We start from the raw sequence: 72,089 nt of genomic DNA, 5'->3' as shown, positions 1-72,089 counted from the left end.
TCTTCTTCCATGTCTTATTCATTTATCCTCTGATGTGTTAAACATCCACCTTCTCTTTTCCTTTGTTGAACTTTGAGTTGGGTGCCTTTGACCTTGTTAGGAAATTCTTGTTGATATGACTAGTCTTCAAACAACTAAAGCATGTAGTTTAGCTAAGCCATCTGCTGTAGTTTCCACTAAAATGTGTTCTTATGCAATTTTTAGGGATGTGTCCATATTCCTGACAGTAATGACAGTTATACCTAGTGTTGTAGTCCCAATTGTAGTGATATCCATGATTATTTCCCTTGTTGGCTAATTATGTGTCCACATAGGCTTTGATCTGTACTCAAAAGCTCTATGTCCATACTTCTTGCAATTGTAGTAGTGATCTTCAAATCTTGGTGTTCTGATAGTCCTAGTCTTGCAGTCATGTGCTTGATGTCCTTACTTGTTGCACTTGTGATAGTGACCCACATTCTTAGGTTTGTCACGCTGATGGGCATTCTTTCTCTTGCACACATTAGAGGTATGTCCCTTTTTACCATAGAAATGACAAGTATGTTTAGTGTTCTTACCTTTATTACTTCTTTCTTCTGCTATCTTAGATGAATCTCCTTTTTCAGTGCTGGTGTATCCTACTCTTGAAGTATCATTATTGGCTCTTGGTGATTTTAGTTAGGTTTATTGAAGCTCTCTACAATTTCCTTCTCTCTTTTTAGGTCATTTTGCATCTTTAGTGTGGAGATCTCAATATCCTTGATATTTAGTTCATGATGTGCATTCATCATCCCACTTAGGGTGTCTATTTGCATGTTTGAAATTCTTGCAAGCTCAATTGACTTTTCTTCCAATCTATTAGCAAGGTTTCTCTTGTCTTCTTCTAGCATAGCCTTATCTTCAATAGCTCTTTTCTTCTCATTAGTTACTTCACAAAGCATCATGGCTTGTGATTCTTGTTCAATCTTGAGAGTTTTGATCTCTTTTTCTTGAGCTCTATTCTTCTCCATTAGGTCTACTATTGTTGCATCAAACTCTTTGGAATCTCCATTTGCAAACAATTTTTAGGTGTCAATCTCCTTGTATTGTGTATCATTCTTAGCTATAGCAATCTCTCTTCTTCTCTTTAAGGATTTTCTTAGTTCTTCTCTGGCTTCTTCCAAAGTATGTAAAGCAAGTTGTATATCAATTACCTAGTTTTCTATGACCTTCCCAAGTTTGTAGACTTCCATTTCTAGATATTTTCTCCAAGCTGTAAAGCTCCTCCTTGTGAGAACTAGGCTCTGATACCAATTGTTGGAATTTACAAATGGGGAGATTTACTTCTGAGAGGGGGGGGGGGGGGGGGGTGGTTGGTGAATCAAAAGTATCTAACTTTAATCTTTTAAAACATTTTAGCTGAGATCATTCACATGCATCTAACATATCTACTAAAAAATAAAGGCATGCATGAAAATAGATAACACAAGATTTTGGTCACCTAGAAACCCTTCAAAATGAGAAGGTAAAATTGGGGTGGGGATGACACCCACAAATTATCATTGCAGCAATATGTAACTATTTAAGGTTACAAAGTTTGACCACTTTCAATGGTCTATCCTATGAAAGGCCTACCCTATCAAAGGTTTTTCACTCTGTTAAAAGTGACCTGGTTAAAGGATTTACAAACACTCACTTGGAATGTTACCATGTTAGATGATTTAGCACCTTGTTGAAAGGATTACAACATGGCTATTAGACCAACCTATCATCATAGGATTTTCATTCCTAATACAATGGCTAGAAAGTATTAGAATCTTATGACCTAATGACTTACAATCTTTAATTGCTAATTCTAGATCCTTGTTCCTGCTCAATCTGATTTTGATTCTTCCTTGATCTGATATGTCTTTGCTCGAAGTGCTAATGCTTTGTTCTAACCAACTGAATTTTGCAATTCTGCTCTTCCCTCTAAGTCTTTACACCCTTTTGAACTTCGCTAGTATTCTCCCATAAACTCTCACTCATACATTCCATATATCTCTCTTGCACTTTTACACACATGCATTATGGGGTTTTGTCCTCCTTTTAAAGGTTTTCAAAGACTTAGCATTAGGTATGAATCTACAATCAATATTCATCCTTCTTTTCCCACTCAATTCTTTCACTTTTCCTATTGGTTGCATGATTTCTCCATTTTTCTTATTGGTTGCATGCTGATTACATAGGGAATGCAAAAGATTTGATCTTATCTTCAAGATCCTTCGAGATTCATCCTGAGTCAGTTCAAAAATAGTTTACATCCGAGTTTATGAAGGCACAAACTCAGATGTTGATTCTGTGTTACTCGACACTTACTAATTGCTTATGCTTGACACATTGGAATTTTGTCTCACTTGGCATCTATAGTAACTCTGTCTCGCTCGACATCAATACTCTACTCAACACCTATAGTGACTCAAAATCACTTATCACTTGACACTTGAATCTTTCTCGACACCTAAATTTCACTCGACACATGTTGAATTTCTAGATCGAAACATACTATAGCTCGACATCTATATTATACTCGACATCATGTTGGAAATTGGTCAAGTGTGTTGACACTCAATTGTCAAAACCAATCTAAGACCAAAAATATATATTTTAAAATATCTGATGGTGATATGATTATTCTCGGTCTATATGTTGATGACTTACTAATGATAGGTGAAGACCATATTATAATATAATACAAACATGATCTGGCACCTAAATTTAACATGAAATTTCTTGGATTTCTTAGCTACTTCTTAGGTCTAGAAGTATGGCAAAAGGAGAACTACATTTTCTTAAACCAAGGAAAATATACAATTGACATCTTGACCAAGTTTGGGATGATGGACTGCATACATTTGACAACACCAATGGAAATAAATCTACACAAACTTAAACATGATTAAAATTAATCTAAACCTAATGATCTTTCTTACTATCAACAAATAATTGGATCACTGATGTACTTGGTAAATAATCATTTTGACATTTGTTACACAACTAATACATTAAGTCAATTCATGTGCAAACCCAAGAAGATTCATCTCATGGCTACCAAGCACATGTTATGATATTTGTGTGGTACACTTAGACTTGGTCTTAAATATGATCAAGTTGAGATCCAACATCATGAGTACTTTGATTCTGACTGGACTGATAGTTCCACTGACTATAAAAGCAATACAAGATTTTGTTTCAGTCTTGGTTCAACTATGATATCTTGGTTAAGTAGAAAGCAATCATCATTCACGCTAAGTTCCACATAAGAAAAATATATAGTTGCAGCCATAAGAGCCAAAGAAGCAGTATGGGTAAGGAATTTTCTAATTGGGTTACTTGGAAAGCCTTAAAAAATTATAGTTATGCATTGTGATAATTAGAAGTACCTTAAATTGTCTCTAAATCCAATTTTCCAAAACCCATCCGAGCATATTGAAATTCCTGATCACTTTATTGGGAATATGGTAGATAGCGATATTCTCTAGCTAAATACATCATTATTGATGAACAAACTGTTGATATATTCACTAAACCTCTCTCTAAACATAAGCTAGAGCATTTTAGTGGTAAACTTTGAATGATTTAAAATGATAGTAACTCCTAAAATTGTAATATGTATATTTATATTCATTTAGAATTTTTAGTGTTAAAGATTTATTATCTATTGTATGAAATATGTCATGAAAGGTGACAATCTTTCAATGATATATATATTTCGAGGGGAGATATTGAAAGGTGATGATCTTATCAATAGCTAGACCTGCTACCATGATAGACTACATTAAGTTGTTGTCCCAGAGTTCCAAAAGTCATGGTAACAAATGTATCATGATTAGACTTTCTTTGTTGTCCTAAAGTTTCAAATATCATGATACTTGTCATGATAGAGTTCACCACATGTTGACTACTTGTTTTTTGGTTGACTTAATTATCCTAAAGTGCCAGAAATTAGATAACTTATTCTCTTGAGAGACATCACTTGCTTGATGTTAGTGCACATATCAAGTGAATACGATTTTTGTGATTCAACTCTTCCTTGCTAAGAGAGAGTGTTAAAGATATAACTTTAGTCAAATTGAAGCATGTAAGTAAATCAATGATATATGTATATTTAATGTTACACACACACACACACAGATACATACATACATACATACATACATACATACATACATACATACATACATATATATATACATATATTACATACACATACATATATATATATATATACATCTATATATATTACATACATATACACACTTACAAATTATGATATTGAATATATATATATGATTGGTTATGGGCTATGACTGATTGCAAGTCAAACTTACATTAGTCATATTGAACTGACACTATTATTAAAGAACATGCCCTTATAGGAATATGACTCTATAGAGACATGACTCTCCACCACACTATATAATATAGACATCATTGCCTACTTGGAATATCGTCAATCACAATGGTAATGCATTATTCCTACAACAAAAAGTTTAAAGGATTATTTCTATAGTCATATTAAATATTTAGTGCACTTTATAGTCACTATTAAGTAAAGGATATTCATATAAACAATATACTTATATTTAGTCTATCAAATTAATATAAGAACTTAAACAAATACAAAATTCAGATCAGAACTGTAAGTGGATAATTAAAAATTCATTTCATCTATTCTCTATCAGAGATCCTATTAATTTTACAATACTTAGTAAATTATGTTGATAGTTTAATGCAAATTTTATGTCAGTTTATACTTTGATGTTATATATAGATTTGGTTACTAAACTTATGAGATGAAATATTAAAGTGATTGAGTTGGTGAAAAGTGTTTTTAAGGCCTATGGGATAATTGGTTATAACTAATTCACCCCCTTTCTCAGTTATCTAGCAATTGATATCAAAGTTGAGTGCTTGTAGGAAAATTTTGAAGGGACTTAAGCTAAAGATTTGAATATTTATAAGAGAAAGGTACTGAAGATGAACAAGGTGAACTTCTCTTCATGGAAAATTAGGATGAGGTTGCATCTATCATGGATTAGAGATAATGCATTATATTATTAGGACAATAAATACACCCCTCCAGATGCTCCTATGATAGTAGAGGGGATCAACTAGAAGAAAGAACACAATACCTTGATGATTCAAATTTCTTTTGCACTTAGTAATGTTGAGTTTGATGATGTCAAGATATGTGCTACTACTAAAGAGATGTGGGACAAGATGATACTTGTGTATGGTGGAGATCAAAATGTATTAAGAGACAAAGCCAAAAGTCTAAGATGTAAATAGGATGAAATGAGGATGAAAGGAGGAGAAGACGTTGTTCAATATGTTAATTGAATCAGATAAATTGTGAGTACCATCAAAGCTATTGAAAGATTTGTCAGTAATGAAGAAGTTGTAAGTAAAGTTCTCATAACCTTATTACCTATTTATGCTTTACGAGTATTTTTTATTCATAAATTAAGAGATATGTTTGGTAATGATCTTACTCTTGATGGACTGGTTGGTAGATTGAATGTATTGAGTTAAATAACTTTGAAAATAGTGTTCCTAATATTGAAAATTATTTTAAGACATCACTAACCATTAGAATTTCAAAGAAAGATAAGAGTAGAAAGGATGAGAGTGGTTCAAATTTAGATGATAAAGAAATGGATGAGATTGAAGCACTGCTAGGAAGGAGGATACCAAGAGGTAAAGGAAGATTCAAAGGTAAACTACCTTTAATATGTTTTAAATGCAATGAAGTTGGTCATATTTCTACTAGATTTCTTAACAAGAATAGGAGTGACAAGAATGACATGAAGGAGAAAAAATACATTAAGAACAAGGATGATAAGGACTACAAGGACAAATAGAAGAATTCATGCTATATCGCTAAAGAGGAGCACACCAAGTCAGATTTTGATGATGAGAATAAATGTAAGGAAGTGGTATATGTTGATGTTAAAGAAGACCTAGATGAGGAAAGGTATGAGGAAGGAAAATCTCTTATTTCTAATGTTAGTAAAAGTGATGCATGGTAAATTGATAGTAGATGTTAACCTCACATGACTAGTGATATTACGAAGTTTGATAAGCTATAGGAATATGATGGTTGAACTGTTAAACCTAGAAATGATGTTCCATATCCTATGAAAGGTAGAGGATCATTGATGATAAATGATAAAACCATATGTGATTATGCTTACTGTGTTTAAGGACTCAAGTAAATTTTTTTGAGTGTTGTACAACTGAATAATACATGTCACAAATTGGAGTTACAGAACATGAAGGTAAAGATCTATGATGATGATGGGATTTTTATTGGCACTGGAGAACAAAAAAGAGGTAATTTATTTTACCTAGATCCTACTATTACTATATGCTTGTTTTCTAGAATTGAAGATGTGTGGTTGTGGCATAAGAGACAATGTCATGTAAAAATTGAAACTATAGTCAAAGTGAGTAGCAATAAGAAAGTGAGAGGCTTACCAGACTTGCATAAACTTGATAATGCTATGTGTAAGCATTACCAATTCGGTAAGATGACTAAGTCTAGTTTTTCTAGTAAAATAGATTCATCTAATGTTATTCTAGAGTTGGTACATAGTGATTTGTGTGGTCCTATGAAAGTTGAGAGCTACTAAAGAGATAGATAATTCATATTATTTGTTGATGATTATTCGAGAATGATGACAGTTATGTTTTTGAAGTTAAAATATGATGCTTTTAAAATTTTCAAGTGGTATAAGGCTAGAGTTGAAAAAGAAACTAGAAAAAAGTTGAAATGTTTGAGATTTGATAGAGGTTGTGAGTTTATGTCTGATGTATTCACTAACCTTTGTGTTAAGCATGTAATTAAGAGACAACTATTTGAACTAATGACACCACAACAAAATGGGATTGTAGAGAGAAGAAATAGATCCATTGTTGATTGTGCTAGAACACTGTTAATTGAAAAGGGAGTTGTACACATGTTCTAGAGAGAGGTTGTAAGCACTGTTATTTACACCCTCAATTGAGTTCAGTTGAAGAAATGAATAAAAAAGACACCATATGAACTCCTGTATGGTCATACACCGAATGTATTAACTTATTTCAAAATATTTGGAAGTAGGTGTTATATTCATAAAGATGCAAGGAATGGAAAGTTTGATTCAAAAGGTGATGAAGGTATTTTTATAGATTAGTATACTAGGAGAAAGGCTTATAAATGCTTGAATAAAGTGACTAACAAAATGATTGAAAGTGAAAATGTTAGAATTGATGAGTTTGTAGATAACAACAAAGAGGGGAGCAAGAAAGAACTTGAGGATTACAAAAAGTTTGTGTATATCTATGAAGATAAACTTTTCACTATAATAAAGAACCAAACTAAATCATTACAATGGTACATTGAGAAACAATAGAGATCCATTGAGAAACAACTTGCATTACCCAAGCCATAAACAGAACAACCCAAGCAGAATGTTGAGCCCCAACCAAGTGAAGATAATGTTGGAGATCAAAAAAATGAAACTATCTTAGAAAAGTATGTGAGGAATCATTAACAAGATCAAATAATTAGAGACAAGAATGTTGGAATCAGGAAAAGAAGTACAGTGAAGGACAATACATGTTTGATTTCCAAATTCAAGCCAATAATTTTGAAATACGCACTTGATAATGATGATTAGATCAATGCTATGAATGAGGAAATAGACCAAGTTGAGAAGAACAATACATGGACACTGGTACCAAGACCTAAAGACAAAAATGTGATTGGAATCAATTGGATAGTTAGAAATAAATTAAATGAGAAAGGAGAAGTAGTGAGGAATGAAGCCAAACTTGTTTGTAAAGGTTATGTCCAAGAAGAAAGAATTGACTATGGAGAGACTTTTACACTTGTAGCTAGATTCTAAGGAGCCATAACTCTTTCGGCATATGCAGTTTGTGAGAGATTTAAAATCTATCAAATGGATGTTATGTCTGTATTTATAAATGGAGTACTGGAAGAAGAGGTCTACATTGAACAACCTAAAGGATTTGTGAATCCAAATCACTTGGTACCTCATATGTAAACTAAAGAAAGAACTTTATTGATTGAATCAAGCGCTAAGAGCATTGTATGAAATGTTGCATTCATATTTGATTAAGATTGGATTTACTAGAACAAGTGACAATAATAATATGTACTTGACAAGTGAAGTTGAAGAGAAGGTCCAAATAGTTGAGATGTTTGTTGATGATATTATATTTGGTGGTAATTTTTTGTTGTGCAAATCATATTTTGATCAGATAAGCAATGATCTATGTTTGGTGAGATTAAATTTTCATTGGTTTACTAGTTCATCAAACACATGGTGGTATATATGTGACCCAATCTAAGTACATAAAGGAGATAATAAAGACATTTGGCATGGATGAGTCAAGGCCAATTGGAACCCCTATGGTCACCAGATGTAAATTTTCTAAAGAAGAAAACACTGCTGAAGTGAATGAGACACAATATAGATCAACAATTGGGAAGTTGCAATATGTTGTACACATAAGACCTCATGTTGAAAATGGAGTTGGAATAGTTGAAATATTTTAATCTAATCCTAAGGAGACACATATGGCTACAATTAAGAGAATATTTAGATATTTGAAACAAACAAAAGACTATGTAGTATGGTACAAGAAAGAACATGATTTTGAGCTTAGAGTTAATACTAATGTCGATTGTGAAGAAAATATTGATGATAGAAAGAAAACTAGTGGTAGATATTTATTTTTAGGAGAAAGGTTGATTACATGGTTGAGCAAGAAAAAAAGTTGTATATTACAGTCTACAACTGAAGTTGAGTATGTTGTTGTTGTTATCAACTATTCAAATATTGTATGGATGAAGAAAGTGTTGGAAGGTATGAAAGAAGAAGTTACCAAACCTATTACTATCTAATGTGACAAAAAAATTTCTATTAAAATATCAAAGAATCCTGTGATGCATGCAAAAACTAAGAATATATCTATCAAGTATCACTACTTAAGGGATAAAGTTCAAGAGAAATAAGTAAGATTTGAGTATGCTAAGTCTAAGGAGAAAATTGCAGATATATTTACAAAGCCATTGCCTAAGGATGCTTTTGAGTATCTGAGAGGTAAGTTAGGGGTCCTTCCCCTACCAAGATTCACTAAGAGAAGATGCATGTTGTATTAGTTCATGGATCATTTGAATATATTTGTGGAGTTGATGCAAGAGTTCACTCTTTAGGGATTTATGAAATTGATTGTAATGAAGTAGATTTAATTTATACATGCAAGGTACAAGGTATTAACTACAAGGTCTTATAAGCTTCTATATGGAACTTATAGTTACCTTTGGCATTGTTGTCAAATGGGGAGAGAATCTATGAAAGAGAGAAGTAGAGTTAGGGAGAGAGAATATGCATGAAGATATGAAACAATAAAATTTTGTATAGTCAAAGGGATGGTTCTGCATTTTTGATGTTGTTAAACCAAGGACTACACCCAAAGGGGGAGACATTGTCAAAGTGGAGCATATGATGTTGCAGTGTGAGCTGAAGAACCTAATGTTGAACATGTTACAGAGAAATTGAATGAAGTAAAAAAGTAGAAGGTTTTTGGCATTTTATGTTTATTGTTTTATAATGTTATGTTATGTCTTATGAATTTCCATCAATGCCAAAGGGAGATATTGTTAGCTTCAACTGATAATGTTGTTAATATATGTGAAAGAGTCATATCAATAGTTATGTTGTCATTGATGTTGAGCCTTAGTTGGTTAGGCATTATGCTAATTTAGGAGACAGTCATATCATTTGATTGATGAAGAGGATTTTAAGAAAGTATGATGATGATGTAAATGTTGATAAGTGTATGTTATTCAATGGGCACTTGAATGAGTTAAAATCTGATGGTATAATGTTGGTTTGATTATATTACATGATTTGATTAAGTTTTGAGATCATTTATAAGAAAGAAACTTTGGTTGGTGAATGAAGAACCACAATATTAACTGAGCTACTACAATTGTCACTAAGCACCTAATGAAGAAATAAAGACTATGCAGTGTCACACAAGAAATTTCAATGTTAACCAAGTCTAGTGTTGAGTGAACAATATGTAATGTTAACGAAGCATAAAAAGGAAGAACAAGTTTAGAAAATATTTAATCTGAGGTCAAAATTTGATGAAAATAAAGATTGATTGAGAAGTTTCAAAGATAAGGATGAAGTTACTTATGAGATCAATGACTAGAAAAATACAAAGAAGATCCAATGAAAATGGAGATTTAACAATTGGAAATAGAGCACAAATTTTGAGGTGGAAATATATTTTGCAAACATCTAGATTGATTGTATCTTAACTTAATGAAATATGATGATTATGATTGAGTACCAAAACTTGGAAGATTCTAGAGGAGTGGCAAAAAAATTCCATTTAAAGGATGAACACAACATTCATTGTTGCTAATTTTCACTGATATTTTTGATGGTTAAGAAGTTGAAGAAGTGATAGCACTGAGGATAACCAAAAGAACTACATTATGAAGATCAAGAAAGTGACGTGCTAAGTTGATGTGTGGAGTGAGTGAATTAGCTAGAAGGGATCATAAGTTGAAAGAGGAAAAAGATTGAGTGACATAAAGATCTAAAAAAGTAGGTTAGTGCTAAAACCTAAAAGACCATTTCACTGATACCATCTTACAATTGTAGCAAGAAAATATCTTAACTGAGTGGACCTAATATCTTATTGAAATCCTACATGGTAACATTTTGTCAAATATTTTGTAAGTCCTTTAGAGTAGGCCACTCTTTAGAAATTTCAAGGAGTGAATAAGATCTAGACGATCTTTGGTAAAAATCCTCCTCTAACAAGATCATATTAGCCAGGTGTATGTAACTTTTAACAAGGTTGAATAGTGCTCACTTATAAAGATTGAAATGTTTGGGTTGTCGGTTCCTTGGTGGTTTTTTCGTTTATGGGTTTTTTACATTAAATACTTGTATCAAATTTGTTTGGATGCTTATTATGTTGCAAGTTTATTTCATGTATATTGTTAATTTTTGCAACTCAATATAAGTTGGAAGTTTACTCTGATACTTAATATATTAAGTTGATATTTAAATGCAAAGTTTATATCAGTTTATATTTTGATGTTAGATATGGTTATCAATTTTATGATTAAAAAGATTAAAGTGATTGGGTCAGTGAAAAGTATTTTTAAGGCATATAGAATAGTTGGTTATAACTAATTCACCTCCCCCCTAGTTATCTAACAAATTCTTGGAGATCCTTAGTTTCTAGTCACATCAAGCTTTTCCTTTTTGTAAAAGGGGTTTTATTGTTATTTTTACTTCTTTTGAAGACTTATATTTTGTGATAAGCATGATGTGGTTTTGGAGGACACACTTTTTCTTGACGAAACTACCTTGGAGATTCTCCTTTAGCCTTATTATTGAACCAATTAGTGTGCATCTAGTGAGGATTCATCTCCCCAACATTCTCCTTCATTTATGGTAGAACTCTTTTTTTGAGGCCATTAAGAACTCTAATGGTCATTTATCAAAGGTGGAAAAGGATATAGCTACTATAGGTCTCTCTACCTTTGTATACATTTTTTTTGACACCAATATCTCCACATCTTTGCTTGGAAATGTGGTTCTCATGTTGGGGGAGAGGCCATGGACTCAATCAATGGATTATGAGGCTTCTAATTTTTATGTTGCCAATTATTGACTATTGATCACCTAGAAACTAATGGTTCTCCTATGTGGCATAAAGGTGTTGCCCCTTGGCATAAGGATACTAATGTTGAACATTTGACTATCTTGGTTTTTGATTCATCCTCTAACAATGCATCATAATTTGTTGACAAATCTACTCTATATGAATCTCCTATTGCAAACCTAGCCTATATAATCTTTGTGGGTCCTACTCCTCTTTCTATTATTGGTGCAATCCCCTCTAGCTATGTGGAGCTTGTTCAATTTCTACTCCTATTATGCTCCAATTTTTTTATTGTGTACAAATTTCTTAGTAGTTTATGGCAGGGGCACCTTGAATCATAGGGTCCTCACTTTTTTCATTTTTTTTGTGTTATGCTCCAAGAGATCTTTTGTAAGGGTCATTGGACCTAGGTGTGATAGCTAGGGTGTAGGAAGTCAAAATGTCCTTGGAAGAGTCATGAATGGCCTTAAAATCAAGATATACCTTACCAAAGGGTAATGAGTAACCTAAGGGATGATTCATTAGCTTAGGGAAGAGTACCTAGTAGGGAATTGCTAAGGGATAGCCTAGTTAGAAAGTAGGAGTGTTCAAGAATTGAAAAGTAAGAAAATTGCAAAAGTTGTATTGCAACTTTGCAATTTTTGCACAAAATGCCGATTTCCTTTTAAAACACTAAGGAGGCCGATGAAAACCCTAAGGATGGAGGAAAAATACCTAAGAGGAGATATAAAAGACTTCCCAAACCCTAAAATGACATAAGTGGTTGTCATTTGTATAGACAACAAGTTGTAGTGTGGTTTTTGCTTGCAAAAAGACTAATTTTCTAAGTTTTTAAGGCATTTGAATACTGTTCTTGGGTACTGTACCTATTGGATTCATAGATAGGGTTAATTAGAAAAAAATTTCTTCATCAAGTTTGTCTTCTTTTCATTTTTTTATCATAGTTTTAAAAATCTTTCCTTTTTAGATAGTTTGTTGTCCTCTTCCAAGCAGTTTGATTTTAAAATGGTGTAACTCACTATCCCACTGTTGGAATTGTACAACCTCTTGGGGATAGTTATTACACTCAATGTAATATATCATGGAAAAATTATGGCCCTTCAAAATGCTAGCAATAAATTTTAAGCTCTTTCCCTATGCGAGCTAGAGCATGCCCTACTAGGGAATAGTGCTATTTTAGAGCTTGTTTCTTGCAGGGCAATGGAGAACTTTTGAAAGTTGAATATGGAGATTGAAACATAGTGATAATAGAACCCTTGGGTGGAGGAGAAGGTGTGGCCAATCCATTAAGGCACCCTAAAATACCAAACAACAAGTTAGCCTTGTAAACCCTCTAAAACCCTCAAAATCAACACAAGGATTGCACGACCATTCTAGGGTCTAAAACCTAGAAATATATTAAAGCCATTAGAAAATGAAAAGAGGTCCATGAAGGAACCTTTGAATTTTTAGCGGAAGAAAAGTGAGAAAATCCCTATTTTGTAGGTGAAATAGGGCTAATTGGGGCTCTTTCTTGTAGCCCTGTTTTGGGGGAAAAGGGTGAAATCAGGTAGAAACTTAACCATAGAAAGATGTTTTAACATGAAAAAGAATTAAATTGCAAGGTTTTGAGACTCTTTCCATGATCCTACAAGTGGTTGAGAAGAATGGTAAAAAAAGACCTAGTTTTGTTGAAGACTCTGAATGCTCTTCATCCAGCATGAGAGCCTAGCAGACAACAAGAAGTGGAAATTATTCAAGATAGTGGAGTAGGGTTTTGGATTGGGAGATCCTTGCTTGAAAAAGGTTCTATAGGCCCATGTGGTAGTCTATAAAGACACCCTAAGTCTCAGAGGTAGACAAGAAACATGAATCAGTGATTGGTTCATCCCTACTTCTCCCTATCAAGTGGTATCAGAGCTTGCAAAAGGTGTGGCAGAAGCAAGTGCAAAGCAAGGTGAATATTGTCACCTAGTGAATCTAGTGGTTATAGCACAATGGTGACCAATGCTGAATTGGTTAAGAAGGTAGAAGAACAAGAGAAGAAAGTAGAAGAGCAAGAGGAAGACAATAGGTCTTTGAGAGAAAGATTGGCACAACTTGAATAGTTATTGAGTGAGGTCCAAGACATAGAAAATAAAGTCAAGGAAAAGATGGAGCAGAAGGAAGAGAAAGAAGCCAAAGAGAAAGAGATTGAATTGGAAGAAGAAACTCCAACACCAGACCCTATTTTACTAGAAGAGCCTTTCTTGAAGGCAATAAAGGAAATAAACATTAAAGCCTTGGAATGCATTCCTCTATTTAGTGGCAAGATGGATCTAGACCTCATCACAGAATAGATTGAAGGAATGGAGAACCATTTTAAATGTGATGTTGTCTTTGATGCTCAAAAAGTCAAGGTGGAAAAATCAAGGTTAAGATGTACTGCTCTAACCTGGTGGAAGTTTGTTCAAACAGAGAGGAAAAAATAAGGAAAAAGTCCCATTGCTACTTGGAAGGGAATGGTGGCTAAAATTAGACAAGCCTAAATTCCTAAAGATTATGAAATATAGTTGCATAGGAGGAGATAGAATCTAAGGAAAAAAAATATGGATGTGCTCTCTTACACTGAGGAGTTCCAAAAGTTATGCTTAAGGTCCAAGGTGGTAGAAGACAAAAACATTAGATTGACAAGATATTTGAATGGACTCAAGTGGTCTATCCAAGAAGAAACGAGCCTTGTCACTCCTAAAATAGTCAATCAATTCTATCAAATGACTTTAAAGGTGGAAGAGAAAGGGAAAAGAAAGTAGGACCGTATCTCAAAGAATAGAGGAAGAGGTAGATATGGTAGAGGAAAAAGGGGAAGCTATGGAAGTAGAAGAAATGAAGGAAGATCCCAAGGTGAGTCCAAGCTGACTGAACAAAGTAGAGGAACTAGTCAAAGAGGTGGTTCAGGTAGAGGTAGAGGTAGAGGTAGATCACTAGGAAGAAGACGACCATTCTATTTTACTACAATGAAGTGTTACCATTGTCAAAAATTTGGGCATCTAGCCTATAGGTGTCCTAAAAATGGATCAACATCACAAGGAGAAGTGAAGATAGCATACATCCATGGAGATGCTAAAAGTGTGAAGTCACCTGATATCCAGTTTGATTCTGAAAGTGGGAAGAACTTGATGATAAAGAGGATCCTAATTAAAGAACCTATTAAAGGAGAGCAAAAGCAAAGAAAATCACTCTTTAGGGTGATATGAAATATTATGGGAAATGTATGTAAAGTTATCATAGACTCAGGGTCTATTGATAACATAATTTCAGAGGAAGCAACAGCTAAACTCAAGATTCCAAAAATACCTCATAGTACTCCCTACAAGGTCACCTAGCTAAACAAGGAGCATCATGTTTTGTTGAATGAGCAAGCATGGATTGAGTTCACCATAGGAGGATACAAAGAAAAGATCCTATTTGTTTTTTTTTCCCATGTATGCATGTCACCTATTATAAGGAAGACCCTGGTAGTTTGATAGGAAGGCCATACATAATGGTGAGTTCAAATCATACACCTTCAAGAAGGATGGGGTGAGTTATAAAATTCACTCATTACTAGAATCTGAAAACCAAGGAAATGGACCTAATGTGCTGCTATTGAAAGGGAAAGAGTTCATGAAGACTCTCGACAAAGAAGAGGGAGTGGGTTATGCCATTGTGGTGAAATCCAAGGAAGAAAGAGAACCTAAGAAGGAGGCAACACTTCATGAAGTGCAATAGATTTTAAATGACTTTAAAGAAATTATATCAAATGGAACACCAGTAGTACTACCACCTAAAAGAGCAATCAACCATCAAATAGACTTGGTTCCAGGGGCATCTCTTCCAAACAAGGCACCTTACAAGCTAAATCCTAAATAGAATAGGGAATTTGCAAAGCAAGTACAAGAGTTGATGGATCAAGGGTTGACAAGGAAAAGCATCAATCCATGTGTTGTACCTACTATTTTGGCACCTAAGAAAGGAGGAACATATAGATAATGTATAGATTCTAGAGCCATAAACAAGATCACAATCTGGTATAGGTTTCCCATACCTAGGATTGAAGACTTAATGTATTGCCTAGGAGGGGCTAAGTACTACACCAAGATAATCCTTAAGAGTGGTTATCATTAGATTAGAATAAAAGAGGGACACAAATAGAAGAAAACCTTTAAAACCATTGAAGGACTCTATGAATGGCTAGTTATGACATTTGGCCTTTCCAATTCTCCAAGTACATTCATGAGGCTCATGAATGAGGTGTTGAAAGACTTCGCATGTAAGTTTTTTGGTAGTCTATTTAGATGATATACTTATTTTCAGCATGAGTAAAGAAGAGCACTTAGATCATAGTAGAATTGTGTTGTCTAAATTGAAATAAGAGCGCTTAACCATCAATCTAGACAAGTGTGATTTCATGAAGCAGGAACTAGGGTAAAAGCACAAACCTGTGTCACCTAATATAAAGGAAAGGGATATTAGAACTTAAACTATTCAACTTTAATGATAGAAAAGGGACATTTGTGTTTAGAATTTGAAGATGATGTAAACTGATGAAATGTGTAAAAATGGATGAAGTTTATGCCTGTAATTTTTTATTTTTTAATTGAGTTAAAATTTTATCATTTTTTTAATTTTTAAAGTCTATTTTTTATTTTTTTTGAATGTTGGAAATATAGAGTTTCGTTCCCACCAAACAACTATATGCAAATGATCATATTTTGGTCCAATTTTGAACTATGTTATAGTTGTTATGTATACCTAGTGGACAAAAAAAATTGATTTCGGACTTATATGTTTCAAGTTATAAGTGTTCAAAGTCGAACTTATCAAAAATTTACAATTTTTTTCCCTCCAAACTTTTTCTATCAAATCTATATATATTTTAAAACAAATTACATATTCTTGAAGATGACTCTCTCCTCTAGAGGTACACATAAAGTTTTTATTTTTTGAACATGATTTACTATTTTCTTTTTCTTTTTTTGAATAGACATCTTGTTGAATCTGAAAAGACCTACTTGTAATATTTTATAAATATAACATATTTTAAATAATCAAAATCCTACAAAATTTATATGACCATAATCTTGACTCCAAGATCTACAAAAGGGTGTTTTGTGTTTTTGGAAAACCTTCAATTTGGATGGAGAAATTGTATTCAAAGTGAATTTTTAAAAGGAATTGCATCTTTTTCTTGTGTGCCTACCACTTAGGATGCCGCATAGGTAGTTACGACAAAAAGGGTTTCAGCCATAAACCTTTCAGTCGTAACAGGTTCGGTCGTAACCCTTGTTGGCCCAAAAATGGCTAGCAGTTACATTGGTGGTTTCATATATAAAATAATTAGATCTTAATTTTAATTTATAATTTAAATTATGCACAATGAATTGAGAAATATAAAGGAGCATTTTTAATAATAAGTATTTTTTGAAGCCGTGTTTTTCAATTGTTTCCTAAAGTTTAACGACAGTTACAAAGGATCATCAATAAGGTATTTTTTTCTCACCTAGTTATTTTATGTACTCTACATTGAAGTATTGAAATATATTTCTAGTGGAATCTAAATTAAAATATTTTCTTCTAGGTCAAAGTATTGAGTGGGTAATAAAAAGGGTAGATCAAGGAAATATGATAGAATAAGAGATGACAAAATGAAAGGTCATACAAAACGTAATCAAAATCAACCTACTAAAGTTAATGAAGAAGATGAGATTCATGAAGAGGACGAGATTCATGAAGAGAACAAGATTCATGAAAATGAACAAATTGGTAGTTCTAATGATAGAAACATATTATTAGGTGTAGGAAATTTGATGGATTTGGATGAGGACCTAATTTTTAGTCAAATTCCATCTACAAAAATGGTAAAAGAGAACACTATTAAAAAGCATTGCCAAAACATGTGGGATGAATATTTCAAAAACAAAAGTATATTTGGAAAGGTACAATTATTTGTCAATTTATTTAGGAGAAAAGATACGAGGCCTGTTTTGGAGTTGTTGGGTGTTGATAACAAGAAAAACGATGTGAATAATGTTAATAAAATAATAGTCAAAAATTTGCAAACTACTTATAACAAAATTGACAACACAACTCGAGGAGGCGATTTGAGCACTACACGTAGAGCATTGATGACTACTATATCTAGTAGAAAGTTGACACATAGAAAACATAGTACATGAAATTTCTGATTTACTACATATATCTAGAAGAACTATTCAAAGATACATTAGGAGGAGAAATATGCTAGATGAAAACATTGAGAATAATTGGGTGAATATTTGCAGAGTTCCTTGAAAAGACAAAATTTTTGAAGATGTAAAAAGATAGGTTATTGAATTTTGGACCACATCGTCTCGTGTTTCTTCCAATAGACATCATACTATACAAATTAAAGATCAAGTGACAGGGGCTAAAATTGAACATCCAAAACATTTTATAGATATAACACAAAGTGAATTATTTCAAACATTCAAGCAAGAATTTCCAAATGTAAAAATATGTCAAAGAATGTTTGAGAGTTTGCATCCTTCCTTTGTACACATAAATAAGATACGTGAAACTTGATGTTATCAACACCATGTTGAATTTGGTCTACACTTGCAATCATATAGAATTTTTTTGGCATTACTTGATCCAAATTTGGTCATCCCTATCAATATGTCACAATTTTTGAAGTCTATATTATGTGAAAAATTAGAAGATTCAAATGAGTTCAAAGTACAATGCATCATACATCAAGGTCCAGATTATGGAGAATTATCTAAATTTTCACCACAGAATGAGAATATTGATGAATCAACACTAGTTTCATGGATGAGATATGAATATGAGACATACCAAAATAAGACAGGAGCGGAATCCAAAAAAATAGTATTAAAGGAGTGTGAATTGTGGTATGATGAATTTATGAACTATAAGTTCCATTCATTGATATATCCACATATCCAACATTGTCAAGGTGCATGATAGCAAGCTAAACAATTTCATGATTCAAAAAATTGTAGATTTTTCTGAGTACTATACATTTTCACCTCAAACAGAGCTTCAAGGGCAATATTTTCATTCTGAAAAAGTTGCAATATTTGTGCAAGTGACTTATAGACATGCACAATTTGAGGTGGATGAGGTAAAATTTTTAGAGGAAAATGAACACGTTATCATCAAGGAGATTGATTTCTATATTAGTGATGATAGAGTTCATGATAGGAGCTATGTCGCTCATTGTTTTGCAATGTTCTTTGAAGATCTTAGAAATCATGGAATAAATGTTTTAGACCAATGGATATGGTCTGATGGTTGTGTAAGTTAGTGTATGTATATATATGTACATTTTTAATTTAAATTTAAATGTAAAACTTATATTGATTTGTACACGTATTTCAATTTGATTTATATAATTATTTTTTAATCTCATTTCATGAACTCATATGACAATTTAAATTTGCAAAAGCATTTAATTGGTTAGTCATGCAACATGCTAGAAGAAATGTTAGGTTTTTGTGGAACTTCTTTGAAAGTGGACATGGAAAAGGGGAGCACGATGGAGCAGGATCATGTATAAAGCCCACACTTTGACAACATGAACTTGTAGGTACATAAATGTACATACATTTAGTGTGTTCTTGATCTACTTATAACATATATACATGTATAGATTCTCTCTAGAGATCTAGATATATATATTTATATCTACACACACACACACAACACACACACACACACACACACACACACACACACACACACACACACACACACACACACACACACACACACACACAGTTTTAATGTATTTTAAATTATATATGTACATGTGCATGTTACTAAAGGTAATAGAATAAATAGTGTGCAAGAAATTGTTGAATGGTGCAAAGATCATTTTGCTACTTGAGATATTGAATAGAATAATCGTTATTTTTGGGAAGTGAAAAGTACAGGTGTTAAATATATTTATTTATTTGATATAATACATGTATGTGTGTACATATTCTTATAATTCAAGTTTTTAATTAAATTATTTGTATTTGTAATAGAGATAGATCGATCTAATCCTTACAATTGCCAAATGATTTTTGGTATTAGAAGTTTACATCAAGTGGTGACTACAGGGCACCACAAACTCCTAGTGATTAAAGTACGAGAGAAATCAAGTTTTTTTGATGACTGAATGAAGGAAAATCTAATGAGTTTATGTGAAAATATTGTGAGTGGATATGTTTCACATTGGGATTTGAAGGACATAGTCAGAAAGCCTCCTTTTGAAGATGCTGACACTACCATTGACATTCATGATCCTATATATTCAATTGATTATGAGCATGTTTCTGATTTAGTTATGCCAGGTTTGTGGCATATGTTCATATATATAACACACGTGTATGTACATTAAATTTTTCACTTTATAAATACATCTATTTTTATGTACATTGCAAGAGATATTTTTGTTGTCTAAGATAATGTAGAAAATGTAGACTATTATCTTCTAAGATGCACAAAATCAAAACACAAGTTGCTAGAAGGAACTATAGATGTTGATGGACAGCCATATCCAATTGTATAAGTTGTTGTTGAAGGAACATATTATCAACAAATTAGGATAATCAACAATGGTATTGAATTTATTGAATACGTGCTTGGAGAAAAGGTTTTACAATACAATAACCATGTTGTGGCAAAAAAGTTGCAATTCGATGCAATACCAAGAAGAGGACATCATGGAAATCAAAAGTGGAAATTGCCTATTGAAGAACATGAAAATATTCTAGAGATAATTAAAGATAGAGAGGATCCTAACAATACAATGTTTGTGGAGCTCTAGTTCAGAGCTATGTGTACTTATTTTCTATATACAGCTCGCGCATACTTTCATATTTATTAGTTACATTCACATCATTTTGGATATATATTTTATAAATTTATATGTACATTTGATCATGGATCTTGGATATATGGTACAAATTATGAAAATTCATGTATTGTTATTTGTATTTTGTGTAAATGCACATTTAAAATAGATTCTATAGAACGTATTACATTCTTTATGTTCGTACATGTATTCATTGTGTTCTTATATGTATTAAATTTTGTGATGTTCTAGGTATTGTTATTTATATTTTGTGTATGGTTTCATGTATATATATGTACATACATCCTATTAGAACTTCCCCTTAGGACCTCCCCTTAAGACAAACCCTTAAGACATCCTCTTAGGACAACCCCTTTACTGATTAAGCACACTCTTAAAATTGATTCTATAGCATGTATTACATTCTTTATGTTCATACATGTATTCTTTGTGTTCTTATATGTATTAAATTTAGTGATGGACATGTATTTTTTTTTATATTTTGTGTATGATTTCATGTATATATATGTACATACATCCCCTTGGGACTTCCCCTTAGGACCTCCCCTTAATACAACCCCTTAAGTCATCCCATTCTAGGAGTTCCCCTTACGACCTCCCCTTAAGACTTCCCCTTAGGACCTCCCCTTAAGACAACCCCTTAAGACATCCTATTAGGACAACCCCTTTATTGATTACATGCACTCTTAAAATTGATTCTATAGCACATATTACATTCTTTATGTTCGTACATGTATTCTTTGTGTTCTTATATGTATTAAATTTAGTGATGGACAATCCAATGAGTTTATGTGAAAATATTAGGAGCGGATATGTTTCACATTGGGATTTGAAGGACATAGTCAGAAAGCCTCCATTTGAAGATGCTGACATTGACATTGACATTCATGATCCTATATATTTAGTTGATTATGAGTGCATTTCTGATTTAGTTATGGTGGGTTTTTGGCATATGTACATATATATGACACACATGTATGTTCATTAAATTTTTTTCTTTATAAACATGTCTATTTTTATGTACATTGCAGGAGATATTTTTGTTGTCCAAGCCTTAGCAGATAATGTAGAAAATGTAGACTATTATCTTCTAAGATGCACAAAATCAAAACAAAAGTTGCTAGAAGGAATTATAGATGTTGATGGATAGTCATATCCGATTGGATCAATTGTTGTTGAAGGAACATATTATCAAAAAAATAGGATAACCGACAGTGATATTGAATTTATTGAATACATGCCTGGAGAAAAGGCTTTACAATACAATAACCATGTTTTAGCGAAAAAGTTTCAATTCGATGCAATACCAAGAAGAGGACATCGTGGAAATCAAAAGTGGAAACTACCTATTGAAGAACATGAAAATATTCTAGAGATACTTAAAAATAGAGAGGATCCTAACAATACAATGTTTGTGGAGCTCAAGTTCAAAGCTATTTGTACTTATTTTCTATATATACAACTCGACTATATATACAACTCGAGCATACTTTCATATTTACTATATACACATCATTTTTTTTATATATTTTATAAATTTATATATATTTGATCATGGATCTTGGATATATGGTACAAATCATGAACATTCATGTATTGTTATTTATATTTTGTGTATGGTTTCATGTATAGATATGTACATGTACATCCCATTAGGACTTCCTTTTAGGATCTCCCCTTAAGACTTCCCCTTAAGACAACCCCTTAAGACATCCCATTCTAGGAGTTCCCCTTATGACCTCCCATTAAGACTTCCCCTTAAGACGACCCCTTAAGACATCCCATTCTAGGAGTTCCCCTTACGACCTCCCCTTAAGACTTCCCCTTAAGACAACCCCTTAAGACATCCCATTCTAGGAGTTCCCCTTACGACCTCCCCTTAAGACTTCCCCTTAGGACCTCCCCTTAAGACAACACCTTAAGACATCCTATTGGGACGACCCCTTTACTAATTAAATGCACTCTTAAAATTGATTCTATAATAGCATGTAGTACATTCTTTATGTTCATATGTATTCTTTGTGTTCTTATATGTATTAAATTTAGTGATGAACATGTATTGTTATTTATATTTTGTGTATGGTTTCATGTATATATATATGCACATGTACATCCCATTAGGACTTTGCCTTAGGACCTCCCCTTAAGAGAACCCCTTAAGACATCTCATTCTAGGAGTTTCCCTTACGACCTCCCCTTAAGACTTCTGCTTAAGACTTCCCCTTAGGACCTCCCCTTAAGACTAACCTTTAAGACATCCTATTAGGACAACCCCTTTACTAATTAAATGCACTCTTAAAATTGATTCTATAATAGCACGTATTACATTCTTTATGTTTGTATGTATTCTTTGTGTTCTTATATGTATTAAATGTTCTTATTTTACATCTATGTAAAATAACACATCTATGAAATAATGTTTGTACCCATGTAAAATGTATCCAAAATACCATATAAAATGTCTCCAAAATACCACATCAAATATCTCTAAAATACCATGTATCAAATGTATCTGAAATAACATACGTCTCCATATCAAAGTATCTAAAATGACATGTATATATATAAAATGTCCCAACATCAATGAAATAGACATGTAAAATAAGATCAGCCACATCCCCCTCCTGATCCATGACCCCAAAAGGATCTACGATCTAGATCTAAACCCTGTGTCAAATGAATTTTTTTTGTAAAATTGTAAAATTATACATGTATACGTACATGTATTATATCATATGTACAATATATATCTATCAAATATATAATTAAAAATACATAACATACCTGTGACTCATGTTGTGTAGGATTTTTTGGGGTCTGAAGATCTCCAAAATGCAATATACTATCATTGAGACCCTATATAACACACATGTACATGTACACAAGTTAAATTGAATCACTCAAGAACACATGTATAGACCTAAGTACATGTATAAAAGATCTTGAGTACACTAAAAAAGTATACATGTGCAAATTATAGTAACAAATAAATTTATAATATTTATTGTAGCATCATGTAATGCTCTGCCAATTTGGTTGATATTTGAATCATGTACTAATAGAGTAGCCTAGTCGAGGTCGATCGTCTCATCTAAAATCATAGTGGTAAATAGACCCTGTCGTACTGTGGGGGCTTGAGTATGGGGGGTATTGTAGGAGGTGGGGGGAGGTTGTTGTAGGGCTAGGATGTGTAGGAGTAGGTGCTACAAGATCTTGAGTAGGTGTGGGGATAGGTGTTGTAGGGCTCTCTGTAGGAGCAGGTGCTATAGAATGTGTAGGGATATCCTCCTATCTCTATGAGGGCTATGATCCTATTATGCATGAGAGAATATGGTTGATGTGTCCACCAATGTCATGAAGAGAAATCCTCATGACTGTCAATAATGCCTTATATGAACCAAGAAGATCATATGCTAAATAAGATGCCATACAATGCAATGCATCCACATCCGATATAGGAAAAACCTCTAGTGGAGATGGTATATCTACTATCTCATATAGATCTTCAACTCTTGTGCTAGAGGATGCACCTATCAAAATGGGACCACGAGATCATAACATATATCTACCACATCAATCTAAAGAAATCTCCTGTAAGTGTGTAGCAACTGTGGAAATGCTAGAATATATCTAACTCCTGACTATATCATTGGGAATAGTCATACTCGCAACAACCATCTATGGAACTCTCGGCATGACCAAAAGGTTTGGACCCACCATTGCCCATTTATTAATGGGTTTAGGGGTGTCCACAAGTCTAAATCTCTCTAAAAATCTACCAAGGCCTTGTTCAACATGACCTAGAAAATTTGTATAATTGTCATCATGATGTAAATTAAATTTTGCAAATAATTGTTTGCAGAAATAAAGAGGAAACTCATCCTTCTATGGCCACTTGTGATGCATAGCTAACCACCGAGGATATATAAATGGTGCAACAAGATGATCTGTACACTTTGTAGCTAAATAACCTCTAACCCTAGGCCTATCTGTATAAAAAGGAAACATAATTTTCACCATAGTGGTGGAGACCTCACCATCAATCTATGTATACTTCATAGTGCCAGTGATACTATGAGAAAGGGAAGAGTAAAAAGTCTCAATACTGATATCATCAAATGGGTTGTATGTCTCTATTGTCTCAATCATATGGCATAACTCATCTCTCATATAAATAATCTTCTCCCTATTAGGGAGAGTGGTAGAAGCCAACAGTGTAGAACCAAGATACTCTATAGCATGAGATGACCTAGACACAGTATCTATAAAAAAATGTTGTCTCTCCTCAAAGGATGATATCAGTCTATGTTTTGTGCCTGACTCAACACTATGACCCCCTCCTTGAACACTAGCCTCCCTTGAGAACATAAGTGGTCCACCAGTACCAAATGCCATAATGATATATGCAAAGAAGATCTCTGTCTATAAATGCAGAGTTAAGATATACATGTAAGTACATATAAAACTGAAAGTTAAATTTTATTTAGTACATCTAGCTCATGTATGTGAAAAAAAAATATGCACATGTTATTTAGTACATAGGTTTACTATGTTAATGTTTTCTAAAATGTAACTAATTTTTAGCTATCTTGAGCTTTTAACAAGTTCTCGAATTTTCATGTACATGTTATTATAGTTTCCTAGTTTTCTAAGTTTGAAGTTGGTTAAATTTTAAGTTTTCAAGTTTGAACAACTAGAACTTATTATAGTTTAGTTCTACCTAATGTTTCAAGTTACATGTTAGTTATCTATATTGGTTTGTAGTATGTTAATGTTTTATCAAATTTAATTACTTTAGTTATCTAGGTCTCAACTTGAATTTTCTATGCTTGATGTAAAATCTACATTTATTATTAAATAGATATTTAATTAAAAAATACTATACAGTTCTTTATCTAACATATTGATCTAACTATTAAAAAAAATTAACTAGTCTAAATAATCAACTACTAAAACACTTAAAATATAATTAATTTAATTACTAAAACACTTACAAACAAAATTAATGCTAACATGTAATAACTAAAAAAAAAAAACCACTTACCAATTACGGCCGAAACACTCTGACCACTATTGGAAACCGTTACAGTAAAAATGACCATCCACAAGCAATTTTTCCTTTTTTATAATACTGCCACAGTTATGGCCAAAACCCTTTTAGCCGAAAGTGTTTTGACTATAACCCCACTAGCCACATAGGTGCAAGAAAGTGCAACATCTGTATGGTTGAAGGGGTTTTGACTGTAACCCTTTCAGTTGTAACCCTATTGGATACCCCAAAGGGTGACACAAATCTATGCTTTTACCCACTAGTCTATTTATGCTTTTTTCTTTCACAAGGAGAACTGAAAATGGATGAAGACATAGTTGCAACAATAGTTACGACCAAAACCCTTTCAGCCGAAAGTGTTTTGACTATAACCCCACTAGCCACATAGGTGCAAGAAAGTGCAACATCTGTATGGTCGAAGGGGTTTTGACTGTAACCCTTTCAGTTGTAATCCTATTGGATACCCCAAAGGGTGACACAAATCTATGCTTTTACCCACTAGTCTATTTATGCTTTGTTCTTTCACAAGGAGAACTAAAAATGGATGAAGACATGGTTGCAACAATATTGAGTTGGCCAACTCCTAAAAATGCTAGTGAAGTAAGGAGTTTCCATGGCCTAGCCTGGTACTATAGAAAGTTCATCAAGAACTTCAATGGGATATGTGCTTCCATGATGGATACTATCAAAGGTGGAATAAAGAAAAAGTTTATGTGGAAACCAACAAAAAACAAGGGATTTGAAACATTAAAGAAGGAGGTAGCTACTAAGCCTATTCTTAAGTTGCCTACTTTCAATGAACCTTTTGTTGTAGAATGTGATGCAAGTAATATAGTAGTGGGGGGAGTCTTAAACCAAAACAATAGACTAGTGGCTTTCTTTAGTGAAAAGCTAAATGTAGCAAAACAAAAGTACTCTTCTTATGATTTGGAACTCTAGAAGTGGAGACATTATCTCTTGCCCAAGGAGTTTGTAGTGTTCACTGATAACCAAGATTTGAGTTTCCTTAATTCTCAAGACAAGCTAAGCCATAGACATGTCAAGTGGGTGGAGTATCTATAGTGTTATACCTTCACCACAAAGCATAAGAAGTGGTAGCTCAATAAGGTAGTTGATGCTTTGAGTAGGGTGCTGCTTATAGTTCAAGAAATCCAAGGAGCATAGGGTTGGATAATTTTAAGGAACTCTACCAAACTAATGAAGATTTTGTAGCAACATACAAGGTGTATCAAGAGCACCTAAACCACTTTCATGGTGAGTTTGTAGACTATACATTGCATAATGGATTACTCTTCAAAGGTGGGCAGCTATGTGTACCAAAAGGTTCCATTAGGGAGAACCTTATGCAAGAAAAACACAATGGAAGTTTGAGTGACCATTTTGGCTTGAATAAGTCCTTGGAATTGGTTCAAAGGTACTACTACTGGCCTAAAATGCAAAGAGATGTCAAAAATTATGTTGAGAAATGCATCATATGTCAAAGAGAAAAGGGGACTTCTACAAACATAGGACTTTATCAGGCTCTCCCAATACCAAGTAGACAATGTGAATGTGTAAGTATGGATTTTGTGGTTGGTTTACCTAGGACAAAGAGTGGTTTTGATAGCATTTATGTAGTAGTGGACAGATTTAGCAAAATGAGTCATTTTATTCCATGCAAGGTCACTCATGATGCAAGTCATATTGCTTACTTGTTTTTCAAAGAAGTTGTGAGGATTCATGGCTTGCCAACTAGCATTGTATCTAATAGGGATAGCAAATTCATGGGACATTTTTGGAGATCCTTATGGAAAAGGTTAGGTACCAATCTCTCTTTTAGTTCATCCTACCATCCTCAAATTGATGGTTAGACTGAAGTGGTCAACAAGACACTTGGCAACTTTTTAAGATGCTTAACCAAGGAGTATGGTTTAACATGGGATTTGGTCCTTCATCAAGAAGAGTGTGCTTATAATGATAGCATTAATAGAACTATGGGTAAGAGTCCCTTTGAGATTGTGTATGGATACATCCTAGGGGTGTATGTGAATTGAGAAACCTAGATGAACAAGTACCTAACAGTGGTTATGCTGAAGATTTCAGTCAATCAATGAAAGAAGTGCATGAGCAGGTAAAATATTCCCTTATTGATAACACCAAGAAGATCAAGGAAAAAGCTGACCTCAAAAAGAGAGAAGTCCAGTTTGGTGTAGGGGACTTAGTTATGGTTCACCTTAACAAAGTAAGAATGGGCAAGGCCAAGTATTGGTAGAATGTTTAAAAGGTTGAGTTTCCAAAGGATCTAGCGATTTCCCCCATTTTTAATGTAGTAGACCCGGTCTAGTATAAAGGTCCTCTTACTGAGGTGGATCAACATATGGAGGAAGCTCAAAAGGATGCTTAAACAATAGCTTTACCTCCTAAGCCAAAGCAAAGAGGATTTTGGATTCTCGAATTCATACAAAGACTAGATATGGCACATACAAAGATCACCTTGTAAAATGGCATGGTAAACTAGACTTAGAGGCCACATGGATTCCTAAGAATTAGTTCAAGCTTAAAGGAATAGATCTCCACCTTTTGTCTCCATAGAGGACTTAGCTTCTTTGGTGGGGAGTATGGTGCAGGGGCACCTTGAATCATAGGGCCATCACCTTTTTCATTTTTTTTGTGTTATGCTCCAAGAGAGCTTTTGTAAGTAGGAATAAGGGTCATTGGACCTAGGTGTGATAGCTAGGGTGTAGGAAGTCAAAACATCCTTGGAAGAGTCATAAATGGCCTTAAAATCAAGATATACCTTACCATAGGGTAATTATTAACCTAAGGGATGAGTCATTATATTAGGGAAGGTTCCCTAGCATGCAATTTCTAAGGGATAGCCTAGTTAGAAAATACGAGTGTTCAAAAATTGAAAAGTAAGAAAATTGCAAAAGTTGTTGTATTGCAACTTCGCAATTTTGCACAAAATTTTGATTTCCTTTTAAAACGCTAAGGAGGTCTATGAAAAACCTAAGGATGGATGGAAAATACCTAAGAGGAGATATAAAAGACTTCCCAAACCCTAAAATGACATAAGTGGTTGCCAGTTGTATAGACAAGAGGCTGTACTGTGGTTTTTGCTTGCAAAAAAACTAATTTTCTAAGTTTTTAAGGCATTTAAATACTGTTCTTGGGTACTGTACCTATTGGATTCATAGATAGGGTTAATTAGAAAAAAAATTCTTTAGAAAGTTTTCCTTGTTTGCATTTTTTTATCATAGTTTTAAAAATCTTTCCTTTTTAGACAATTTGTTGTCCTCTTCCAGGCAATTTGGTTTAAATGGTGTAACTCACTATCGCACTAGTGGAATTGTAGGGCCTCTTGGGGATAGTGAGAACACTTAGTGTGTTATATTTTGGAAAAAGAAGGGCCCTTCAAAATGCTGGGAAGCAATTTTAAGCTCTTTCCTTAGGCAAGCTAGAGCATGCCCAACTAGGGAATAGTGTCGTTACAGAGCTTGTTTCTTGCAGGGTGATGGAGAACTTTTGAAAAAATATGGAGATTGAAAAGTAGTGATAGGAGACCCCTTGGGTGGAAGGAGAAGGTATGGCCAATCCGTTAAGGCACCCTAAAAGACCAAACAACCATTCTAGGGTCTAAAACCTATAAAAATTTAAAGCCCTCAAAAAATTAATAGAGGTCCATGAAGACACCTTGGAAGGTCTAGTGGAATAAAAGTAAGAAAATCCCTATTTTTAAAGTGAGAAAGATGTTTTAACATGCCAAAGAAGTACATTTCAAGGTGATGAGACTCTTTCCATGATCCTACAAGTGGTTGAGAAGAATGGTCAAAAAGACCTAGTTTTGTTGAAGATTCTGAATGCTCTTCATCCAGCATGAGAGCCTAGCAGACAACAAGAAGTGGAAATTGTTCAAGATAGTGGAGTAGGGTTTTGGATTGGGGGATATTTTCTTGAAAAAGGTCCTATAGGTCCATGTGGTGGTCTAGAAGGACACCCTAAGTCTCAGAGGCAGACAAGAAGCATAATTTAGTGATTGGTTCATCCCTACTTCTCCCTATCAGTGTTGAATTTTTGTCAAATAAAATTTCACCAGTTTCTCCCTCTTAGGTTGGGTCCTAGTGATAGTACCATCAAATTTTTTTGAAGACATAGGGAAAATTATTCTTTAGCTACTCATTCTGCTCCCCATGTTGTGGGTGAGTTTTTTATCCACTTCATTTGGCTACTAGCCTTTTTACTAGTGTCAAGTTTGTGACCTATCCTTGTAATTGCCAACACCTATATTGTTAGTGTGTTGTAGATGTCCATTGACACCTTCTGTATGTTTTTATTTAAGGGATAACACCCTTGTTTTGCTATCAATTTTAATTAAAAACATATGAATAGCAATATTAAAAAATTTAAGAATCCATAGTGGAGATAGATACTTTATGTTGGTAGAGTTTTCAGGGATACCTAGTATATGTGTCAAGATGGTGTATCCATTTATATAGGTAGATTATTAGAAATGAGATGAAATAGGAGCCAAAGGAGTAGTGTCCATTTGGAAGTTTCTCAGGATGCTCAAATTGTGTAAGCTGACTCTAGTTAATAGATGAAATCCTTAAAATAATCACTAGAAGTGCAAATTGTAGGATGCCAATGCATCATGTGTACATCTATGTGTGGCAATAATGTTCAAATAATTTGGGCCAAACAAAGGTTCAAAGAGTTGGGAACAATACAAGAAGTCAAAAAAAAAACATCAAAACATTGCTAATGTGTTGTAATTTGGATAATGTAAACTAACACAACTAAGTGGATACCAAATACAACATTAACTTGAAAGGGTGAGGAGCTTCTATCCTTGCAAAATATTCATGTCATTTCTAAATCTTCCCAAAAATCTTCTATTTTGGTTGCTTGTCATAATACTAGTACATTTGCACTTGTTTTTCTACCGAAGCTATGATTTAAAAAAAAAAAAATTGGTTCTCATCCCCGTGTTAGTAAAAAATGTCCTAAGTTTTCCCAAATTGGTCAAAATTTTTACCAAATCGAGTCATAAAAAAGAAAAGGTATGTTATTACGTATATTATTATTCTTATTATGTAGGTCAGGCTTCATTCCTGCATAGGGTTGAAAATCGAAGGTAATATTGGGGCTCATTTTGTAGTAATCACGAGTACAATTTTGTAAGGCTCATTTTGATGTGTCAAGGGGAATTAGGTTAGTTAATTTTTCATGAAGGATAAAAGAAAGAGGATCAGGGCATGAAGGGGGTAGCGACTAGAGATGGGGAAAGGGCTTAGATGAGAGCGAAGTATTTTAGGTTGCCATTCTCCTTTCCATCAATTTATTTTGAATTCAAACCCTACTGATTAACATGTAATTCTATATTCAATTTTTTTTTTAGAATGCCTATTTGGAATTCAAAACTTGTTGTTATGAATTTATCTTCAAATTAAAATGTTGTATGATGTGTGTCTACCTTCTACCCTAGCCACTAAAGATGAACCAAACAAATTGACACCAAATCTAAAGTAAAACTTAGCAATAGTATGCTTCAGTCGTAGCACTTAACATTACACTTGGCTGATCCTGTTTTCTTCTCCTCAAGTTTCTAAAGTTCTTAGAATCCTTGTTGTGCAAAATGTAACTATAGTTTACATATTTGAGTACACAACAAGAAAAATTGGGAAACCATGGAACCATTTTGCAAACCCAGATGCTTGTGTTCAAAAAATGATGGCTTTAGCTTTTAAACAATGACATTGACATCCTTACCTAGCAAACAGAGTAGTTTTTAAAGATACATTATGTTATTGGTAATGTTATGTCCTAGATTGTGCAATCTATTTTCTTTAAAATATTTTTCGATACCACATTTGAATAGTATGGGTTAGAAACAACCAGCTGTTGCTTAGTACTGAATAGATTGTGTTATCCACAAAATTAGGCATTCCTCGGTGTCTTATACTCTAAATTATAAAAATCTATATTGATCAATGGAGGAAGAATCTGCCTATTCTTGCAAAGTCTCACAAGGTTTATGCAATTGGTCTTCTTGGGTATGGTTGATACTCAGACAAGTTCAATCCACACACTTTTCCAATTAACTCCCTATACACATTCAAGAATTGGGCAAAGGAAGTTAATGATTTATGTCAAGACATAGTTAAAGATCAAGCCTTATTCATATGCAACTCAATTGGAGGTAATTAGTTCTTATTGAAATGAAAGATGTCAAGTTCCCTTTTGGTGTTGTTTACTTAATGCTCAACTTCTTGATAGAGTTGGGAACTCATACAAAATTGCAGGTTCATGTTTATTCTCACCAAAAAGAGTAATATAATTTGAGCTAGGCTTTGCAGAATGTACAATGCAACACACAATCAGGGAACTTTAAAATCCATGGGCAAGTTCCTCAGCATCTTTATTGTAAAGTGTTCAAATTCAAAACATTGCATTGTTAGGGCATTTGGCAGCACCTAATGGGAGCAATAGATTGAAAAAGTTGCTGCAAAATGAAAGACTTGCCCACCTCCATCCCAGTAGTTATTGAATAATGTTGTTTCTAAAATTAGGTATTAGTGTAGTAAGCTCATTTGGACAATATTAAGCTCATATTTAAAAGGAAACATTTCATAATTGTGTTCCTAAAGGAATTGCATCTAATGCATTGACATTGGCTTTAACTAGTCATGTTTTAATTGATTAAATATTTTGCTCTTTTATTTTTTTATTTCAACTCTTGTTCATTTTCTATCCTTTGAATATTCCAACAAGTACAAATCTATGCTAGTGTGATTATACCTCATTTGGAAATTTGTGTGTAAATGAATTTGAGATGCCTAACTTTTACCATTTTCACTTTGTCACTAACTTTTTTGTTTGCACATATTAGGTACAAACATGCATCTCAACCCATTGGAAAGCTATGCTATAGAAATAGATTAGGTATCCAATTGAAATTTAAAGTTGATTTTATGTGCAAGGGTATGCCCTTGGATTTGGGGGAGTGCTTCCTAGTAAATTAGGGAATTGAGATGAGGAAATTTCTGAGAGACACCCATACAAATAGGGAGACATCAGAGGCATGTTACTTAGTATGGGACCATTAGAAAATTGATAGGGGACTACATGATGTTTCCTACCAAAGCCACCAAAAAAAAGAAAAAAAGTTAATCTTCTTATTGCTTTAACCATATCTCTCACTCTTGAAGAATTTGTTTCAACATGAGTAAAAAAGGGGGAAAACACATGGTGTCAAGACATTACCATGAGATAAAGAGGATTTTAGCTAAAAAAAATTGGACAACATGAGATAAAGAGGATACCAGTGAAACGAATTTGGACAAGGAGATCAATTTCAATATGAGAAAGATTTGCAATAGTTACAACCTTTTTTTTCGTATCTTTTTATCATTATTTTAAAGCTTGTCCCTCTTGATTTTTTGTTATATTTATTTATGTTGTATATCCTAATGTGGATAGTTGGGTTAAATATAGTTTATTGTTGAGTTGAAATTTCTTCCTCACATAAAGGGGACTCATTGTGTTATTTGATTATTCTATTTGGGGAACAGATGAGAGAGATTTAAAGCTTGAGAAGAGCTCTAATGAAGTTCGAGAGCTTGGAGAAGCTTGGGAGTTTATTGTAACATCCCAATTTTCATGAGCATCAGTTTTCAATGGTTTATCCTACACTAGGTTCTCATATGCTAATAATGATGTTTAGTGGACCTTGTTTTGGAGATATCTGGTATCGCAATTGGCAGTTTTCATCCCTAATTCCTTGGCATATATTGAGACATTGTTATTTAGGGTGTTCTGGCACCATTTTAATATGCTTATCATTTTTAGTAAGTGTGTTGAAAAGGGCCAGCCTTACTATTTATACTAGACTTCCTGGTTAGCAGAAAATGCAATAGGCTACCTCCTAATTAAGTTAGAAATGATTTACGAGGATTGATGATGGATTTGAAATATTATAATTATTGAAGTTAGAATTTAATAATAATATAGCTTTACACATTATTTTTTTAGAATAACAATCATGCCACATTTACAACTACTAGCATACATTATGAGAATCAATTGTATGTGGTCTTTTATATTACAAAGCTACAAGACATGGAACTCATCAAACACACTAGATAAGCTTTTAATGGCAAGTGTCGTGCTAGTCTACATCATTCACAACTCTGAGATACTAACATAAGCGCATCTAGATAAATGATTTTCTGATTAATAGCATACCATTATAATCATATATATTCCTAAACATATTACTAATAATAATCTATATCTTTTGTGATTGATATTGTTGCATTAGTGGACAAAGTTAACTTTCTCACTTCATAAGTTGTGCTTACTATAATCTCTTAATGTAAAAGAAGATAATTTACTATAAAAGTTAAATGCATACATGTTAATGTATGAATCCATATATTTCTTCTACATCTACAGGGTGGAGTACCAAAAAAAGATTAATTATTAGGCGATGATCAATACAAGTTGTGTCATAGTAACTAAGGGAATATGGAACTCTGCACATGCTTGTTAGTGTGTGAAAATAAAGTTTCCAAAAAAGTGCAAGACCAAGTGAACTACTGTTGAGATACAAAGGCCAAAATGATTGGAAATGTGAAAAAAAGAGGAGTCAAATTGTAATGCGTTGATGCACAAGATTGCCATACATGTGTGATGGAATGAAAATTTTTCTAAGTCAACCAGTGGGAATGATTAAACAAACCAACAATAAAAAAATAAAATATGAATCAATTAAAAAAATAGTACTGAAAGTACATGGTTGAAGATACCTCCTATTACATTTTGAACTAGAAATATACAAGAAACTGATCAAAATAGAGAGTAGAGAACTTAAAAACACCAGACACAGGATTACCCTAGGAATCCCCTCCAACTTGGGGGATAAACCCAACCACACCCAAAGAATCACTTCTATTAATGAAGGATCAGAGCAATTGATTTACAATATTACCAAACACTAGACCTAATTGAAAATAATAATCAACCACCAATGTGAATACCATCAAGACATATATATGCTTGTCTTGACCCTTCATCATCTTCATAATGAAGGGTCAGGCAGTTGCGACAAAGAATGACATTTCAAATTTACAAATGAAATGAAGAGACACAAAAAGATAACTCCAGACACTATAACATCAAATCCACTAGATAGCCATTAAATGGAAAGTTTTATGGTGGGATACATCCTTTACAACTCCAATATATGACTAACATTAATGCATCTAGATAAATAATTTCTAATTAATAGCATACCATTTAATCATATATATTCCTAAACATGTTACTAACAATACTTTGTATCTTTTTGTGATTGATATTGATGCATCAGTGGACAAAGCTCACTTTCTCACTTCACAAGTTTTGCCAACTATATTCTCTATTACAAGTTACTGTGTGAGTTGAATGCATATATATAAAAATATGAATCCATATATTTCTTCTATATCTACAAGGTGGAGTACAAAATAAATAACTTATAGGGCCATGATAGATGCAAGTTGTGTCATAGTAACTAAACAAATATGAAACTCTACAAGTAATTGTTGGTGTAGGAAAGAAAGTGTCCAAAAAAGTGTAGGACCAGGTAAACTACTGTTTAAAATATGGATCATGATTTATTCTAATGATGATGGATCATGAAATATGATCTAAAATGTGGATATTAAAATCCAAAAGCATTTCTTTACATAGAACAAATGAATTATGAAAACCTTATTAATTTGAGTGTTTATTATATTGCTACCCACTCCTATAACTTTACATTTACATAAATGAACAGGGGAGTGGTGGAATAGTGATCCCATTGAAGTTGAAGCTGAAGCAAATAAAACTGGAGGTGCACCCAATATTTTATACACTTTCACTATAAATGGACAATCAAGAGATCTCTATTCATGCTCAACATTAGGTACCCATTTTCTTTTTGTTAGAAAGGGCTATGAATTCAATTGGGTATAGCACAATAGATCAAAAATAGTTAATTCTAAACAATTTGTCCATTTCTAACTAAACAAAATCAACATAATGAGAAATGAAATTTGATGTGTGCAAGAACAACAAGGTTAACTATACAACAAGGCAAAACATATCTTCTTTGTATTGTTAATGTTGCAGTCAATAATCACCTCTTTTTCAAGGTTACATCACACAATCTCATGGTGGTATTGATGGATGCCTCCTACACAAAGCCATACACAACATACACTCTCATGTTAACATCTGGTTAGACACTACTTCTAGGTCTCTTTGATCTTTTCTTGGCAAGAGGATGATCATTAGTCTTTGATTTGTTACTGTTCATGTCAACATCTCTTGTTCTTTAATATAAGTCATTATTAGATCATGTGTCAGTTCTTTCTCATCTATCTTAGGATAAGGTTTTATTCCATGTTCAAGAAAGGTACATAAGTGAGCTTTCACTCAAATAATAGGAGCTTGTATACTCTTTACTGCAATGGTTGGACTGCCAAAGAAAAATCCATACACCATACATTTGTTTAATCATTGTTGTATAACACCAAAGAGACAAGATATCAATTCTTAAAGGACTCTCTTCAATTTGCATGCATATAATTAGCATGATTGAAAGAAAAAAAAAACATGGTATAGGGTAAAATCAAATTACAGAATAGATCTATTGAAAAATTGAAATATGAATCCATACTCACCTCATAACTACATATAAATATATGGACCTTGCAAAAGTAGAATTCATGACTATTTAAGTTTGCATATGTTTTGTTTACCAAATTAAAGGATTACAAAAGGAATACCTCAAGTACAAAGACAAGATCATAGAAGAAGTAATTTGCAATTTGAAGTAATGGTGATAAGAATTGAGGGGCAAATACCAAGCTTACTAGAATTAGGTTTATACTAGAATTAAATGTTGTAGATTTTATAGAAATCCAACTGTGAAAACTTCCTCGTCCCTAACCATCAAGATGAGCCTTTAAGTTTGTATTTTGAATGTGGATTACTTTCTATCAAATCTACTTATTGTATTGTCATTCCACCTAATTTCAACCAGGATGTGTTGTCTTGGTAGACTTAGATGGCTATCTTTTTCATTCTGCATGCATCTTTTTCCAGAATAGTCTTTGTAGATTTGGAGTCTCTTAAGTGAGGAGGTTGAAATCTGGTTTTGTTTTGACAAAGGGCAATAAATTTGGAACTAGCAAAGAAATATGCTCGAGTCTAATTTCTAGCTTTGTGTAGTTAGCTTCAAGCCTTCTGTTATTTATGGTTGCCCTCTCTACATTTCCTACTTTTCTTTGGAGCCAAAGATTGTGATAATGAGCATATTATAAGACCTCAAAATTTAATTGCATGTTACACTCTTTTGTGTACCCTTCTTTGATAGCCATGACCAAACCAATGCTTTGATCACACCATAATACAAATAGCACTATAAATATTGTGGGCTTGCAGCAAACATAATGGTCCATAATCTATGTTGGCTTGTATTTGTCATTGTTGTCAAAATATTGGCATGTGATAAAGTTTTGACATAATAACATTCTCATCATGATTGCAAAATGTGAGATTTGAACATTAGAATTCTATCATTTGTTTGATTAGACACCTTGCAATTTAGGAGATAACCAATTTCTTCTTATCTTGAAGCAAAAAAACTAAGACTTGGTGTGTGTATCAATACAAGATATATTCCTTTGTGAAACAAGATGAGTTTAGATCTGGCCGGGATTGTTATGTGGGATCCTTAGTGAGGCTTTACTATAAATAGGTCAAGGTTTTCAAATAAAAGGCTTGCAACATAAGTTTCTACATCCTATCACCATGGCAATAGGACCTTGTAACAGAGGAGCAATTTTAGTAGCAAGAGCTTTACTGATTACTTTTAACAACATATTAGTGCATGTGAATAACATTAAACATTATTGTAATGACAAAGGTTGATATTAACTTTTTTATATGTGTGGGTATGAGGTTCAAGTTTTAAATAATAATGGCTAGTTATTGATACAAAAACTAGATGGTTTATTTTTCAAATGCTAATGGTTCAATTCTGCCAAATAATTGATTGTTTCAACTACCCAATGAAGATTGAAACACATGGAACTTTGTTTGAAAGAGGTTGGAATCTGCACTGGATGTAAAATAGTTCTTCTACAAATATGATAAAAATTTTAGTGAGTAAATTTTTTAATTCATCAGATTGAATATCATGTATTTGTTGTTACAGAAGTAATGAGTTGATGAGAGTTCCATTGATTCTGATTGAGATACTTTGCTAGGGTGTAATTTGATATAATAGAAAGATAATGTACAATGATTTTTCCCTATAATCATTGAAGATATAAGAAGATTGTAGATGTTTAGATTGTTATAGATAGAGAGTAGTGAAGTTAATGTTATGAAGTGAAATAGAGTGATTCTCTGTACATAATTTTTTGAACATGTATGGAGTTGGTGCTTCTACTTGGAAAGGATTGGTGCTCCTAGAGTTGGTACCTTGAAAACCTATTACTAGTGGGCAGTTGGGCATTAAACATGTAATTGGTGAGATTCTAGTGAGGCTTATTTAAGGTATTTTCAGAGTGTTATTTTCTAGCATAAAGGGTTTTCCACTCATAAATCCATGTGTCATGGTGTGCATATATGTTTCTATTGTTTTGCAGATTGGTAAGTGTTTTATGCTGATTTAGTATATTATTTTAATACTTGGTAAGTCTTTTTTTTTACAAAAAGGAAGCCTTGTCTTTATAGGCCATTGATTCACAACCCCCCCATCTCAGTGGTCAGTGTATTCCAACAAACTATAGGGAAGAGATATGTCAGTTTCCTTGATAATTTCTTCTGAATGATTGATGTTTCTTCTATGACTTCATGAGAGGATACAATCGAATCATGTTCCCAAGTTCAGATGTCAGACTTTCTTGAGCTTTATCAATAATAAATATTTTCCAAAGTTGATAGTCCTCATTTTCTTATATCATTAGGTTTTCTAACTCCTTTTTATTGTAGTATTCCATAGGGCTTGGAGAAAATTTGACAAAAACTACGTAAATTAAATAATATTATAAATGACCTTGTAAAATGAGGATGTTCAAGCAACTACTAAATACTTTTATCTCATATTTGGTGCTCTTCACATGGAGAGAACCAATTGTACTGGTAATATGAACATTGAGTCTCAAAATCATGTAAGCTTCAAAATCTCATTGGTATAAGAGTTGTATCTTGATGATTTGTTTTTATTATAACATTCCTAATTTCGCTTTATTGTTCTTGTTTACACTCATTTCTTTCTAACACACTTTCATGAATCTTGTTTGCTTCTGAATGATTGTAGGTTTTGACAAAAATGTTGTTAGATGTTCCCAGTCTTTTATTTTTTTCTACATACACATTACTTGTTTTGTTTTGGGCAAAGATATATTATCAGGTATGCAATCAAATTATGTTTTTATTGTAGTACTTATGTATATTTAGTGTCCTGTCAAAACTTAAATACTAAATGCAATGTCCCAGGAATTAGATCTTCTGTTGCAGGCAAGAAGCTTTTCTACTAATATGCTTCGGCATGCCTATGCAATAGTCAATGGTATTGTCTATTTTGTACAGGTATGTACTAAATTTCAATTTTTCCTGTTCAAGAGGCAATCTTACAATGTATAAACAAAGTTTGAAAAATATGATGACTATTTAGAAAAAAATTTATCAGAATGTTTATTTCTTGGCTGTGACATTTGATGCATCTTCTTTTTGACATTAGGTTTACATTTCGATATACATAGGGATAGATGATAACAACATTTCTAAGGCAATTGGAAGGATTTTCTTTTGAGGTTCATTTTTAAAACTTTGTAATGAAATGTTTTAGCATTCTATTACATTAAAAGCAACTGATAATTATTCATGATACGTGCTAAATTCTATATCTATTATTGTTGAAAGTATCAAATTGTATTTGAAATCACTACAGAGAATCTTATATTGTAGGAGGGTTTTTTCTAACTTAGATACACATGATGCCTGTAGCTTTATCATTGTTTGCTGCAATTGGTTTCTTGATTTATGGAGGAAGGTAATGCAATATAGTAGCATCTGTCTACATTTACTTTTCCTATTTAAACTTGTGGCTTGAATAACATGATTTAGCATTTTTGTATTTCCTTTCACATTTTAAGCATCAATGCTATTGCTGGAGGCTCTTTTTTATGCTAAGGCATTTCCCACTGGAATCAAGAGGGCACCAAAAGAAGTTACATGAGGTTTGCAATTTCTCTTTTAATCAACTCTGTGATATCTGAGATACTGCAAATGATATTTATGTGGTTTAATATAAAAAAAAGAAATGAAACAAAATATTTTGTTTGAGTTGGCTTGTATCCTTTGTCTTCAAAATTTGCAAAATTTTGCAATGAATTCTAGATTTCAATGTGCAGTGTTCAATTTCTTAACTGTGTTATATGCATTCCCTTGATCACACTTGTTTATGTATTTCATTTTTGGTTAAATTTCGAAGACTTGAGTCATCTATATTTTACTATGAGAAAAATCAACATATTTCAATTTTGGCATATACTATTAGTATTTTCGTGTCTCATAGTAAAATTGCTTGTCTTTTCATTTTGCTTGACCTTTTTATCTCTAGATGGATGTGAATGGCTTACTAATATTCTGTCAATTCCTATTTGAGCATGCTCATAAGCTTGCTAAATTGAGGAATATATTTTTATGTTGGCTTTTACCACCCTCATAAAATGTTGGGCTCAATCATTCTGTTATGGTTGTCCAAACACCTTGAGAAATGTTCTAGTGGGTATACTTTTTCCTTTCTCCTAAGATTGTGCAAGTTGACCCTCTTAGCCATGGGCGTCCTTCCTAAGAATGGTATTTCATTGATTTAATTTTGAATCTAGTACTGCATTCATCCTTTTCTCATTCATGGAAATGGCTCCCTCGTCACTCATGATAAGCAACACAACTGCTAGCGACGACTCACCCTTCAGATCGCTTTCCAAGCAACCACAATGATAACCAGTATCGAATCATTCCACAAATTGTGTTAATGAAGTTGCATAGAGACGACTTTGGGGAGCCCTTGCATAACAATCGAAATGCTTCGTGACCCTCCAAAATAAAGAATGCTAATGCCAATATCAAAATTCAAAAAATGTGTCTTTCTTAAACACCAGCACTGATTCTATTGGAGGGTCATTGGGAGATTTCATTATCAAATCTCCCATTAGCCACGATAGGTTCATAACAAATTTCTAGAGTGCCAAGTAGCCACCTAATGCTAGATGAGGGCTCACCATTAGATCAACTTCAAAATTGTTGAACAAACACGCTATACAATGGCAACCGTTGCCAAGCCTCTTCTGAAATTGTGCTGGTCCAAGAAGAGGATCTAAGAGAGAGTCCACGAGCAAGAATTCATTGTGGGATTCACCCACTCTATTTTTTTTTAAACCTCATAGTTTGATCAAAATTTCCACCAATTCTTGAAAGTTTTCGACTAAACATTGGTGGAAATTTTGACCAATTCCTGAAAGTTTTCTACCTAGAATTGGTCAAAATTTTGACCAATTCTTGAAAGTTTTTGACCAAACATTGGTGAAAATTTTGACCAATTCTTGAAAGTTTTCCACCAAGAATTGGTTGAAATTTTGACCATTTCTTTGCATTTTTTGACCAATATTTAGTCAAAACCAAAAATGGCAAATTAGAGTTAGCAAAGACAAAAAAAATTTGACGAATGTATTTGTCAACATTTTGAGCAACGTTCAAGTTGGTCAAAATTTTGACAAGAAAAATTGCCACGAACTGCTTGGTCAAAATTTTGACCAGAATTCATCAAAAGTTGAGTCCAAATTTACTAGTGTAAACTTGACTTGCTAACTATTATTTGTTTACATGAAATTTAAGTAGTTAGCTTTTTCCATTAAATCATGTTAAGGTCAAACTTCCCTAGGGTTTGACATATTGCTTATGTGTTGGTGCATGTTAGGGTGATGTTTTGTTCTATTATAAAAACCATTTGTGAGTGTTAGACCAAAATATTTAGTCACAACTTATCATGTTGGTTGTGGTATACATGGTTTTGTTTGGAGTTTGGAGAAAACAAAGTGCCTACACACCTTGACTTTGTTATGATATCTGATCAACACATGTTCCACCTTGTCAGCCATTATGAAGTCAATGAGAATTCACACCATGATCAGACTATTTGAGAACAATCGCTTCATATTTAAGGTTTGTGGGACATTTTTCTTCTAAGTTTCTAGCATATTGTTTCTTGAATGCGTCAATCCCTAATCACTAAGGGATAGTTCATCTTATTGAATAGGTATGAAAATTAAAGTCATATCCTTTGGTAGCTACCAATGGGATTGAGTTGTCAAGTTAAATAATTGTTTAAATTTTTGCCTTTCCTATAATGGTGTGGAAAGTAGGTTTCTTGGGTTTGCAAGTGAGCACTTTTGTGTTTGTACACAAATTTTTCCACATTGCTGGTAAATTTGAGGACCCTTCTAATAAAAATTCAAACATCATAGGAATACATGCTAATCTTATATCATGATTTAATAATATTGGAAGTGACTTATTTCCATTGTACCTAGCTCTACATCTCTAAGATAACTGTGATTCACAACTAACTTATGTGATTCTCTTACATAGACAACAAATAATAAGGTGTTAAGCCTTGATGGTTTTCTTTTGAAGTTTTCTAAGGACACATGGTACTTCATGGGACCTAATTCTCTCTTTCTATATGAGGAAACCACTAACTATAACCATTCCTTGGGGTTGAGTATCGACTTTTAAAAACATCAAATCATTCCAAATTATGTCAATCCTAAGCTAATCTCTAGTTGGGTCAATCACCTTATTAAATGCCTCTTGTAAAATTATCTTTAAATCATTATATCTTTACATCATTATTTTTAGCTTTCCATTATGACCCCTAAGTACATTGGTTTTATTAAAAGGGATTTCATTTCTTATCATATCATTGGTGTTTGGAGGGGGGAGTTGGCCAAAACATTTTTATTCTTAAATTACTTCTAAAAGGTCTATGACTTTATTCTCATACTCTTATTTTGGTAATGTTTCAACCTTAGGGTTTTTAAATCTTTTTTTTGCAAGTAGTTCAAACCATCCTTTATAATTCATTGACTTGTCTTTTCATTAATGATAGGGATTTTTAAAGTTTCATCATTTTTTATTCCACTAAGAAAGGTTTCCGTCTTGCTCCTACATGTATGTTCTTGTAATCGAAGTGATTATTAGAATGATTTAGAATAACTGAGGTGGGGGGGGTGAATCAATTATCCTCAAGTGCAGATGTACCAATTGAACTTTTAATCACTTCAAAATACCTTAGATCTAAACATTTAGTAGCTTGGTCTCTATAGAAAATAATCAGTAAAATAAACTTGCAGTCCATTGTCCTAATAGGAACAAACTTGTAGAATGTAAAACATTAAGAGTAAAAAATCTCAAATAACATCCACATAAGTATAGTACTAGGATTTGACGTGGAACCTAATTTTAGAAAAAACACCAGTAACATGTCACCAATTTTTTACTCTTTTGAAGTGAGCTCTATTAGGAGCCAAATTTGTTAAAGTTTACAAAACAAACTATTAAATGTGACCTTGTTAAAAGATTTAATCACCCTATTAGGAGTGGCCTTGTTAGAGGACTTAAGAAAATTCCATTAGAATGTCATCTTGGTTAAAGGATTTACATATAACTGTAAGGTCAAACTTGATTAAAGGATTTCAATACTAATACAATGGTTATAAAGTAACAGAAGGTTGATATGACAAATACAACTCACTTTGCAAATATAGATCACAATTCGGTCCAACAATTGACTCATTGATTAGCCTCCATTAATATTTCCATCATTGATTCACTTGGAAATCCTTCAAGAAATTACTCTTCACCTCAACATTTCACTATTCAATCTTCTGCTCAAGTTCGCCAATCAACAAAATCAACAATTGATCCAATCTTGTTAAGGTCATCCCCAGTTCTACTAACCTCTAAAATTTTAGCCCTTGTACCTCCTTAAATAGGAAATTCTATTCATTTTCCATTTAAACATCATCATAGATTTGAGGGTTTCAATCAGATTCAACACATACAATGAATTTGTACACCTTCTCATTAATCTTTTTCTTTTCTATAAACTTCTCTTTAAATCAAGTCATTGATCACTCACCTAACCCTTCCTTGTATTAAATAATCAAGCTCATCAATCCTTATGTTCAACACATTTTCCATATTCCAAGAATTTAATCGAGTAGGCTATAAATCAAGATTTCCTCATAATCTATCAAATGTTGTCCCTTGGCCAACGTTGGGTTCTGACACTTGGTCATCATTCAATTACTAATCTGATACTAATTGTTCTGTCCAACATACTTTTTGTTACTCGTTCAATACTGATGTTGGGTCGACACTATATTTGCTGGGCTTATACTAGTGCTCGGTCAACTCTAGCATCACTCAGTATAAACTTCAAGCTCCTTAATAATCTACTCTTTTTCTTGGTCAAGCCTATGCATTTGGTCTTTCTTTGATCATTTCTTCTAGGCTTTAGTACAATTGTCTTCTCTACTTAGGTTATGATTAAACAATCATATTATCTTGTCAAAGTCTAACTAATCAAGTGCCCATTGTAGTTCCTCATAACTCAACCTTTCCTATACTTTTGAAATCCTCTTCATCAATCATCTTGATATGACACTCTACTTAGATAGAAACTGTCTTACCAATAAGGTTTGACATCAATGATAACATAACAATTGTCTCAATTGTAAGTTCCAATAATCTCTCTCTTTGACATTGATGTCAACACCTCTAGTTACCATGCAATCCAAAACATGTAATTCATTCAAGCATCTCCCTTTGTCTTTAGTATCATACCATCATTAATATCCTTAGTTTCATTCTTATTCCCATCCATGTAGCTCTGATATGGAACACGTAGACTTCATCTATCATATCACATCATGAAATCAAACAACTTCCTTTTGGTTAATACAATCTCCCTCTTTGCAACATCTCTTCATGAATAACTCCCTCTTCAAATGGTAGGTTTGATTCCTCTTAGTTAATACAATCTCCCTCTTTGCAACATCTATTCATGAATATCCCCCTTTTCATATGGTAACTGCATATTATCTCCCTCTTTGTCAACAATTCCAAAGACACTTCATCTTTCTCATTCATCCTTACCATGTAGATATCTTCATGTCAATAATTTTGAATCTTATTCACCCTTTTTCATCTGATCTTATGACTGATACAATATTTTTTTCTTCTTACTTCACTATTTTAGACATCACCTAAAGTATGACTTTCTATATCAACTTGTAATATATTTTGATCAACACATTTTGAACTATTTTTGTTGCTGCTTGACACCTGTAGTCTATTGCTCGTAACCTGTTGTTGAAGCTTGACATTCACATTTTGTTGTTTCTCAATAGCCTTGTTCTCTAGTTTAGGTAAGGTGTATGGAACACATTTATTGGCATAAATGAATGTGTTGTATTCTTTAGGTTTTGTATTTCATTCAAATTCATTTCTTTTTGCATATTCATCAACTTTCACATTTGTACTTTCTACAACTTTGTTAGTGTTAGAGTTCAAATACTTACAAGCTTTTATCTTAGTGGAATATCCTAGGAATATGATTTCATCTCTTTTAGCATCAAGTTTTCTATTTCTATTATGCTTCAGTTAATCACATTTTCTTCCAAAGACTTTAAAATATTTCACATTAGGTGCATACCCATACCATAACTCAAAGGGTATAATGTTTGCACATTTCTTGACTTGTAACTGATTTAAAGTATAGACTGATTTACTTACAACTTCTCTATAGTATTTTGTGACACATTCTTCTTCATCATCAATGTTCTAGCACAATCCATGATTGATCTGTTCCTCCTTTCACCTATTCCATTTTGGGGAGGAGTCTTAGGTGCTAACATTTTCCTTTTGATTCCTCTATCATTGCAGAATATGTTGAATTTAGTAGAGATAAATTCTCCTCCTCTATCAGATCTCAAGCACTTCATACTTTTACCTATTTCATTTTCAACTCTTGCCAAATACCACTTAAACAATTGAAAAATATTAGATTTTTCTTTTAGAAACATCACAATCATCATTCTAGAGTAGTCATCAAAAAATGGAATGAAATAGTTATTTCCATTGTAGCTTGCACTCCAATAGTTCCACAAAGGTCAGTATGAACCAATCCCAAAATATCATTAGATGTATAGGTCTTGCTCTTAAAACTAGACTTTACCATTTTTCCCAATTGACATTGTTTACACATAGCATCATTAGGTTTCTTCAATCTTGGTAATCCTCTTACTCTTTTCATCTTACTAATGCTTACAAAATTATCAAAGTTCACATGAAACAACCTCTTATGCCATAACCATATATCATCATATTGTGCAAACAAGCATGTTTCATCAAATAAATCTAGATAGAACAAGTTACCTCTTGTCTATTCTCTACTTCCAATTAGTTCATTAGTAGCATCAACTATTTTGGCCTTGATGTCATGAAATTAAACTTTATGCCCTACTTTTTTCAATTGTGAAACAATAAACAAATTATAGTTAAGTCCTTAAGCCCAATAAACATTGTCAGTCTTGATCTTATCAATCAATTGTATTAATCCTTTACCTTTCAAAAGACATGGTGTATCATTACCAAACTTAACACAACTACCTTTGTATTGTTCCATGGTTTCAAACTTACTTTTATCACTAAATATGTGATGTGAGAAACCACTATCAATTATCCATCTATCACATTTACTCACATATGAAATTAATGCAATTTTCTCATCTTCATCGAAATCTTCTTCCATAGCAACATAGACAACCTTTTCATCATTTCTTTCAGACTCATTATTGGTACCTTTGTCATTGTAGTCCTCGATTCTTTTAATGTCTTGATAATCTCTTTTTCTTTTGCACTTTCTTTCCCTTCTCTCATCCCCGTCTTCTCTGTCAGGACATATTGCAACAATATGACCAACTTATGTTACATGAAAAACATATTATTGGAAGTTCACCTTTGTATTTTCCTCTTCCTCTTGGAAGTCTCTTAGCCATGAATGCTTCAAGCTCATCAAGGTCATCATCAAAGACATCACTATCACTATTCAAACACTTTCCCTTTCCTTTCTTATTAAGAACCAATTGAGACTTGAAAGCAGATTCAATAGTAGTAGGAGTAAAATTATCAAAGTTTGACAATTCAAAAGTAGTAAGCCTACCAACTAATCCTTCCAAAGTCATATTATTACCAAGGGTACATCTTACTTCTTGTATTGCAAAGAATCTAATAGCATAAATGGGAAGTAGGGTTCTTAGTACCTGTATGCGTGGATATTTGGCCTCTGCTAACACACACACTTCAACATGGTCATTGTATGCGGATTCATTCCGAAATGAACATTGTATTTTTCATCCGAAAATCAGACTGCAAAGCGACCTATTGCCTTCTATCTAAAGGGATTTTGCCTGTTAATATCCTCAGAATCAAGGTGCAGGCAACCAGAACCTCTAAGAACGAAGGATTTGACAATGAAATTAAGCTAAGAATGAGTATGCAGATTAATCTAGAATGAAAGATGCAATGTAATCTAAGAACAAATAAAGAAAACTAGATTAAGCATATGGATGATTAAACTAAAATGAGATTAAACTAAGAATGAGAATGTATGTAAAAATATGAGCAAATGTGAGTATGAATTCTAGCAGCAATTCGATGCAAATTCTCCAGATTCATCCTCCAAAATGAAGAGATGAGGGTCTCTTAAATAGACTTTCTTGAAATCCATCAACGGTTGAGATCAATTTGGATCAACAGTTAGGATTGAAGATGAGGTTCAGTCATAAAGGGAGATTCCCAAATTAAAGGGAGTTAATAGATTTAATTTGAGTAAAATAAAGAGTTAACTGACTTAATTTGAGTAGAAAAAAGAGTTAACTCATTTAACTCATTTTTGATCAATAGTGAACTGGAAATTTCCCTTTTTGAGCTGAAGAGAGATTTTGTTGAGATATTTAATTTAATAAAATGAGATATGCTCTCATAATTACTTTTTCTATTTAATTAAATAATCTTTAATTAATTAGAGATACTTTTCTTATTTAATTAAATAACTTCATTTAATTAATTAGGAATGACTTCCCATTTAATTAAATAACTTTGTTTAATTAATTAGAAGTAAGTACTCCATTTAATTAAATAATTTTGTTTAATTAATTAGAAACACCTTTCCCATTTAATTAAATAATTACATTTAATTAATCAAGATAGGCATATTTATTAAATTAAATAAATTTAATTCCATAGTACATTAGCTATTAGGATATAATTTAATTTAATTAAAGTATAAATACTTAATAATTAAATTAAATATTAATCAATAGGTTTAATGTGACTAATATGAGTAAATACTATAGGAATTAAATAATAAGCATGATGAATGCAGATTTAGGTTTTCTGCATCTAACAATTAAGTCAAGTAGCGAATAGCAGAATGAGAATTGCCTATTAGAATAGGACTTAAAAATTATCAGAAATAGACCAAAATTGGTATAATGGGAATGAGCCAATTTTGGGGTATTACATTTTGCCCCTCTTTGAATGAATGTGTGAGCAGCACGTTCAATTCAAAAAAAATTAGAAAGCATGATGTGAAGATGAGATTGGTTCCGAAGTTGATGACACAGAGACCAATTGATAAGCTTTTAAGGATTATCTCTAGAACAGAGCTTAATCCTAAGGAATCCAAGTAGAGCACTTAGATACCTAAGATTGATAGCATTTAAAAGACTATCTCTAGAACGAAGCGTAATCTTTAAGGATCCAGACAGAACATCTAGATACCTGAAATTGATAGCATTTAGAAGATTATCTCCAGAACGGAGCTTAACCTTCAAGGATCCAGGTAGAACACCTAGATACCTGAGATTGAAAGCATTTAGAAGACTATCTCCAGAACAGAGCATAATCTTCAAGGATCCAGGTAGAACACCTAGATAACTAAGATTGATAAAAGATAACAAGGTCCCATCATGAGTCATAGAATCATCACCAGAATGAGGCTTGATCCTCAGGAGTTGGGGTTTAGACTATCCCAATACCTGTCTATCAAACTCTGAGAAAAGTTGTTATAAGGTTGATCAATTGATGAAAAGATAAGATAAATGGCAAAGATGCCAGATAGAAGGGAACAAAATGCCCCAAGTGATGAGATGCCCCAAGTGACTAGGACATAAGATGGGAACTAGATGCCCCAAGCAATAAGTATTTAATGATGTAATCATCCTACCCCCTCAGGAGCAAAATCAAAAGATGACACACCAGAAATATGATTTGAAGCAGTATATCATGAGATATAGAAGAAATTTGAGATTCAACAGAATATAGAAGAGATTAGAACGATCTGAAGAAGATTCAGTGTTGATTTGAAATGATTGCGAAGTCCCAAAGACTGAGTTTGACCAAAAGTTGACCAGATGTAGCCACAGTTGACTTAAGTTGACTATTTTCAAAATGAATTTTGAAAATATGGAGAATGTAAAGTTGAAAGGATTCCTAGAATCACAAAGTATCAAAAAGATTTGGGTTGCACAAGCATTCGATTGCGTCGATCCCCAAAATTTTAAAATGCATTTTTGAGGCTCTTAGGTGTGTCAAATTTCGAATTTGATCCTGAAAATAGATCCAGAATAGTCCAATTAGCCGGGGGTGTGATTTTCGTGCAAATTCGAGCACTTTGAAAAATTTGGTCAAAACCTATATAAGGGCTCGAAGGGTCACTTATAATTCATTTGTGCTTTTGTCTTGTAGTGATTTTGAGCTCTGATAGAGACATGGCAGTGAATGTGAGATATCATTGTTTTGAGCACTCCAAATGACATAGCCGACTAGTAGACTACAAACCGTCAGTGAGTCATCAATTTCCCATCTTCGTACTTTTGTTTTTACGCATTTCGAGGTTATTTATTACACTTTTTAGCATGTTTTAGGATTGTGAATTCTTTCTTCGTGCGAGACCGATCTCTTCTTGCACGAAGATCTTCTTTCTTTGTGTGAACAGACAGGATAGGCTGTTTCTTCTTGCGTGACCGGAGGATCTTCGCGCGGGACAATTTTGGTTTCGTGCGAAGGTGGAGTTTCTTCGCGCAAGGCAATTCGTGTTTCACACGAGAATCTCTTTTCTCGCGCGGGCAGCTCTATCTTCGCGCAAGAAGATCTTTTTTCGTGCGAAGGCTAGATTCTTCGCGCAAAGAAAGAATTATTTCATGCAAAACTGGATGTCTTTGCGCGAGATTTCACAAATCTCACACAAAATTCCATGACAGTTTTGTGATTTCGCACTTAGAAATTGCACTTTATTCTTTTTGATGTTTTGTTTTGACTTGATACTGATCATTTGCTTTTCATTTTTGTTGTTGTGTGTGTAGGAGGTCTTTGGAGATGTTTCATTTAGATCTCATTATCTGCCATATGGAGAGTTATTGCGAAGTCTGGATGACGCAGATCGCACACACATTGCCCGATTGGGTTTGTCTTCTCTTTGCCAGATTCCAGCCGTGATGGTGAATCACGGCCTTCTCACTACATTGGTAGAGTGTTTCCATTCGGAGACAAACACCTTTCATTTGTCGATGGGTGAGATGACCATCACACCAGAGGACATATGGAGGATCTTGCAGATTCCTTTTCACGGCGCCCGGGTGGTGTATGATACAGTGCCTCGATTAGGGACAGAGGCACTATCCATTGTTTTTGAGAGAGAGCTACCGAGAGGTAGGGCCATCAGCTGGGATGAGCTGATGCATACCTATGGACCCACACATAGGTTGGCATCTGTGCTGGGTATTTTCTTGAGCTGCTTCTTATGTCCTGACAGGGGACAACATGGGTTGGAGTGTGGATGGGGTGTCATGCTCCGTAGGATGGTTGAGACACCCGAGATCTTTGGGTGGGGTTAGTGCATGTTGGCCCATCTTTTTCATGAGATGCATGAGGTCATCTTCAAGAAGAAGACCATGGCAGCGAGTGTTTATGTTCTACAGATCTAGGCCTGGGAGCATCTCCCTATATGTTGGCCAATTTTTGAAGATTCTCGGGAGCCCATGGAGCCCTACATCTGCAGATATCGAGGGCATATTACCCAGGCCCACCTGGGTAAGACTAAGCACTGGTAGACACATCTCAATGACCTAGTGTCTGTTATATGGCAACCCTAGAGAGAGACAGAGGACTGGGATGATGCCCCCAGAGAGCTGCCTTAGATGTTTAGTTCTCGACCGCTGACAGGCAGAACAACATCAGACATAGAGAGATTCATGATCTCACGAGTGTGGCGACAGTATGGCCGACCACAGGACATTTCAGCTAAGTACTGTGCCTATGCCAGGGTGCATAGGGATATTGAGCGGGGATGACCTCCACGAATGGATCCAGGATGATCCATGATAGACATCCGTAGCCTAGCTGCAGTTCAATGGGACTACTTGCCGGCGATAGTAGATGCTGGGATGACGCCTGCATATCAGGCATTTTTTATCAATCATCCATACCCACGTTTTACAGATCCAGTGGGGATGGCAAGGAAGGTATAGGGACAGGGACAGGTGCCCCAATAGCAGTAGGCACAACCACAGATGCCACCACAGGTCCAGCATCGAGTATAGCAGATGCCTATTCCCCCATGTCAGATGGGATCAGACCCAGGTGCTGGGGGCAGTGGGGCAGGACACAGTCGACGGAGGAGGCAGAGGACAGAGGAGCAAGCCCCTCAGCAGGAGATCCCATAGCAGTAGGTGCCTCAGCCATAGGTACCTCCACTATAACAGGCACATGAGATGGTTGATGAGGATATGTTGGATCAGCTGGCAGGTGGGGTACAGGATGTGATACGATGGTACCGAGAGCAGGTTTGTGCGGCCTCCTGATAGTTGGGAGAGTTACAGATTGCATTGGCAGTCAGGGATGCACAGCTGGTAGAGTGATAACAAGAGACAAATTTTCAGAGAGAGCATGCGAAGACTGCAGAGCGGAGATTGGAGTTGGCATAGGATGAGATCCACTTCCAGTCAGCTCGAGCAGCATATTATTATGTGGCATATACTAGTGCAGTACCTGATGAGACATTACAGGTTCAACGATTCTCTCAGTATGCGTGAGAGTCTGGAGGTGCACGACCTCTTGTTAGGCCGGATATGCCACCACTGCCTCTGCCACCTACTGCCCCTACACCTCTTGCTCCTCCTAGAGGTGAGGGTTTGGGATAGAGTTAGATGCTCTGTGTCTGAGTTTTGATTTTGATCTCTGGCTATGTATCAATTGGTGTGCCAGCACCGCATGTATCATTTTTGATCGATTGCGCTCTAGTAGCGCCCATTTTTGTACTGACCCATTCTTTGATATATATGTACAAGATTTTGAGCCGAGTATTCCTGTGTACATGTCATTGTCTGTTTTGTTTTGCTTTCATGTACATGAGATGTATGTTGTACTTAGATAGAACGCATATGTATGAACTAACATCTTACGTAGTGTTGTGTGTTTTTGTTTGACAGTCATAGGTATTCCATTGAGGAGCGAGAATCGACAAACCAAACGCTTGTGCAGCCGTGGAGGAATTTGATGCATGTGGAGTATGAATAGAATTACCATCAAATTGCGTGCTAATGCAAATGAAGTATGTAATGCAATACTATGTTAAATGCAACCCTAGGTCTGGTTACCAAGCTTCGATGATTTATCATCACTGGACATAAAATAAAGCTCGTATGTTATACAACTCCCAATGACATTGCAATCATGAAAATATGAATATAACATACGTTATTGGGATGTTAGGATTAAATGTAAGCATTCGAGGCACAAGAAGCCAGAATGACCAGAACATTTGTCCCTTTTAATATAGCAAGTTAACATAAGTATCAAAGCATAAATGCTAGGATGACCTGAATGTTGCTTGCATAACAGGCACACCAAACACACAGGAGATTCCTCTTATGCTAAGTATGCAGTATTTATTCTGTCCGCAATGACCTTATGTTCATAACCTGAGACAAAAGTGTGCTAGATATACTCGTAGTGACCCGTACATTCACTTAATAGGACGAGTATCAGTATGTATTATAGCATGAAGAGTTCACTCCAACAAACAAGGAGAAGAACCAATGTCATTGACATATTTGTATAAAAGGAGTTGAGGTACACACGGCCATCCAATACGAGATGGAGGCTCTTATAGTGGACACCCCTCTTATAGGAATAGATCAACTTATTGGAACTAAACCGCAAACATAAAGCAAAGAAAAAGATCATGCCCCCAGTCATTACTTCTCTAGTCGAAGATGACATCATCGAGTTGCTCAAGGAGATATGATAAAGAAAAACAAAGCAAACAAAGAAAATGCTCAGCATATCCAAAAAAAATATCATTTTTGAGTTCAATATTTTGGGATTGATGTCAAGTGCTAATGTCCAGAACATGTTCTAAAGAAATCTCTTCAGTAGGGTGACAACAGTAGGTAGACGCAGTCAAAATGACTGGTGACTGAGGTCAAAGAGGAATTTTCACAATGAAGAACCTAAGAAGGACTAAGTGATAGTAGACAGACACAGCCAAGACGACTAGTGACTGACGCAAAAGAGATCTTCCATAAAGGAATCTTGAGACATGACCCGAGCAATGGTAGGTAGACATAGCTGAAACAACTGGTGACCATTGCGAAAGAGATTCTATGAGGAGAATCTCGAAAAGAGTGACACTAGCAATAGTAGGCAGACGCAGTCAGAACGACTGGTGACTGTCGCGATGGAGATTCTATGAGAAGAATCTCGAAAAGAGTGATACTAGCGATAGTAGGCAGACACAGTTAGAATGGCTGGTGACTGTTGCGATGGAGATTCTATGAGAAGAATCTCGAAAAGAGTGACACTAGCGACAGTAGGCATACATAGTTAGAAAGACTGGTGACTATCATGTAGGAGGTTCTATGAGGAGAATCTCGAAAAGAGTGACACTAGTGACAGTAGGCAGATGCAGTCAGAACGACTGGTGACTATTGCGATGGAGATTCTATGAGAAGAATCTCAAAAAGAGTGACACTAGTGACGGTAGACAAATGCAGTTAGAATGACTGGTGACTGCCACGTAGAAGGTTCTATGAGGAGAATTTTGAAAAGAGTGACACTAGCAACAATAGGTAGATGGAGTCAGAATGAATGGTGACTGTTGTGAAGGAGATTCTATGAGGAGAATCTTGAAAAGAGTGACACTAAGGGGGAATGCCCCCGATCTGTAACAAGACTCAATCCATGGATACATGAGCAAGAAGCAGGAAAGAAAAAGCATGAAAGTGACTGTACAAAATAGCCAGAAGATGTGCTGCAAGATGGAGCATTGGGAACAAGAGGCGCCTGTTTACCAAGTTTTCACCTTCTTGGCAAGTTTTCTCTTTTTTTCTTTCTTTTTTTTTTAGGACTTTTTATGATTTTTAGATTTTTTTCAAGACATTTAGATATGTACAGAGAGCTTACTGAGATTGAATCAACTATAAAACTACTTCAGGTGGAGAGTGTTCATAGGCTCTTTAAGCACTTCTCCTTCGATTGTGGGAAGCTGATAGGCGCCAGATCCATATACTGCAGTAATGATGTAAGGACCTAGCTAGTTTGGTTCAAACTTTCCCTTTTGCATTCGTTGTTGTTGATTCTTAGGATTCTCTCTCAGGAAAAGATCACCCAGCTGGAAGTCACGTGGCCTAATTCTCCTATTGTAGCTTCGTGCCATTCTTTGTTGATATGCTCATAGATGATCACAGGCCACTTGTCGTCATTCATCCAACAACACAAGCTCTTGAAGCTGAGCTATCCTATAGTCATCATCAGTGTTAAGACCTTTCATGGAGATTCTCAAAGTAGGAATCTTGACCTCTATTGGAAGCACATCATCCGCCCTATATACCAACGCAAAAGGAGTCGTGCTCGTTGGAGTTCTAATGCTTGTTCTATATGCCCACAGGGCTGGATTGATCTGGAGATGCCAGTCTCTCCTTGACTTACTGACTATGCGATGAAGAATTTTGAGGATTGCCTTATTGGATGCCTTAGCTTGACCATTACCCTGAGGTTAATAAATGGAAGACCAATGTTGTGTAATCTTGAATTTCTTGCATAGTTCCTTGAGGTCTATATTTTTGACTTGTCCTCCATTGTCAGTAATGATTGAGGACTGTATACCATATCTATAGATGATGTAGTTTTTGATAAAAAGTGCTACAGTTTTTCCATAAGCAATTGTGAGAGGGATTGCCTCTACCCATTTCGTGAAATAGTCTGTAGCGGTGATAATGAACTTATGTCCATTAGAAGAGGTTGGGTGAATTTTCCCCACCAAGTCAAAGGCCCATTTTTGAAATGGCCATGTTGTAGTAGAGGGAATCAACTCTCTAGCTGGAGCGTGAATGAGATTCTCGTGTAGCTGACATTGTTTGCAAGATCTAGCATATTTAACAGCTTCTTGCTCCATTTTAGGCTAGTAGTAACCAACACAAAGGAGTTTGCGAGCTAGTGTTAGGCCATTGGAATGAGATCCACATATGCCTTTGTGAACGTCAATTAGTGCGCGTTTGGACTCATCGGGTTCTAAACACCTAAGGAGTGTTCCGTTGAGACCTCTCCTATACATATCGTTAGCAATAATGACATAATGTGAAGCGTTACGAATTAGGTAACATTTCTCATTCCGAGTCAAACCTTTCGGAATGGTTTGATTATGAAGGTAGGAATAGATGTGATGGTAGTGGGATGATTCTTGTCCTATAATAGAATAGATCATCCTAGAATCAGGTGTGTCATAGGCTGGGTAGTGTAACGCTTCCACCAAGAACTCGTGTCGTAGATCATTTTTTGGCATTTGTAGAAGGGAGGCTAGAGTGGCCATGGCGTCAACCGCTTTATTATCTATGTGTGGAACTTGTTGGAAAGTGATATGTGCAAAATATTTTGTCAAGTCATCGACCATGCGTTTGTAAGGAATTAGTTTTTCATCCTTTGTTTGATACACATCATTTACTTGGTTGATGACAAACTAAGAGTCACCAAAGATATCCAACTGATCTACTCTCCATTCAGCTATAATTTTCATACCATTGATCAAAGCTTCATATTCAGAAATGTTATTTGTACAAGGAAACAAAAGCTTGTATGCTTTAGGCAATGAGTATCTCTGTGGTGTAATGAAAAGTAATCCAACACCTGATCCTTGTTGTGTGAAGGACCCATCGAAGAACATAACCCATGTATGGTGAGTGAGCATTAGAATTGACTCATCGTGAAAATCAATGTTTATTGGTAGAAGACTCTGTATTGGTGCCTCGACCAGCTGGTCTGCAATTGCCTATCCCTTTATAGCTTTGTGTTCAACATATTGGATGTCAAACTCACTTAGTATCATGACCCATTTAGCCAATCATCCTGTGAGAGCTGCCTTACTGAGAAAGTACTTTAATGGATCTATTTTAGCCACAAGCCATGTAGTGTGGGCAAGCATGTAGTGTCTCAACTTTCGGGAAGCAAAGACAACTGCCAAGCAAGCTTTCTCAATAATGTTGTAGTTTTTCTCATAAGAGACCAATGTTCGGCTCAAGTAATAAATAGCTCTTTCTTTGTTATCATTGTCTTCCTGAGCCAATAGGATTCCCAAAGATGTTTCAGTGGTTGAAATGTATAAAAGCAAAGTCTTCCCATGCATAGGAGGCATCAGGATTGGTGGATTGACAAGATATTGTTTAATTTGTGTTAATCTTTGCTCACAATCCTGGGTCCAATTGAATTTCACACCCTTATGTAAGGTCTTTGTGAAGGGTTGTGATTTATCCACCAATTGTGAAATGAGCCTACGAATAGATTGAAGCCTCCCTTGTAGTCCTCTCATTTGACTGATGTTTCGAGGTGGTGGCATGTCCATTATTGCTTGTACTTTTTCTAGATCTACTTCAATTCCCTTTGCAAAAACAATATATCCTAACAATTTTCCTGATGTAACACGAAATGTGCATTTCTTAGGATTGAGCCGAAGACTGAATTTTTCCATATGATCTAGGATGGGACCCAAATTGTGCAAATGAGTATTGCATTTAACATTTTTGACCAAGGCATCATCAACATAGTCCTCCATGGTTCTATGCATCATGTCATGGAAAATTGTAGTAACAGCCCGCTGATATGTAACTCCAACATTCTTTAAACCAAATGGCATCACATTCCAACAAAATGTTCCCCATGCACATGTGAAAGGTATTTTCTCTTGATCTTCTGGTGCAATTTTTATCTGATTGTATCCAGAAAAACCATCCATAAGTGAGTACATCTCATAGCCAGCCATCATGTCCATGATCATATCAATATTAGGGAGCAAAAAGTCATCTTTAGGATATGCCAAGTTAAGATCACAAAAATCTATACAAACTCTGATAGACTTATCATGCTTGGACATAGGGAAAATATTGGATATCCATTCAACATAATCAATTGCATGAATGAAACCAGCCTTCAGAAGTTTCTCCAATTCGACTTTGACTAGCAATGCAACATGAGGATGCATTTTTCGAAGCTTTTGTTTAACTGGTTTGATGCCTGGCGCTATGGACAAGTGATGCATGATAAGATCAGGATCCAATCCTGGCATGTTAGAATATGTCTAGGAAAAATTTATTTTCTTCTCCTTGAAAAAGGCAATGAATTGTTCCTTTTCTTTAGTTGACAATGACTAAGCCAGATGTATCACATGAGGATGTTCTTCTGTGCCCAGGTTAATTGGCTGTGTCGGCTCTATTAACACTGATGACCTCTCCTGAAAATGATTGGGAAAGACATCAAATATCTCATCTGCGGGTGCCTCAGAGAGGTTGTCACCCTTGGATACGTCTTTTGTTTTTACTTTTTTGGGATCTGACACTACCACAATGTAGTTTTCACCATCAGACCTCTTACATTTTTTCCTTTTAATTATGTGATTGAGATATTTGATGTCGGCCTCAGTCATGTTGACGCTCTGCTCATTGGTGGAAGACGTTATAGGTTCAATAACATTTAGGTAACAGGCAAGAGCATAGTCATTCTGGAATGTTGGGACTTCATTAGATACATTGGGGTTCCAGTCTATAAGCTCGGGATGTGCGAGTGAGAGAGTAGTGGCTGGTTCAATTGCGTTCACAGTATAGTCATTAAATGCGTGGACCAACAATTTGAGACCTACGGTGACCTCACCCATAGGTGTATTCAAACACCTCAGAGTACGAATGTTAGTAATTGATGACTCTAGGACACTAGTTGGATCAAACCCCTGTGACCTATCCCTAGACGTTTCACTCACTTCGATTTGATTTTCATAGACATGCACTTGGTCAATGTCTTTATCAGTAGTCGCTTCTGAAAGATTGTCAAATTCATATTCATGAGAATTGGTGCTACATGGTGAGAGACTATAGAACTCCCCAACAATGATACAGACATACTCTCCTTTAGCCTCTGGATTCTTACACAAATACTTAATATGGCATGACTGACTAGATTCTCCCTTTTCCAAATGATATTTGAGTTGCTCAGCATTGTCCTCAGAAGAATCACTATTATCATCCACAGTGCTAACACGTGGCACAAAGTCATCTGGCTCAGCAAAGAATTTAGCAAGATCATAAGGAATAGGATGAGGGTAAGAATCCTCATCATCAAATTCTTCCTCTCGAGTACCTGACTTAGATTGTGACTCATTTTTAGATGAACTCTCAGGTACGGGTATGAATTTATTAGATCCCAAATGGAAAGGGACCTTCTTAAACCCTAGGCCAGTTGTGTCATTGTTGCTGCGAGCTGTTGCTTTGATAGGATCTATTAAACCATTGTTATTACACCCAATAGGGCCGGTTCCCTTGTAACCAAAACACTTCATAAGCTTAAGACCAGGCCCATACTTCTTAGGAGTGATTTCTCGAGCTTGTTTTGTTAGGTCTACTGAAGCCTCTTCTTTGTAAAGCCATGCAGAAATGGCTCTATTTTTGCTTTCATCTTCTAAGGGCACTTTAGCGTTGACAAAAGAGCCATTAAACTTGGTCTGAGGTGTCAACATGAATGGCTTCTTTTCTTTTGAGGGTCTCCCAAAATGTCGAGGGGACTCTGGAATAGATGTTAATGATAGCACTGGTTCCATGTGGTACTCTCCCATACCAGTTTCTTTCAATTTAAATGACTGCTCAATTTGTTTCAGCTTATTGTTGTGACAATCAGTAGACTCACGGTTAGCAGGGATGAAAGAATTAGCAGCTTTGAGCATATTGCAAGTGTAGCTAGTAGTGGTAGGAATAGTAACTTCGGAGCCATGAAATGGGAATTTAATGCATTGGTGGTATGTGGATGGCACAGCATGCATATCATGTATCCATGGCCGTCCCAACAGAATGTTGTAGGCTAAGGGAATGTCAAGCACCTGACAGGTGACATCCCTTTCGACAGGACCGACGCGAATTGGTAAAGTCACAAGACCTAGTGACTTTCGTTCTACTTCATTGTATGCTTTAATAGTGATCTTTCATTGAGGATCAATAGAGTCCTCAGAATAATCCAATTGTCTAAGCAGAGCAGCAGAAACAATATTTAGGCCAGCGCCATTGTCAATGAGTACCCGACGAACACGTATCTGGTGGATCATAACCTCAATATGTAGAGGCTGATTGTGTGGGTGATTCAGTGAGTTGGCATCCTCCTCGGAGAAGGTCATAAGATGAGGTGAGGTCAGGTGACCTACCGTGGATTGAAATCACTCAAGATAAAGATCTTCAGGAATGTTTTCCTCAGTGAGGGCTTTGTCCAAAATTTTCCTGTGAGCAGGCGAGATCTTAAGCAGCTCAAATATGGAAATGTGAGCATTAGTTCATTTCAATTGATCTAGAACACTATAACTGTTTGCAGTCAAGTTCATTGTGTGTTTTGCACCTTTACCAGATGGACCAGCAAGGGTTTTGTCCTTGTGTTGTTCAAGATTTGAAATAGGAGGTGTAGGGCCTTTGAGCACCAACTTCGCATGAGAGCGAGTAACAGCGTTAGCACAATGTTGCGAAGATGCATTATCCATGTTATTGGAAGTAGGGCCTCTTAAGACAAATGGTGTCTTGGGTTTTTTGTTATCTTTCTTGCCCTTTATGGTAATAATGTCGCAGTACTCAGAATCTACAAGTTCAACCATGTGAATGACATTGTCATCATTGGAATACGTATAGTTGACCTTATTGTAGGGTTCTGGTTTCGAAGTCTCTCCTTTTTCATAAGCTGGGAAAGGCTCTTTGAATGCCTTGTGGTCTGAATTTTTGTTATGTCCATCTACCACAAGTTCACTAGCATCAATCATGTCCTGGACTTTATGACGTAAGTTTATACAGTTGCTGGTTTTGTGTCCCTTGTTTTGGTGATACTCACAAAATGAGGTCTCATTCCGTCATGGTGGACATGGTTGTGGATCATAGGGATGAGGGTTATCCATTGGTGAGATAAGCTTGTGTTGTAGCAATGTTTTGTAAACCACATCCAAAGGTTCTCCCAAAGGCTTATACTCTCGCTTGGGTCGTGCTGCCCATGATTTTTTCGATTTGTTCCTAGACGCCTTATTGTCAGGAGGAGGCTTCTCAACATTTTTGGCCGCTTTGAGGCAATCTGTGAGATTAAATGCTGCTTTAGCAGGTTTTGGTGTGACATTATCAACAACCCCATCATGTACAATTTCTCGGTTCTTGTTGACATGTTTGGTTTTATCCCTGTTGGAAGTGGAACCTTGTTTTGAGTCTCTCTGAAGAGTGAGCTCACCTTTTTTGACCATAAATTCTTCAATACGGATAGCCTGTGTAATCATGTCTTCAAAGGTACGTGGACCTTGTAGTTGGACTCTATACTCGAAATCAGGTAAGAGATTATCAGTGAAAATGTCGAGCTTCTCTGTTTCTGGGATTTTACAGGAATACTTAGTGTAAAGTTGTCTCCACCGTTGGAGGAAAGTGAGAAAAGGCTCACCAACCTTCTGTTTAAGGTTGCATAGATCTCAAATATTTATAATATGTTGAATACATTATGAGAATATTACTGAACAAATGAATTAGCAATTTCATCAAACGTCTTGATGCCAGGAGGTAAATGTGAGAACCACTCCAAAGCTTGACCACCTAGGCTTCTAGGGAATAAATGCATGAGGTACATTTGATTATGTATAAACTCCATAGACAAAGAACCAAAATCCTGCAAGTGATCTTGGGGATCAGTAGTACCAAAGTACTTGTCATATCTGGGTAGTTCTACGCCTCGTGGGAAAGGCGGCATGTTTATACTTTTGTCAAATGGGAATGAACAAAGAGTGTCCAATGTGTATGTCTTTTTGGGTTTCTCTTTCTCATGCATCATCTGAGCCAATTGGTCTTGCATAATTTTCAGTTGTTTTTGGAGTTTAGTGGTCTCAGTTTCTTCTTCACGTGTGATAATAGTCTCCACATTGAAATGTGTGGGTGGTTTAGCTCCCTCTTGGGCGAGTTTGAGAAAGTACTTTTCTTTCTCTTCGTTGAGCAGGATTCCCATGACCTTTTGAAAGTTCTTGTCTCTTCGACATTTTGCTATGTGTTCAGGAAGGATTTCCACCTCTTCCTGTTCCTCATCAGTGTCATATTCTTTCTCTTTCTCCTTGTCATCCCTAGGTTGTTCTTGATATCGACTATGACTACCTTGTTCAAGTTCACGATTAGTCATTATAGGAACGTGTTCAGTTTCTGTACGTTGTGTTTCAAAAGGGTCTATGGAGAAAGGATCATACATTGGATTTGGGAATGTAGGACCTCTACCTATTTCAGTATCCTCTTGGTAAAAAGGATTCCTAATTTGTTGCAAATTGGAAAATGTTCATTGAACTTGAGATGACCTTGCAGGTGAGGAAGACCGTGAAGACGCCTCACTGGCCAAACTGGATATAGATTGCATAGCGAAAGGTAAGCTACCTCTGTTGCGATTACAACCCCTAGCATGACCACGTCTAATGTTATCAGGGTAAAACACGTTGCCGCTTCTGGTTGTGACAGTCATAGGAAAGGACAAGAAGCTAGAACTTGGACAAGGACTACACTAAGACTGAGTCTAAAAAAGGAGAAGATAATAGCAAGAATGTTGTTCACTAAGGCACAAATGGTTTGATTTAAAGGCTAGAACAGCCAGAGATTATGACCATTGTGACACAAAGTATGACAAGCATTAAGACGAGGATCAAAATTACTTATGAGACGAGACTAGTCAAGGTATAAGACACAAGTCTTAAGCTAAGCGAAGTGTCACTGTTTCAGGACTGTTTGCAAACAAAGAGTGATAAACGGACGCAAAAAAGGACAGCGTGCAAGTTGCAGATAGCTAGAACAGACCTAGATTGTTAATGTTGATACAAAGTCTCGCGCTAAAAACCTTTATGGGTCACGCGAGGAAGTTTTACAGGCCGCGCGAAGATGTTTCTGTCTCACGTGAAGGTCAGTAACAGTTTTTAATTTTGCGCAAGAATGGTTGCCGGATTGCGTGAAGATGAATAACAAAAATTTAATTTTGCGCTAGGACAAAATGGCTTCGCACGAGTGTCAGATGACTTCGCGTGAGACCCAAATGATTTCGCATGAAAGGACAGAACAATTTCACAACAGCGACTGTTTTTGACAGAATTTTTGATCGTTCCAATAACCAGGCAGATAAACAGGCACATAGAACAGCAAGCAAGTGATTTCAAGCATGTCTGAAAACAATGAGCAAGGGCAAAAGCAACCTTGCGCATGAACAATCAAGTGACTTAGTTTGTGCTAATCCCTAAGAGAGCTATTTGTGTACGTTTTCAAAGAGTTTTGCAATCACGCATACATCCCTAGAAAATAAAAGTTGGCCTGTCTAAGGTATTTAGTAATGGTTTGACTCTACAACTTTTATGACTCACAGGGGTGACCTCCAATCTCGACGCATCGAGGTTTTGACACAGTCCGAGAACTTAATCTTCAAGAGCTACTAGGGAGATTTGACAACCCACAATGAACCACACCCATGGAGATTTCTTCCACAAGGACATTTATATAGTGGTTGTCACTACCATGGCGAAAATGGCTATTACCACTTGAGGTTCCGTCAACACAGTTTTCCCTGTAGAGGGATTGTCTGCTACGGTTAACCCTCTCTAAAGGTGAAAGACTCACAATAGTATACCACGAGGGGACTTAGCTTCCAGATTCAAGGTTTCGACACCTTTTCACCTTTAGCCCAATCAAAAAAGATAGATTAATTTGACACACTAAACTTAAAATTATCTCTTAAAGATCTATGGTATCATCTCCCTGTGATCTATCAACCTCTCCGAAGAAAGGATGCCTTAATCAACAAGTCAAAGATTCATCTATCTACGAGATGCTCAAAGTATCCTCCCCACCTATAAGGAATCCATCTTAGAGAGGAGTTTCACTAAGAACCCACTCCCTCAAGATCCATGAATAGTGTTCATGGGGGCTTAATTACTATGTGTGTACAGATGTTAATTCCTGAAAACAAATCTATCCAAAAGCAATCAAAAAGCACAAGGTGGTACACTTAACGCTTTAACTAATGTGAGGTGAGTCCAAAGATGTGGAACATTTAACCTCTCACACAAGCCAAAATGAGTCCACAACTCAAAAATTAGTGAGTTCTAGAAAGCACAAAAGGGTTGCCTTTACCGCTTATGTCTTGGAGACCCCTCCCCTATTTAACGTGGTGCTAAGCTTGTAACCACAGGGTGGAACGAGGGGCCGACGAATTAGCGAGTCCAATAACCCAAGATAGCTAATTAGATCTATCACTGAAGACTAAGCCTGCTAGATGAAACTAATAGAGATCACAACCTAGTATCAAATTATGCATGTGTTGTAAAATGAGAACATGAAATAAAATACACACACAAGCTTGACACAAGAGATGTTCGTTTTAGCTCCAAATGAAGTATTATCAGCTGAAGAAGGTTACCTGGTGATCCTCGCAATGCACTTAGTAGATTTTACCTATTTTTAGTGACTTTATCACTCTTTTCACATTGTCTCACAAACCGCTGCTATGCTATTTCAAAAAAATCAAAAAACACAGAAACACTAGAAACTACAAACAGTCAACAGAAAAATCAAAAAACACGAAAATCAATGCAAAAAAAAAAGCCTTTGCCAGAAAAGTTTCGCACGAAATTCCTGACAGCCTGGGCAAAGAAGTTTTACGGTTCGCGCAAAATTATATTCGGTTCGCGCGAAATTATATTCGGCTTGTGCGAAGAAATAGGTTTTGCGCGAAGTTTCGGGTGCCAAAGAACTTTCTCGCGTGATGCAAAAAGAATCTTCGCGCGAAGATTCTGGATCCTCGCGCAAAAATGAACAGTCTCGCGCGAAGATTCTCGAATCTGTACAAAATAGTACGAACAGAGAACAAAAAATGATTTAAAAAAATACAGAAAGAGGCTAGAAAAATTGATTTTTGGGCCCCACGGTGGGTGCTAGAAATGAATGCGTGGATATGTGGCCTCTGCTAACACACACACTTCAACATGGTCATTGTATGTGGATTCATCCTGAAATGAACATTGGATTGTTCATCTGAAAATTAGCCTGCAAAGCGACCTGTTGCCTTCTATCTAAAGGGATTTTGCTTGTTAATATCCTCAGAATCAAGGTGCAAGCAACCAGACCCTCTAAGAATGAAGGATTTGACAATGAAATTAAGCTAAGAATGAGTATGCAGATTAATCTAGAATGAAAGATGCAATGTAATCTAAGAACAAATAAAGCAAACTAGATTAAGCATATGCATGATTAAACTAAAATGAGATTAAACTAAGAATGAGAATGTATGTAAAAATATGAGCAAATGTGAGTATGAATTCCAACAGCAATTCGATGCAAATTCTCCAGATTCATCCTCCAAAATGAAGAGATGAGGGTCTCTTAAATAGACTTTCTTGAAATCCATCAACGGTTGAGATCAATTCGGATCAACGGTCAGGATTGAAGATGAGATTCAGTCATAAAGGGAGATTCCCAAATTAAAGGGAGTTAACAGATTTAATTTGAGTAAAATAAGGAGTTAACTGATTTAATTTGAGCAGAAAAAGGAGTTAACTGATTTAACTAATTTTTGATCAATAGTGAACTGAAAATTTCCCTTTTTGAACTGAAGAGAGATTTTGTTGAGATATTTAATTTAATAAAATGAGATATGCTCTCATAATTACTTTTTCTATTTAATTAAATAATCTTTAATTAATTAGAGACACTTTTCTTATTTAATTAAATAACTTCATTTAATTAATTAGGAATGACTTCCCATTTAATTAAATAACTTTGTTTAATTAATTAGAAGTAAGTACTCCATTTAATTAAATAATTTCGTTTAATTAATTAGAAATACCTTTCCCATAATTAAATAATTACATTTAATTAATCAAGATAGGTGTATTTATTAAATTAAATAAATTTAATTCCATAGTACATTAGCTATTAGTATATAATTTAATTTAATTAAAGTATAAATACTTAATAATTAAATTAAATATTAATCAATAGGTTTAATGTGACTAATATGAGTAAATACTATAGGAATTAAATAATAAGCATGATGAATGTAGATTTAGGTTTTCTGCATCTGACAATTAAGTCAAGTAGCGAATAGCAGAATGAGAATTGCCTATTAGAATAGGACTTAAAAATTATCATAAATAGACCAGAATTGGTATAATGGCAATGAGCCAATTTTGGGGTATTACAGTACCTTGTTGATCACAATTTCTGCGTTGATCTTTCCATTTGATCCTCTTATATAATTTACCACTTATTTGACTCATCTGTGGTATTGAGAAATGGTATTACCTTCTATCATTCTCATCTCATCAAAATTTCTTCTTAAACTTTTTTATTTTTCTCTCAAAACATTTGTGTCTCCTCCATAGATAGTTTGAAGTGCATCTAACATTTTCTTAGCAATAGTGCACTCTTTTATGTTATCAAAATTGGTGTAGCTTAGGGCTGATGCAATCTCCAACATAGCCTAATTGTGTTCTTTCTTGTCTTTCATCTGATAAGCTATCAAAGGTATCAATATGTCTACATATGAATTTTCCACATATTGTATAGCTCCTCCAATTCCTACCAGATGCAAGTTCATCAAACTTTTCCATGCAAGGAACTTTTCCTTGTTCAACCTTGGCACCTTCTTTTTGTATATCTTGATCTTTAGTTTCAAGTATCTTCAAAATTTTCTCTACAAGCACCAATGCTCTGATGCCAATTGTTAGAATGATTTAGAATAACTGAGAGGGGGTGAATCAATTATCCTTGGGTCCAGATGTACTAGTTGAACTTTTAATCACTTCAAGATACCTCAAATATAAACATTTAGTAGCCCGGTGTCTATAGAAAATAATCAGTAACATAATCTTGCAATCCACTATCCTAATAGTAAAAAACTTGCAAAATGTAAAACATCTTAGATAACATCCACATAAATATAACATTAGGATTTAACGTGCAAACCCAATTTCTGAAAAACCACCAGTAACATGTTACCAATTTTTGACTCTTTTGAAGTGAGCTCTATTAGGAATCAAGCCTATTAAAGGTGAAAAACCACATTGTTAAATGTGACCTTGTTAAAGGATTTAATCACCTTGTTAGGATTGGCCTTCTTAGAGGACTTAAGAATATTCCACTAGAATTTCACTTGATTAAAGGATTTACATATGACTATTTGGTCAACCTTGATTAAAGGATTTCAATATTAATACAATGGTTAGAAAGTAATAGTAGGTTGATCTAACAAATACAAATCACAATTCAGTCCAATAGTTTACTCATTGGTTAGCCTCCATTAACATCTCCATCACTAATTTGCTTGGAAATCTTTCAAGAAATTACTCTTCACCTAAATACTTCACTGTTCAGCCTTCTACTCAAGTTTGCCAATCAACAAAATCAACAACTTCTCCAACCTTGTTAAGGTCTTCACCAACTCTGCTAACCTTTAAAAGTTTAGCCCTTGTACCTCCTTAAATAAGTAATTTTGATCTTTTTCCACTTAAACATCATCATAGATCGTAGGGTTTTGATCAGATTCAACACATACAACGAATCTATCCACCTTCTCATTTATCTTCTTCTTTTCTAGAAACTTCTATTTAAATCAAGCCATTGATCACTCACCTAACCCTTTCCTTGCATTAAATAATCTAGCTCATCAATCCTTATCTTCAACACGCTTTCCATATTCCAAGAATTCAATTGTGTCAGCTAAAAATCAAGATTTCCTCAAAATTTGTCAAATGCTTTCCCTTGACCAACATTGGATTTTGACACTCGGTCATCACTAAATTACTCGGCCAATACTAATTGTTCTGTCCAACATACTTTCTAATACTCTATCAATATTGATACTTGGTCGACACTATATTTTCTTGGCTTTTGCTAGTGCTCAGTCAACTCTAGCATTACTTGACATAAACTTCAAGTTCATTGATCTTCTTCTCTTTTGCTTGGTCAAGCCAATGCATTTGGTATTTCTTTGATCACTTCTTCTAGGCTTTAGTAAATATGTCTTCTCCACTTAGGTTATGATTAAACAATTATATTATCTTATCAAAGTCTAACTAATCAAGTGCCCATTGTAGTTCCTCATAACTCAACCTTTCCCATAGGTCCTTTTGTCATATCATTCTTCTCAAATCCTCTTCATTAATCATCTTGATATGACACTCTACTCAAATAGAAACTATCTTACTAATAAGGTTTGACATAAATGATAACATAACAATTGTCTCAATTGTAATTTCCAACATTTATTGAATATCTTCTAGTTACAAATGTTTAACAACCTGTTGAGGAATTTCTATTTCATCTTCTCAACAACTTCACAAGGGATGTATTGTGGACAATTAATTTGATAGCTTGGTAGATAAAAATGAGTTTTTGAGATCTCATGTCCTATCTAGATAAGTGTTTCCTTTCTTAAGTGTATAATATTTATTGGAGTTGTACATTGTACCCCTTGAAAATCCTAGAAACAATGTAATATTTAATAATTCACAACATCTTTAATTTTTGACCTTTCATGGAATGGGGTGTCATGGCTAGGAGGAACATCAACATTCCTTAGAGTGGACACCATGTATGACATTTGTAATATGATAGGTGTAAGACACCATTTATATGAGGGTTACATAAAGGACTAGAAGAATTTTATTACGACAAAAATATAAAAGCATCTTCAAAGAGGAGTTACTTTTTCCCAATACAGAGCTTTGGTTGGTTAGTTGACTAGCAAAATAGCAAGTGCAAGATTTATGAATAAGAAATTGCATTAAGAAAAACTTTGCAATTCATTTAATTATGTATAATCCTTCTGATGTATATCAATTTTTTTTAAAATTAAGTCCATAGTAAACTTTTCAACGTGATTGATAATGTTGGCATGGCATGCCCTTCGACTCTATGTGAAATGCTTTTGACCTAGAGATATGAGCTAGTGAGACCACAAATGGGGGACCTCTTCCCTTAATTCAAATTTGAGGCCTAGATCTGGAAGCACATTGGATTAGTAAAGACACAAGGGGACAATAACAACATCACCACTTAACCAACACACTAAGTGATGAATCCCAATTTTGGCTTATATATTGATGCTTTTAACCCTTTTTATAACTCATTTTCTTTTCCCTAAACCTTGTCCTTTTCATCTAATTTCATCATTGTTCCACTTTTATAGTACATTGATTTTCATTTAATATGTTTTTCCTTATTCTTCTTAATAATAGGTGTTTATTCCCTTCATGTTCTCCTATGCTTCCTTTGCAATCAATAGTTCACCCTTTTACCCATTTGAGCAAAGGATTTTATGCATTCCTATCTTCTAACCAATATGTAAATAATATATATGGCTCATCAAGTATCACATCCTATTTCTCACCTTCATGCATAGCCACCACCTTTAGATGACCAAATTTTCCATTAATTTATCAGTAAAAAATGGGCTTCCTTGAGATATGCATTTATTATGTAAAGTTGGGTGTATGGTAGATGGTCTAGTTATTTCATCCAATCACTATCAAAATCAAATGAGGTACATTCAATTAATATGCTCATGGAAAACAACATTTTTTGATTGGTTTATGGAAATCTATAAATAAATTTCCTTTTTCCACATTATGATATAACCTTTCCAATGTTCTCTACTTTCAATGCATTTCTCATGAACAAGTCATAAAATATTAGTATTTATACTATTGCAATAGTTTTAGATTTCATTCCAAAGTTTGCAATAATATTTTGGAGCCTTTTTTATATCTCTACAATAAATTTGTCTGTGATAGGTGATAACATTCATGGCTTTGCATTATATGAAATCATTTTTTTGCTAGCTATACTAATTTTTCATTCCATTTTTCCTCTAGTTTGTTCTTCCATTTTCTCTTGGTCCTCCTTCAACCTTCACCATTTTCTCCATTTTCCACCTTCTTTGTGTCTTTTTAAACCTTTGTCCCCAGTGATTTTCATTTTCTTGTTAGATATCATTAATCCTATTTAAATTGTTTTTTTGATTAAGTGAAAGAAGGATGTGAAGTGACCTTGAAACCTAATACAAAATAGGTTTTTGACATAGGGACATGAAACCCATTGTAAGATGCACAATAAGATCCATGAAGAGAAACAAGACAAAGACATAATGTGGCACATGCATTAAAAGGGGATCAAATAAAAATGCTTCCACCACATAGACATGAATGACAATTAAGATGTTCAATATGACAATACATCAATGAACTACCCAACAAAGGAAATACTACATAAATTAAGATTTCCTTGATATCTTGGACGAGATCATCTTATGCCCATGGTACCTCACTCGTCATTGGAATCATGCTCTTTGCATCTCTTTGGGATCCTTTAGAGTGGGATCCCGTTGACTATGTATTCATATTGATCACCAGATTGATAGGGAGGAAATGATCTGTCACCTTTGTCACCTCAAGGAGGTTGAGACCAAGTCTCACTTTATCTTCTGTTGCCCCATCTACTATGAGATTTGGGAAAGATTATATTGTTTATTCAAAGAGTGTTAGTCTCTTCCCTCCTTTTTCAGATATATCAACTAGCATTGTCTTGCACTTTACCTTCAGGAGACCATGCAGCTTCGTGACTAGACTCTACACTAGGTCGATCACCATATTGCTAGAGAGGTCTGATGTGCACACTTTGTACCTTAGTTGAGGCAGAATCTAAGACTCATTTTCTTTTCAGATACCTCATATACTACGAGACTAGAGGGAGATTTTACTGTCTATTTAAATGATGCAAATCCCTCTCAAATTTTTTTAGGTACATCGATCAATGTTGTATTGCGCTCTATCTTCATGAGTCCTTGTAGCTTCATGATCATACTTTGCAGCTTTCATTTCCCAAGAGTCAGGCCCAAACCTAGGTTATTACGACCTTATTCTCACCCTTAACTCTAGTTCAGGGTGTGAAGTGTCCGTACAATTTCCCTAATACGGGTCATTCTAGATCTGTGAGACCCCATAGGGGACCTCTTCACCATCGACACTCCTCTCGTAGAAATCTACTTCATCATAGAGCCTCTAGTAGCTGCATTGATCAGTCATTGTTATACTTTTTCCCTACAAGGATAGATACCTAATATTTTCTATGATGTCTCCCGCTTTCTTCTTCTTCTTCTTCTTTTGTTGTACTTGTTCTTTTGTGGTCACTATTTGGTGCTCCATTTGTCTGCTATTTTCTTGATGTAAGCTTCCAGTCCTATAGACCCTCGTTGTGGTCTTTTTTTGGACATTAATAATATTATCTTATCTTATCTACAGCTCCAGCTTTGCTCAACACTGATCCCTGTGCAACTCATCACCTCCTTTTTCACTCCTATGGTTCCTACCCGGGGATTGAAGCGGCCTCTTTGCACTATCTCGATTCACATCAGATTTGTAAGACCCCATAGAGATTACACATGACAGTGCCTCTCTACTACTACTTCTTGTAGGCCTCAGAGGTAACCTTCCAGAGCACCTGATCATTCTAGTGCACACCTTTCCGTTCTTGACTACTTCTCGCCTGTGAGGAGTACCTAGTTCTAGCTCTTTCTTCCCTTGGTTCTTTTGTTGTTTTGCTTTCATGCTCTTCTCATGGACGCTATTTGGTGCTCCCCCTTGTTGGCATTTTCCCTTTCTACTGTTTCCAATCCCTTAGACCCTCTTTGGTCTCCTGTTGGACATTAATAAACTTATCTTATCGTATCTTAATCCCAACTTCCCCTATTTAATTTTTTGTTTCCCTCTCCCATATCAACTATTCTTCAGCCTAAGTTTATTGTTTCATTTTTGTTCCATTTACTCTTTTGTCCATCTCTCATTCCTTTTGTTTCCTTAAAATTTTAGGTTACCTAGCTCTAAGTTTTTATTTTGATTTCTTTTCCCTTTTCCCTAATTTATGTTTTTCTCCCTCCTATCTTAATCCTCTTTCTAGCCATAAATCCTTTGTTTGAGTTTCTCTCTATTTTCCTTTTCTCATCCCCACATCTTCCTCTTGTTCATATTTGTTTCTTTATTTTTATCTTCCATTTCTTGATTTGTTTTCTTTATCTATTTGTTCAATAAGCAACAGGATGCATGAGATATAAAAATGAGCATAATGAGATAGACACCCTTTTGAACCTTTTGTCTTGTAGGTTTCTTAAGATAATTCATTTGTAGGTAAAATATGTTTTTTTAGAAAGAATCATATAGAGGGCCAAGAAGAAAGTATGTTGGAAATGATGAGATGAAGTTCAACATTCTATTTTGGGTTATTTTAGACATGATAAACTAGGTCATACCCTAGGCCATTAGAAGACGAATAGGCCACCCCAATGTATAATCTAGCCATAAAACCCCGCCCTTAACTTTTCACTCAAAGTTTTGATGAGATCTTCCTAGTAGTTTGTACATTCAATTTTATGTTTTTCTTTTTCTTTTTGTGTCATTGAGTTCATTGTTGACATATTTTTTATATTTACTATACCATCTTTTCTTTTTTAATAGGTGTTGATATGGAGAAGTAAATATGGGCTTGTTAAACCATAAAAATTTATGTCTCTAACATATAGGACAAAGATATGACTCTAATACAAGATGACACTCGTGAAGCAACTTAAGGTTGCATACTTTTCCCTTTATTGTAGTTTCATAAAATTTAGTTTGAAGCTTCCCTAAATATTTTCTAGTTCATTTCTAGTGGTAACTATCTTACCAATGCATATATTGTCTCTATTTTTCATTGATCCTTGTATGATAATCCTCAT

Source organism: Cupressus sempervirens, chromosome 5 (genome assembly GCF_028749045.1).
Source record: "Cupressus sempervirens isolate cs-2001-9-10 chromosome 5, ASM2874904v1, whole genome shotgun sequence".
Taxonomy (NCBI): Eukaryota; Viridiplantae; Streptophyta; class Pinopsida; order Cupressales; family Cupressaceae; genus Cupressus; species Cupressus sempervirens.
The sequence above is the reverse complement of the archived record's forward strand: the minus strand, read 5'-3'. Positions refer to the sequence as shown.